The sequence below is a fragment of the Enhydra lutris genome, unplaced genomic scaffold (genome assembly GCF_002288905.1).
Source record: "Enhydra lutris kenyoni isolate GAN:26980312 unplaced genomic scaffold, ASM228890v2 scaffoldscaffold42, whole genome shotgun sequence".
In the NCBI taxonomy this organism is placed as follows: Eukaryota; Metazoa; Chordata; class Mammalia; order Carnivora; family Mustelidae; genus Enhydra; species Enhydra lutris.
In genome coordinates, this window is record NW_019154126.1 from 10,338,552 (window position 1) to 10,410,640 (window position 72,089).

Consider the following 72,089-nt stretch of genomic DNA (forward strand, 5'->3'; position numbering starts at 1 on the left):
TGAACACATGCTCTAACCTTTGAAAGCTGGCTTTCTCAGACGGATTTTTATGGAACATTGTTATGTTTTTTGAGCCTCCCAAGTCCGGAAGTAGATGTGTCAGTAGGCAGTCTGACTTATTGAGCTGGCAGCTTGCTTCACTGCTTCCCTTTTGCCCCAGGGGCCCCATTCCTTCCAGCACCTTTGTAAATTAAGTTTGAAGGTTTGTTCTTGCTACCCCTACCTCTTAAACTTGTCTCCATTCTAAAATGTCAGTGCATTGACTACCTAAGAACCTGGGAAGGTTAAGCAGCATTGCGGATAGCTTTTATTTCAGGTCATTGGTTCCAACCCCATTGAAACTCCTTTCATTGCTGCCCACTGTATGTGCCCTGGAATATCCCTGTCACTATAGGAATCCATACCAACAAAAAGGGGTGACACAAGAAAAGAAAAATCAGTTATATTACATTTCTTATAAACCCATTGCCCAAAGTCTACCAAGCCATCAGTAGTTCTGGGCCTTTAAGCCAATGTTCCTTTTTATATTTGGGTTAAGGAGTTGCATTTGGACCTTGGGAATAAGGAGGGATCTGGAGCACACCATTGATTACTGCAGCAGCGAGAAGGATGCTGTTTAAATTTCCACAGTACCGCCAGGATTGATGACTCAGCAGTACTGGCTCCTGCCTCCCATTGAAGCTGTGACAAGGGACTTGTCCTGGGCAGTAAGCCAGAACACCACCTGACTGGCAGATGCCCTGGCCCAGAGCTCTTCACTTCTCTCCCCATGCAGGGGGGCCATGGTGTTCCCAGGAAGAAGCAGTTGCCTGACCCAGTATGTAAATGAAGTCCTTGGAACAGACTGTGGAGTCTTGGCAGTACTGTTCCTTTGCAGGTTCTGAAAGAAAGGCTAATCTTTTTTAGAAAGTGTGTGAAACTGAAAATGACTGTATAGGGCCCTAATGAGCATATAGTTGGGACATAATGAGACTTATTTGGTCATTCTGATGGAAAATGAGAGAGGTGGATAGATACTATAAAAAATTTCATCTATATTTTAATCACATTCCATTCACATACTCAGCACCTATCCCCAATAGCAGCTACTAACTAAATGGACAAAACTCTAGTAATTAAAGCGGAATTCTCAAAATTTATGTATTTTCTCTCATTCTATGTGAACAAATGGTGTATTGGGCAATTAATATTTAAACTAACTGCATGATTAAGACCATTTCATAATAATTGGCTAGAGGAGTCTGATATTTACCATCTAGATATTGGCCTTTTGGGCATTTGGTATTAATTATTTTGTGTTGAACATTCCCTGCATTTTTTTAGGGCCTAATTAGATTGCATTTATGTTTCCATTTCAGAAACCTGACAGGGGGCAGGAGAATTTACTGGGCATTGTTTAATTCATTCTTTTAAAGTCTTCTAGCAAAAAATAGGATGTGAAGATATCCCCATTGCCTTCCAGTTCTCTCCTTAACTGTGTTCTCTTCTTGCCTGGGGCAGGTGCAGGGTTCCTGAGGCCCTGTTGTTGGAACCAAGTAGGGGAATAAGGTGCTGGCTGCCAGCAGCTGGTTTGACTATTTCTCAGGTAAAAACAGTATCTGAATTCCATATTAACACTGGACCTGCTCATATGTAACCCTGGGAGAAATCATTACTAAGACAAGAATGAAGGTAATGAAAAACAAGTGAGACACATGGAAGTAAAGCACTTAATGGCAACTATTTCCTAAGGTGGTGTGACAGAGAAGGAGGAGAGCTATACTGTATTTTTTTCTCTCAGATTATTTATATTTTTATGTTAATTGCCCTCTGGTTTCTATATTTCTTGAATAATTTTGTGAGGTTTTTAAGGACTTATTTATTAATTATTTGAGAGGAGAAAGAGATAGACGGTGGGGCAGAGGGGCAGAGGGAGAAGAGAGTCCAAAGCAGACTCCTTGCTGAGTGCACAGCCTGATGTGGGGCATGATTCCAGGGTCCTGAGATCACAACCTGAGCTGAAACCAAGAGTTAGACACTTAACCGACTGCACTACCCCAACACCCCATTGAATAATTTTGTTTTTAAAAATATTTTGGAATAGAAAATTTCCCTATATTGCATATAGTGAATTTATTTACTAGTTTCCCCTTAATATGTTCAGTATTCTTAAGTAAACGTCTTCTTGAGAACTTTCATAAAAATATCATATTTAGTATATTCCTATGAAAAGCTAATGTGGCTATATTTTTTTATATTAGCAAATATTTAAAATATAAAAGCATTTCTTAAATAACAAGTCAGCAGTGGTTTGTTCATGATCGTGGAAGCTAGACCTTTGGAAATAACTACCAAGATTCATTCCCACACCCCTTTGCTCCCTCTTTTACATTAAAACACATTGTTAGGGAATGTTTGCTTTCAGTTCTCCTGTGAGGGAAAATTGGAAGTTGACCCTGAAAGATACAGACAGAGAATCACAGTTTAGGGACTTGTCTACTTTGTAGTAATGCTGAGTTTATGATCTCAAAATTTTCTTTGCTTCCAGCTCTTTGTTTGACTTTTCCATCTTGCCATTAGCTCAGGATGAGGGGTAAAGAGTGCTAAATTCATGCCATGGGTTGTTTCTCTTCAGCTTGTTGACCTGATAGGGCCCAACACTGTTAGTTTCCATGGGAAAGTGATAGAGTAATCATTTGCTGTCATATTGCAGAAATTTGTCCTTCTGGCTGATGCCATTTGCAATTGTGCACTTGGGGCCAGAGCTCTGTGGCCTTTCTGGTTATTCCTAGAATGGCTGACACCTGTTCCATAGAGTGATCTTTGGTTTGATACCACTAGATATACTGTAGAGTATATGTGCTGCCGAAGCGAGCACTAGATATACTGTATAATTTGTTGTTTGTGGAAGTATGCATTACTTTAAGTAAATATATTGCACAAAAATCAAGCTTTACAAAGAGAAAAATCTAATGGTCATATATTTTTCAAAGAGATAATCAGATTTTTAAAAATAAGATTTATTTATTTATTTGTCAGAAAGAGATGTAGGCTCTCCCCACTGAGCAAGGAGCCCAATGTGGGACTCAGTCTCAGGACCCTGGGATCATGACCTAAGCCAAAGTCAAACACTTAAGCAACTGAGTCATCCAAGCATCCCAAGAGATCATCAGTTTTGAACAAATATTTATCATTCTATTTTTTTTTAATTGGGATCTGTATTTTTTTCTATTTTCTATTTTTTGAGTGGGATCTGTATCTGTTCTTTCTTTACTATTCCACTGATCAGAACCAGTGTTGCTATCTTACTTGTTTGGATTTTTATAAAGATAGGCTACTTTCACAAATATAAGCAACTTGGAATAGTAAAATAATCATCTAGATAATTCAAGTCAAAAATTCCTTTGATATCTTCACAGAATCCAGGGGGAAAGAATACCAGAATCCATATTACCACTTATTTGTAAAATATTTACACTTACTTGAATTTTTACAGATATGTTTGGGACTTTTTTCAGCATAAGTTATGAAAACTAATCACAATAATAATTAATATATTTGACCAAGTTTTTGCCATGTTCACAATTTAAAATAAACTTTTTAGGAACACCTGGGTGGCTTAGTTGGTTGAACATCTGACTCTTGGTTTTCAGCTCAGCTCATGATCTCATAGGTCCTGGGATTGAGCCCTGGGCATCAGGCTCCATGCTCAGTGCTCAGTAGGGAGTCTACTTGAGGATTCTTTCCCTTTGCCCCTCCCCCTACTCATGTGAGCATGAGCCCCCCAAGGTGCGCACGCACGTGCTCTCTCTCTCTCTCTCAAATAAATAAATCTTTAAAGAAAAGAAAATAAACTTTTAAATTTTAGAACAGTTTTAGATTTACAGAAAACAATTTTAGATTTTACAGAAAAGATAGTATAGAGAATTCTCATATAGTTCACAATTTCCCATATTACTAATACCTTATATTAGTATAGTATGGTTGCCAAAATCAGTATTGATACATAGTTTTGACTCAGGTCCATCTTCGTTGAGAGTCCTTTTGCTTTTACCTAATGTCTCTTTTCTGTTTTGGGCTCCCATCTAGGGTACCACATTACACTTGGTTGTCATGTCTGTTTAGGCTTTTCTTGATTGTGAGTTTTTTTTTTTCCTTTTTTTTTTTTTTTTTGACTTTCCATGTTTTCAAAGGCTTTAACAGTTTTAAGGAGCACTGGTCAGGTATTTTTTAGAATGTCCCTCATTTGGGATTTGTCTAGTGCTTTTCTCATGAGTTATATAGTTTTTTTGGAGGAAGACCATAGAAATAAAGTACCATTTTCGTCACCTTGTGTCAAGGGTATATACTATCAGCCTGATGTATGACTGTTGATATTGACTTTGATCACCTGGTTGAGGTAGTGTTTGTTAGACGAGTATTACCATTTATGTATATATGTATGTATTTAGTGTCATATTGGTTTCAGGTGTATAATATAATGATTTGACAATTCTATACATCACTTAGTGCTCATCTAGATAAGTGTACTCTTAATCCCCTTCACCTATTTCACCCATTCCTCTAACCCACCTCCCCGCTGTTAACCACCAATTTGCTCTCTCTACTTGAGTCTATTTTTTTGTCTTTTTTCTGTTTGTTTTTTAATTTCTACATATGAATGAAATCATATGGTATTTGTATTTCTCTGATTTATTTCACTTAGCATTATACACCCTAAATCCATCCATGTTGCTGCAAATGGCAAGGTTTCATTCCTTTTTTTGTGGCTAATATTCCTGTGTGTGTGTGTGTGTGTGTGTGTGTGTGTGTACGCACACCACATATTCTTTATCCATTCATCTGTGGATGGACACTTGTGTTGCTTCCCTATTTTGGCTATTGTAAACAGTGCTGTGATAAATATATGGGTGCATGTATCTTTTTGAATTTTTTATAGTGGAATTACTAGATCATATGGGATTTTTATCTTTAATTTCTTGAGGAACCTTCATACTGTTCTCCACAGTGGCTTCACCAGTTTTCATTCCCACCAGCATTGCACATGAGTTCCTTTTTTTCTACATTCTTGCCAACACTTAAACTTCTTGTGTTTTTTATTTTAGCCATTCTGACAGGTGTAAGGTGATTGTAGTTTTGATTTGCATTTCCCTGATGATGAGTGCTGTTGAGCATTTTTCACATCTCTGTTGGCTATTTCTATTTCTTCTTTGGAGAAATGTATATTTAGGTCCTCTGCCCTTTTTTATTTGGATTCTTTGGGGGTTTTTGGTGTTGAGTTGTATAAATTCTTTGTATTTTTTGCATATTAGACCCTTATCTGATAAATCATTTGCAAATATTTTTTCCTATTTGTTGAGTTGCCTTTTTGTTTTATTGATGGTTCCCTTTGCTGGCATAGCACTCTTTTTAATGACAAATTTCCATTGCATATTTGAAGGGTGATGAAGAAATTTACTTATGTGCCACCTGTCAGCTTTTACCTGAAACAAATTATGGCTGCAGTGTTTATTTTGGGTAGTGAGAGATTGGATGGACATGGAATGAACCAAAACTACCTAAAATTGACAAAATATTTGAATTTCTGGCTAGGTTAAGATTTCATTTGATTTTCAAATATTTGTACGTATAAAAACAGCTCAAAAATATTTCTTTTTTGGGCACCTGGGTGGCTCAGTGGGTTGGAACCTCTGCCTTTGGCTCAGGTCATGGTCCCAGGATCCTGGGTTGGGCCCCCAAGTTAGGCTCTCTGCTCTGTGGGGAGCCTGCGTCCCTCTCTCTCTGTCTGCCTCTCTGTCTACTTGTGATCTCTGTCAAATTAATAAATAAAGTCTTAAAAAATTTTTTTATTATTACATTCAGTTAGCCAACATATAGTACATCATTAGTTTTTGATGTAGTGTTCAACGATTCATTTATTGCATATAACACCCAGCGCTCATCATTATATGCCCATTGCATATAACACCAGTGCCTTCCTTAATACCCATCACCTGGTTTCCCCATCCTTCTATCCTCCTCCTTTCTGCAGCCCTCAGTTTGTTCTCCGGAATCCAGAGTCTCTCATGGGAGACTCAAAAATATTTCTAAGCATTCTGAATTCTGTGGTATTCTATTCTGCAGTAAACGCCAGATTTTTACCACTGAAGACAAAGGTTAATACAATTTATTCATTAAAATATTTGAACACTTTGGAGTGACTAGGTGGTTCAGTCAGTTAAGCATCTGCCTCTGGCTCAGGTCATGATCCCAGGGTCCTGGGATCAAGCCCCGTGTTGGGCTCCCTCTTCCCCCACCCCATGCTCCCTCTCTGTTTCTTTCAAATAAATAAAACCTTTTAAAAAAAATTTGAATACTTTTCTGTGCTGGTATTATAGATACATATGTTAGAATTGACACCTACCTTTTACTTCTTACCTGTGAGGCAATTTTAGGAAATACTAGGGAATAAGGAAATTTCCAGATGTTGGTAAAAGAGTTAGAAAGTTAAAATCAAGGAGGCTAAAAGAAATTATAACTCTGGAACATGTAATATGACTGAAACATTATCTGCATAAAACTAGCTGTTGATAACTGGAATTCCCATCAACTAACCCAGACAGTTATTAATCAATGTTATGTACACAAACAAATAAGACATATTCACAGGGGTCAGTTTGAAATATGTCAGCAAAGCATTTTCTCTTCATCTTGGTTATTTTTCATGCTGGCTAAATCATTAGATTTCCTCTTCTTTGCTCTCTAGTGGATCAACCATTGGCCTGCATCCATGAAAAGGCAATAAGACCAGTTGAACAATATATCCGATATTCCTAGGAGTATCCCTAGAGATTAATTTCATTTCATCATTCAAGGGAGAAATGTTTACTGAAGTGCATTAACCCCCTGAAGGTTGGCATGCTATATAAAGTTACATCTGCCTAATGGAGTATTTAATAAAATTCAACACAAGTTCCTAATTAAAGCTATGAAAATAAAGAAATTTTTCTTCCAAAATATGATAAGAAGGGTCTGTTTATTTCATAGGTGAAAATCATACTGAATTTTTATATATTCAGAGTGATTTATCTACATCTTGATGCAAAACATCAAGTGTGTTTTTATTCAATACAATTATTTATTGAGCACCTACTTCCTAATGCCGAGGATACAGTAATGAGCAATGCAGACAGAAATCCTTGCACTCTGAATCATGTATTTTAGTTTCGTGGTGGGGGTGGAGTGGGAAAGAGATGGGTAGGGAGATGAAAGCATAAGCATACATATATAATATCAAATGGTGAAAAGTGCAATGGAGAAAAATAAAGCAGGAAAGGCTTAGGGACCACAAGGGAGGAGGGTGTATTTTTATTTATTTATTTTTTAAATTTAATTTAATTTTATTTTTTCAGTGTTCTAAGATTCATTGTTTATGCACCACACTCAGTGCTCCATGCAATACATGCCCTCCTCAGTACCCACCACCAGGCTCACCCAACCCCCCAGCCCACGCCCCTTCAAAACCCTCAGTTAGTTTCTCAAGAGTCCACAGTCTCTCATGCTTCATCTCCCACTCTGATTTCTCCCAGCTCACTTCTCTGCTCCTTCTCCCAATGTCCTCTGTGTTATTCCTTATGCTCCACAAGTAAGTGAAATCATATGATAATTGACTCTCTCTGCTTGAATTATTTCACTCAACATAATCTCCTCCAGTCCCGTCCATGTTGATACAAAAGTTGGATATTCTTCCTTTCTGATGGAGACATCATACTCCCTTGTATATATGGACAACATCTTCTTTATCCATTCATCTGTTGAAGGGCATCTTGGCTCTTTCCACAGTTTGGTGATTGTGGCCATTGCTGCTATGAACACTGGGGTACAGATGGTCCTTCTTTTCACTGCATCTGTATCTTTGGGGTAAATACCCAGTAGTGCAATTGCAGGGTCATAGAGTAGCTCTATTTTTAATTTTTTGAGGAATCTCCACACTATTTTCCAAAGTGGCTGCACCAACTTGCATTCCTACCAACAGTGTAAGAGGCTTCCCCTTTCTCCATATCCTCTCCAACACTTGCTGTTTACTGTCTTGTTAATTTTGGCCATTTTAACTGGTCTAAGGTAGTATCTCAATGTGATTTTGATTCGAATTTCCCTGATGGTTAATGATGATGAACATTTTTTCATGAGTCTGCTAGCCATTTGTATATCTTCTTCGGAGAAGTGTCTGTTCATGTCTTCTGCCCATTTTTTGATGTGATTATCTGTTTTGTGTGTGTTGAGTTTGAGGAGTTCTTTATAGATCTTGAATATCAGCCCTTTGTAGTGTCATTTGTGAATATCTTCTCCCATTCTGTGGGTTGCCTTTTTGTTTTTTTGACTGTTTCCTTTGCTGTGCAGAAGGTTTTGATCTTGATGAAGTCCCAAAAGTTCATTTTCGCTTTTGTTTCCTTTGCCTTTAGAAACATGTCTTGAAAGAAGTTGCTGTGGCTGATGTCGAAGAGGTTACTGCCTATGTTCTCCTCTAGGATTTTGATAGATTCCTGCCTCACGTTGAGGTCTTTTATCCATTTCAAGTTTATCTTTGTGTATGATGTAAGAGAATGGTTGAGTTTAATTCTTCTATAGGATGCGTTTTTATTTTTTTATTAACATATAATGTATTATTAGCTCCATGGGTACAGGTAGGATGTGTTTTTAAACAGGGAGTCAGGAGAGGCTTCCCTGATGATCTGAAATTTAATACGATTTAAAAAAAAATTTTTTTTTTAAGATTTTTATTTATTTGAAAGGCAGAGGTCACAAGTTGGCAGAGAGGCAGGCAGAGAGAGAGGAAGGGAAGTAGGCTCCCTGTTGAGCATGGAGCCTGATGCGGAGCTCGATCCCAGGACCCGGGGATCATGACCTGAGCCGAAGGCAGAGGCTTTAACTCACTGAGCCACCCAGGCGACCCTGATGACCTGAAATTTGAGCAAATGTGTAGAGGATGTGAAGGAGAGACACATGCAAATCCCCAGGGAAGAGCTTTCCAGGCATCCACAACAGAAAGTGCAAAGGCCCTGAGGCATGACTATACCTGATATATTTAAGAAATAGTAGAGCCTACTATACCTGGAAAAATGTTATTGGAGAGTAGGTTAGATGGATGGAGGAGGTACACCATATAGAGCTTTATAAGAAACTGTTAGGATTTTGGAGAGTTTTGGGTAGAAGTGTTATAATTTCTGACCTAAATTCTCAGAAATCATCCTGGCTGCTCTTTTGGATTGTGATTAGCAAGCCATTACAATAATCCATGTGAGAGAGGGTGGTGACCGAGAGCAAGGTGGTGAAGCAGAAATGGTGAGAAGCAGTAGAATTCCAGAGATATTGAAGGTAGAGTCAGCAGGTTTCGCTGAACAATCAAGTGTGGATGTGAGTTGCCTTTCATCGGGAGCAGCAGGAAAGATTGAGAGACTTTTTGCAGGGACTATTTTGTAGAGATTTATATTTTCTTGTCCCCATAATAAAGTACAAAAAAGAAATGAGCTTTTAAAGGAACCCCATTAGGAAACTATGATTATACACCTCAAAGAGCTAAAGTAATCAACCAGAAGCTATTAGAGATAATAAAACAGTGGAGAAAAACTGCTGGTCAAAAGATAGAATAACACAAATCAGTCCCATATTCTAATACCTTTATTATCTACCTAAAAATATAATAATAAAAGACTTCCAATTTATGATAGCCACAAAATGGAATTACATGTTAATTAAACTTGTGTGAAGACCTATAACATCTATCCAAAAAATCCGCAAAATTTTAATGGCAAAAAAAGGCCTGAATACCTAGAGAAATATGTCCTACTCCGGGATAGGGACAATGAATGGAAGTGGCAATTGTTTCTGGTTTAATTTTCAGTTTTAACATAACTTCAGTTAAGATACCAACAATGTCATTGGCAATATATATAATTCAAAATAATTGATTCTACAGAATACTTAAGAAAGATGAATAATAATATTAAAGCATTAATGAAGGAGTAATAATTATCTCCCAAAACAGACTGTTCTTTAAAAAACAATAACTGAGCCAGTGTAACACTGGATTAGAAGGAGAAATGTAGCCCATTGAAATAAAATAGAGCATGCATAAATAATTTTAAGTACATATGAAAATATAATATATGGCAAATGAGCATAATAGAATTACAGAGAACATAATTATTATATACATGCTGCTAGAGTAACTTTATTTCAATATGGCAAAAACCAAATTTACCTCAAGAAATTAAAGTAGAAAATTACATCATGTGCAAAGAGATTGTTTATTTAACCAAAGAGGGAAAGCATTTTAGATTTTTAAAGAAGTTATGAAGAAAAGATGGGCAAAGGTATTTAAATAACATTCAGACATTTTTACAATTAAATTACAAACAAAAGAGTAACAAAATAAAGTAAATATTTTATTTTAAGTACTTGCAGGAAGTCGAAAAATGGACTCAAATCAGGTGCCTGGCTGGCTTAGTCATTTGAGCATGAAACTCTTAATCTCTGAGTTGTGAGTTCTAACCCTATATTGGATGTAAGGATTGCTTAAAAATAAAATCTTAAAAAGAAAAAAAAGAGAGTTCAAATCAAATCTTTAAGATAAATCTTAAAGAAATGGTGCCTCACACAATAGAAAAGACACTGTAAGTAGGTTGAGTTCTTCAAAAGAGCAGTATTTTAGGCAGCATCAAAGTATTTTTAGTGTAATTCTAGGAATCTCTTTATGGGGGAAGTTTTCGCCTGAAAATAATTTTAACGAAGATAAATGTTAACTATGCAAAAGTGAACTATAGTGGTGCACTTGTTGTAGTGAACAATGACTAGCAACCAAAACAATGGTCAACAATTGGAGAGTGATGAAGTAACCTATAGCTGAGTAATCTTATACAGGACTATTTATTATGAGTCTGAGATGGAAGATTAGGAAAATATTATCAGAAGAGGTTATAGGGAAGAAGAGCCAGAACATAAAATTTTGATCATGATCCAAATACTGGATAACATTTACCTTGGTTAAAGTTGGGAGATGCCGGGGCGCCTGGGTGGCTCAGTGGGTTAAGCCTCTGCCTTCAGCCCAGGTCATGATCTCAGGGTCCTGGGATGGAGCCCCACATCAGGCTCTCTGCTCAGCAGGGAGCCTGCTTCCTCCTCTCTCTCTGCCTGCCTCTCTGTCTCCTTGTGATCTCTGTCTGTCAAATAAATAAATAAAATCTTAAAAAAAAAAAAAAGATGGGAGATGCCATCGAGATGGGCAGTTAAACTAGGTGAAGGAATTTGGGATGTAATTTGTGTAAAAAGGAGTGAGTATAAACATCTACATATGTTAATGGGTTAATTGGAGGTTTTAGGATATTAGAAGAAATGTATTCATTTGTCCATTTCCTATGCTTTGACTTCCTTAAGCAATGCTGCTTGTTTCATTTTGGAACTGGAGAGGGTGAAAGCACCTTCCTTCTTTGGGCCTTTGGAGTGGAAGAATCCTGGCCATGGGTGGGGCTGGGCAAGGTGACCCAGGCTGCTTTGTTGCATGGGCGACAGGTGACCTAGGATTTGAGAACAGGATTGAAATCTCTTGTGGAACTGGAATGCGGGGCAGGGAGCAGAGACACAAGCTGGTCATAGGTTGTATGGATCCAGCTACCCAAGCAAGAATGTGGCAGAGGAAGGCTACAGGGACCAGGTCCCCTAGGGACATTACAGGATTCCAGTGGACAATTTGCTCTGGTTTATAGCTGAGAAGACTGCGTCTTCTGTAACCCTCAGTGGGGGCCCCCCAGGGAGGCTAAGGGTGGGGCTCCAGACACAATTCTGCTGCAGAGTGATTATATAGAATTCAAAATAATTGATTGTAACCCTCAGTGGGCTACCCACTACCTGGGAGACCAGGGGTAGGGCTACCATCCACAGTTTTACTGCAGAGGAACAGGCAGAGACCTAGGCTTAAGCCTGGTCTGGGCTGCGGTAGGACAGTCTAAACTGTGGGCTGGGGCTCTGAAATGGCATCAGGTAGAGTCCCCAGGGCAGCCGGGCCGAACACAGGACTTGCATGGGGGCAGATATCCCCTCTGGAACCCTGTGCATTCATGGTTGGTGCCTGCTTAGAAAGAGGGGCCTGGCCTGGGGAGGAGGCTGGAGTAGGGGAACCAGCAGCTGCCAGGGCTTGTTATTACATGGTGAAATGGAAGAGAGGGACAGAAACATAAGGAACATCTACTGCATCTACTGAGATCAAGACCCTTGATAGAAGGTGTTTCACACACTCCTTTACAGACTACAATATCTCTGTTTCCACTCCTCCATGCTTTCTTAACATTTGTCTGCATTTTTACCTTTGTTTTCTTTTCATCTCATGGGAATAAACTCCCGTCTTCTGCATGAAAAATAACCCCTCTGCCTGGATTCTCTTCTCCCTCCACTCTTTGGTGTTTATAGAATCTTTTTGTCTTTTCATCTTGCTGGGTTCTTGTTCCATGCCTTAAGATACACCTGGGCTCTTCTGCTTTCGCCAACAACAAACAACATCTTCTCCTGACTACTGGCTCCTCAGTCTGGACTTTTCTTCTTATTTAGGCAATAAAGGATTTCTATAACCATCATTATTTTAATTATTGAAAATATGATGTAAGGACAAATTAAAAATTTTAAACAGGGAAATTCTAGCTTCTAACGGAAATAATTTAATTTTTTTTGGTAATTATCATACCATCTGTGTCCCTTAAAAACAGCTTTATTGATGTAAAATTGACATACAATAACCTGCACATATTTAAAGCACATAATTTGATAAGTTCTGACACATTTATACATCCATGAAACCACTACCATGATGAAGAAAATGGACATACTCATCACCCCCACCAAGTCTCCTTGTGCCCCACGTTAATTCCTTCCTCCTGCCTCCTTGACTCAGTTTATTTATTTATTTATTTTTAAGCCTTCATTTATTTGTCAGAGAGAAAGAGAGAGGACTTACAAGCAGGGGAAGCAGGAGGCAGAGAAGCAGGCTCCCTGCTGAGCATGGAGCCTGATGTGGCACTGGATCCCAGGACCCTGGGATCATGACCTGAGTGGAAGGTAGATGATTAACTGACTAAGCCACCCACGTGTCCCTGACTCAGTTTAATGATTTTGAGATTCATTCAGATTTTTGCCTGTGTCATTAGTTCATTCCTTCTCTTTAAAAAAAACCCCAGCATTTTAAAGGTATAATTTACATACAATAAAACTTACCCATTTTAAGTTTAGTAAGTTTGCAGAATTGTGCAACCATCACCACCATCCAATTCTAGAACAATTTTACCCCTCAGAAAAATCCCTTGTTCCCATTTGTAGCCAGTGTCAAAGAGGCAATCACTAGTGTTCTTTACTGTTTTGCCTTTTTTGGATGTTCCTTATAAATGGAATAAAAAATATGTGATCTTTATCTGGCTTCTTCTCCTAGGCATAATGTTTTTGAGGTTCATCTATTTTGTAATATGTGTCAGTGCTTTATTTATTTTTAATTGTTGAGTAGGATTTCATTTTATGGCTGTACAGTTTGTTCAGACATTCACCCATTGATGGACATTTCAATTTCCAGGTTTTGACTATTACAAATAAAGTTGCTATTAACATTCATGTACAAGTCTTGTATGAACATAAGTTTTCATTTTTCCTCAGATAGCCAGATCATAAGGTAGATATATGTTTAACTTTATAAGAAATTGCCAGACTATTTTCCAAAGTAAGTATACTATTTTACATTCCCACCAGATCATCACATGCTGCCTAATACTTGGTATGGTCAGTCTTTTTAATTGTAGCCATGTAATAGGTGTGTTGTGTTGTCTCATTATAATTTTAATTTGCATCTTCCTTTTTTTTTCTAAAATTTTATTTATTTATTTGACAGACAGAGATCACAAGTAAGCAGAGAGGCAGGCAGAGAGAGAGAGGAGGAAGCAGGCTCCCTGAGGAGCAGAGAGCCCAATGTGGGGCTCGATCCCAGGACCCCGGGATCATGACCTGAGCCGAAGGCAGAGGCTTTAACCCACTGAGCCACTCAGGCGCCCTTGCATCTTCCTTTTTTAAAAGTTTTATTTAGTTAAGTAATCTCTAGACCCAACATGGGGCTTGAACTCATGACCCCAAGATCAAGAGTTGCATGCTCTTCCCACTGAGCCAGCCAGGTGCCCCTAACTTGCATTTTCCTAATGACTGATGATGTCAGGCACCTTTTCATGTTCTTATTTCCATACCTATATATTCTGTGAAGTGCTTATTCAAGTCTTTTGTATACATTTCATTGTGTTGTTCTCTTTGTATTGAGTATTAAGATACTTTTTATATATTCTGGATACATTACCTGTGCCAAACATATGCTTTGCAAATGTTTGCTCCCATTCTGTGGGTAGCATTTTTGTTCTTTTAATGGTGTCTTCCAAATAGCAGAAGTTTTAATTATGATGAAGCCCAATTTATTGATCTATTATCAATTGTAATTTTGGTGCCACATCTAAGACATTTTTCCTCTACCCAAAGGATTTTCTCCCCATGTTTTCATCTACTGATCTTATAGTTTCAGGTTTGGTGATTAGATCTGTGATATATTTTAAGTTAAATTTTGTGTATGTTGCAAGGAATGGATTGAAGTTCAGTCTTTTACATATGCATATCTTATTATTCCACTACCATTTCTTCCAAAGACTATCCTTTCTCCAGTGAATTGCCTTTGTACCTTTGTCAAAAATCTGTTGTCTATGTATGTACAGATCTCTTTCTGGATTCTCTCTTTAGTTTTGTTGAACTATTTGTTTTTTATTATGATAATACTACACTTTTTACTACTCTAAGTTTCTAATAAATCTTTAAGGTAGGCAGAGTTAGTTCTCTAACGCTATTTTTATTTTTTGAAATTGTTTGGCTATTCTATGTCCTCGAATTTCCATATCAGTTTAGACCCAGCTTGCCAATTTCTGTGCTAAAAGCCAGGGGGGATATTGATTGGGATTCTGTTGAATCTCTGAATCAATTTGGTGAGAATGAACATCTTAAGAACATTGAGTTTTCTGATCCATGAGCCCAGTCTATCTCTCCATTTAAGTCCCTACTGAATCTCAGCAATATTTTGTCCTTTTCAGTGTAAGGATCTTTTATATCTTTGTCGTATTTGTCCCTAAGCATTTCATATGGTCTGATGGTATTGTTAATTGCACTTTTTTTTTTAAGATTGTATTTATTTATTTGACAGAGAGAGAGAGAGCCCGAGCAGGGGTAGCAAACAGAGGAAGAGGGAGAAGTAGGCTCCCTGCTGAGCAAGGAGCCCAATGTGGAGCTCAGTCCCAGAACCCTGAGATCATGACCTGAGCTGAAGGTAGACACTTAACTGAGCCACCCAGGCACCCCATTAATTATACTTTTAATTTAAATTTCCTACTGTTTGTTGTTGGCATGTAGGAATACAAGAGCTTTTTGAAATTAGTCTTATATCCTTCAACTTTATTAAACTTATTCTAGTACCTTTTTTGTAGAGTCCATTAGATTTTCTACATGGAAAATCATGTTGGCTGGGAATAAAAATCGTTTTACTTTTTCTTTTCTAACCTGACCACAGTCCCTCTACCCCTGATCCTATTGCACCTATTGTCTAGAATCTCCCAATGCTGAAGAGAGGTCCTGAGAGTAGATTTATTTGCCCTATTCCTGATCATTCAGTCTTTATGTTAAGTATGATAATAGCTGTAATTTGTTGTAGATATTCTTTATTAGGTTGAGAAAGTTCTCTTCTATTCCTAGTTGCTGACATTTTTTAAAAATCAGGAATAGTTGCTGAATTTTGTTGATTGCTTTTTATGTGTCTATTGAGCTGATTGTGTGGTTTTTCTTTTTTTAGTTTGTTAATATGGTGAATTCCCCTGCTTGCTTTTAAGATGTTAAACCAACCTTATATTTCTAAGTCCTGGTTGGTCATGATGCATTATCTTTTTAACATATTGTTGGATTTTATTTTCTATAAGTTTGTTTAGAATTTTTGCATTTTAATTCATGGGTATAATCTATAGTTTTCTTTTTTATACTCTCTTTGTCTGATATTTATGCTGTCTTCATAAAATGAGTTTCAAAACACTTCCTCCTCTTCAGTTTTCTCAAAGAGACTCGGTATTATTTCTTCCTTAAATATTTACTAGAACTTGCCACTGAAGCCCTTGAGCCTGGAATTTTCTTTGTGGGAAGTTTTTCCTCTTTCTTTCCAACCTGCTTGCCTTTTATTTACTTTGTATGTCTGAAAAAAAAGTCTTTATCTTGCTTTTATTTTTTAAAGATATTTTTGTTAGATTTGGAATCCTAGATTGATGATAGTTTTTCCTTCAAAATTTTTAAAGGATGTTGTCAAACTGTCTTCTTGATTACATTAGTTCCGATAAGAAATCTGTTGTCATCCTTATCTTTGTCCCCTGGTGTGTGATATATATATTTATCCCCCTCTGGTTGTTTTCACAAAATATTTCTTTTATCACTGATACTAAACAATTTCATTATGATGTGCCTTTTCCTTATAATTTGTTCAGTGTATAATTTGGGGGAAATTTGGCCTTTATTTCTTCAAATATGTGTGTGTCACTCTTTCTTCAGGGATACAGATTACATTGTACGTTAGGCTGCTTGAAGTTGTTCCACTACTTGCAGGTATTTTATTTTTATTTTTGTTAATGAAAACATTTTTAATCTTTGTGTCATCTGGAAGAGTTTCTATGTTTTCAAGTTCACTAAGTTTTTCTTCTGTAATTATAGTCTAATCTCCATTAATCCCAACAAATGTGTTGGGTTTTTTTTGTTTGTTTGTTTGTTTTGTTTTTTTTTATGTTTGACATTGTAGCTTTTAATCTCTGGAAGTTCAGTTTTTTTTTTTTTTAATATCTGTCATATCTCTACTTAACTTTTTGAACATACTGTGTAAAAGTATAATAATTGTTTTAATGTTCTTTTCTGCTAATTCAAAAATCTGTTAGATCCGGATGATTTTGCTTGATTTGTCCTGAATTTAGTGGTCATATTTTCCTACTTTTTTTTGTACCTGATACCATATCTAATTTTTATTTGATGCCAGACCTTGTAAATTTTACCATGGTGGATGCTGGATATTTTTGTATTTCTGTAAATTTTCTTTAACATTGTTTTGGAACACAATTAAGTTATTTGGAAACAGTTTGATCCTTTCAGGATCTTGGTTTTCAAATTTGTTAGGCAGGCATAGGGGAGTGATCAATCTAGTGCTAATTATTCCTCACGCCTTAGGCAATAACCTTCTGAGCATCCTATCTAATGCACCATGAATCTGTGAGGTCTTCCAGTCTGGCTGGTGTGAACAGGTGCTATTCCTGGCTCTATGTGAGCACAAGTCACCAGTCTTTTTAATTATGTTAGGTGGTTCTTTCCACAACTTCAGATAGTTTCTTCTTGTGCATGTGGTGATTAGTAGCCAACTAAATGCTCAAAGGAGAGAGCTCTGAAGTTCTCTCCTTCTCCTTATACTACTGTCCTCATTGGTGCTCTGCCCTATGAATTCTATCCATCTTGGTCTTCCCTGACTCTGGATTCTGACTCATTGGTTCTCCCTCAGTTTAGGGAATCCACTTGATTGCACCTGGGTTTCCCCCTCTGTTCTGTGGCCTGGAAACACTCTGAATTCAATAGTCTGGGATTATTTTAAGTCTTATCATTGTCCTTTGTTGTTCTGTGTCCAGTGTCTTGAAAAGTATTGGTGTGTATATTTTGCCCATTTTTTTTTTCAAGTAGGAGTATACACTTTGTCCCTTTTACTCATCTTAGCTGAAATCAAAAGTTACTTCATGTGTTCTTAAATACAAATATTTACATGATTGCAATTAAAGTATATGTATCATTTTGTGGTCAAATAAACACTGTAGCTCAGATAGACAGTTCCCATATTTCCTAAATAGTTTTCATAATTGCCATTTTAGTAGCTGCAAAATGTTTCACAGTGTGCCAAATTTATCTGAGAGCAGTTTATACATTAAAGAATGATTTATGTTCTACCTCTTTCCAAAAAAGAATTTCAGATGGCTTACTGACAAAAAGGCCTACTAAATAAGACTAATACATTATGAATTAGAAGGGAAAACAAGGTTGAGAAAAACCAAGGAAGTAATAATGCCAACTATGATAATATCTGCCTGGGTATTCTGGCAGCCAAATGTGACAACTGTCATCAGTTCTGTTATTTTCATTATCAGAATGAAAAGGAGATTTCTAGGGAATAACAGTTATCGAATGCCTACTATGTGCAGTTTAACAAAGGTGTATTTGATTTTTACCTCAGCCTCGTGGTACCTGCCCTGGGGCACAGAGTAAATGACAGAGTAGGCGTTCTGGTTCCCAAGAGTAAAATGTCACAGCAGGCATTCCAAGGATAATGCCATCCATCTTCACGCTACCTCAGGAGGGACAGACATCTTCCTGGTACTGAATGCTGAGAGAAATTTCTCACGTGGGCAATTTATATGGGCAACTCTGAGTGATGCAATGATCAGTGTCTTCACAACAGCTTCATATTAAACACAGAAGTTTTTAATGATTTTTTTTGGTAATGACTTTTTTTTTTTTTTAAAGATTTTTTATTTATTTATTTGACAGAGAGAGATCACAAGTAGACAGAGAGGCAGGCAGAGAGAGAGAGAGAGAGGGAAGCAGGCTCCCCGCTGAGCAGAGAGCCCGATGCGGGACTCGATCCCAGGACCCTGAGATCATGACCTGAGCCGAAGGCAGTGGCTTAACCCACTGAGCCACCCAGGCGCCCTGGTAATGACTTTTGATAGCTGTGACATTGAACTGCCCTTCAGTTGAGGAACTATACTGAAAGGAATGACATGTCTTTCTTGGGTATAACACTAGCCAGAGATGAAATTTAGTTCCTTAGAGGAAAATACTGCTTGCTGTCCTGCATGCCTTCTGTGATCTGGATTCCTCCTGGATGAGGTTTTTTGTTTTTGTTTTTGTTTTTTTCTGGATAAGGTTTTGAAAAGAACTAGAGGACTCTTATCTCACTGCTTTTGTTTTTGTTTTTGTTTTTTAAGATGAGTCTGTTTTCACTAATTAACTCCTTTTTCTCACAAACTTCTCTAAAATCCTTTGTATTTTGACTTCTTTTTTAAAAAATGTTTTTAGTTAAATACAATTTAGTTGACATACAGTGTATTATTAGTTTCAGAAGTAGAATTTAGTGGTTCATCAGTTGCATAGAATACCCAGTGCTCAGTATATCACATGTCCTCCTTAATGCCCATCATCCAGTTACCACATCCCCCTACCCATCTCCCCTGCACAACCCTATTTGTTCCCTAGAGTTAAGGGTCTCTTATGGTTCACCTACCTCCACTTTGACTTCTATGTCTCTAACTCTACTAAAAGCTTTTGGCATCTCTGTGGAGCCATCATTGTCACTGGAATTCTGGGGCTCCCTCCTCCTCTGTCAGCTGTTACTTTTCCTTACAAACTACTTGTGTTCTACCTGCCTATTCCCATAGCTGGGATGCTGTCCTTGCCCCTTTCTCTTTGTACTGAACATTTAGCACCTTTATTAAAGCCCAACTTGATATGACAGTCTCCTTTCTCTGAGTTTTATGCTCAGAGCTACAGGAGTGCACAGAGATAAATGATACCTAGGTCTGATGTCAGGTTACTTACTCTCTAGTAGGGGGATAGTAGAGGAAAGTCAATAACTGTTATAAAAAACAGCAATTTAGAAGTACAGGCATGAATATGCAAATTTGAATACCCAAGTAGAAAAACCACTTTGAGGATTGTTGAGGATATAACTTTTGACATTGTGGATATAACTTTTGAGTTATATTGAGGATATAACTTTTGACCTTGTGAGTAATATTTGTAAATAGATACACTTGAACCAGACTCAGTTCATCTTCCTCCCAACCCAAGATTTACTTGCCCATCCCCCTCCCAACTAGCCCCTGGGATTTAGCTATTTGCTTCGTGGGACCCTAGGTGCCATCACTATCATTTCAACTCCTGGCATTCCCAGCCATTGCAGACTTCTCCAGAGTGTGGGGTAGGCTTTGGCACAATTTTCATAATACACACTGAGGACGGAGCATCAGCAGCTCCAGCACCAAGGTCCTATCTGACTGACCCACAAAGTCTGTGGCATCTCCTTCCATTCCTGGCTTCAGATGCCATGCCTTTCTGCTGTTTCTGGTGTGTTATGCCAGAATCTAGTACAACATGGCTCTGAAGTGCAGGGGAGTTCATGCCTTCCGGGATCAATGTGACCAGCAAGATTCAGTTGATAGGCAGGAAGAGGCTAGCAATTCCCTCTGTCTCCATGATGGACTGTTCCAAGGAATGATGTTCCATGACTGTCTGGAAACCTTTTCTCAAGACTGAGCAGCTCTACTGTGAGCAGCTCATGGACACCACCTTGTAGCTGTTCTCATCCCTTCCCTGCCCCTCCTTCCCAGCTCCTTCACCCCTGCTGCCCTAAGAGGGCATCTCGCAGTAATGTCTTCACACGTGAGATCTGCCGCAGGCTCTTCTCTGTAAAGAATCTGGGCAAAGGTTCAGCAAAGTATAGAGAAAGAAAGGCAGGTGTGCTGGGGCCTCATACCAGTGGTTGACATAAGACATAAGATCTCTCAGGCTTGCCCGTCCTACCTGAGTGTGTTTTGCACCCCACATGCCTGGAGCTGTTCCTGTGGGCCCTCTGTGGGCACACCCTCCCTGCTCCCCCCGCACTACCCCCCCAGCTGCAGTAGCATGATATTAACTTCTTGCGCTTTCTGTGTTTTACAAGCTCATAGTCCATATAGAATTACAAAACACAAGTCATAAAAAAGACATTCTGCTTATTCCTCAAGTTTTGGCCTAAAAATGACCCTGTTCTTGAAGGCAAAAGTAAACTTTCTTTACTCTGTGCAGCCCAAACTGTTTTTAAGTCACTTTCTAGTATTTATCTCATACTGTCTTGTATCATATATGATTGTTGGGCATCACTGTGTGGGTCAGATAAAAAGCTCCTTGAGGGCAGGGGTATGATTTAGTTTTGCGTCTTCTACTAAGCTTATCAAAGAGCACTGCACATAGTAGGCGCTCAGCATTTATCTGTTGGATACATTTAGAAAGCTATCTGCAAGGTTAAGGTAACACTGTAGATATGTTCTTTAAATTATTATAGTCAAATAATAGATTATTATAATAATAAAAATTCTTTTGAGAAACTTACCAGCAAGCCTAGAATATTCTGAGAGCTCAGTTCAAGGACACATTCACATGACTGAGGTCATGCTGTGAATCTCCAAGCATCTGATAGCAGGAGATTCTCAGAGGTTCCTGAGGTCAAAAGCCTTAGAATCCAATCAGACAACCTGGAATAAAGGTTCAACTTCATTGGGCCACAGGATAAACAATGAGAAGGGAATCTTTTCATTCATTCAGTGAATATTTTTGAGCATTTACTTCGTGATATTCAGATAAATGCTTTTAAAATATAAATGATAGAGGGACAACAGCTATACTTGTCTGTGGGAACATGTAAAGGTGATTAATTTCCTCCCCCAGTTTCTTACTTAGAGTGGTGATTTGTGTTCTTACATTTCACACTGTCCAGTTAATTTCAAGGAATTTTTGGAATCAATACAGCAGGTGAGTGAAGGAAGAAATCTGAAGAGAACATGAAAACTATTATCAGAAGTATTAAGTAATTGCCACATGGAGTTGAATAATTGTGCGCCGTAAGAAGATAGAAGCTGGGTGGTGCTCATAAAAAAAAAAGTGTTTAATTTTCTTAAATCTTTGACTCCGAGAAGCCTTTTCAGCCACTCATTATATAACAAGACTGGGCAAGCCTCCCTCTCTTATTTTGCCATTGACATCTTCCAAGGAAAATGCTGCATGATATGATTTTCAAGGCTAATTTGCCTTTTTGTCTTAAGCAGTGTCTCTTGCTACAAATTAGCCTTGTGTACCTCCCTGAGCTAGAGAGGCTCCTTCAAAATTCCTAACAGGCAGCCTGGTGGAGAGATGGGAGGGAAAGGAAGGGAGGGAGGAAGGGCGGGAGGAAGGGAGGGAGAGAGGTAGAGGGTGCCTGTCTGCTGCGTACATGTGGTACAGGCTGGGAGATCAGAACGCTCACAGAACAGGCAGTGTAATTACATGTTCCTTGTAAGTATGTTAGCCCCACGGGGAACTAAGCTGGCCAGTCCACTTGGAGAGGAAAAGTAGATTTAAGGATGGTAGAAGGGGTCATTTCATAACTGACTTATTACTCGGTTATGATGAGGGCATTTGCTGATCTCCAGTGACTGCCTGATGCTTTTGGTCAGGCTCGGCTCTCTCACTCCCAGATACTTGATTTTGCAAAAGGGACACACCTTTCTTCAGGAAAAGAAGACACTGACCAGATTGCAAGCGGTAGGTTGTGACATTCAGTATGTTTATGCAGCAGAATTGCTGAGAGATGAGGGGTGGGGGGTGGGGGTGGTAGTGGTGGTGTTCGGGTTGGTTGATTTATCTGCAATAGGGAATGTTTTATTTTAATTGTCAGTTAAAAAGAAGAGTTGCTGCTTAGGCTAATGTATCAGTTAAAAATTCTGTGTTCCCAGCTTTTATATTTGTGTTAGATGTGATTTCTGTGCTCATGCAGCTTAGTGAAGCTAGGAAGGGCTCACCTTTAAATAACCTGCAGTTTTCCTATTTTCATTCTTTTTTTTTTTTATCCCTAAGCACTGTTCCCACCCCTTCTTCCCAACATCCTCCTGACCACCCCCTCCACCACCCCCCCACCATGTGAAACGTGGCCTGTCTTCATCTTGAGTCTTTTGCACCCTGAGTCTGGATTCTGGCTTGTTTGCGGTAGGTATTTGTGGATGCCTCGCAGTCATCCAGGGCCCAGGCGAACTGACTGTGCATGGGAATCGGAGACCATGGCCGTGCAGCTGGTGCCCGACTCTGCTCTCAGCCTGCTGATGGTGAGTGCTCCGGGAGGAGGTGGGGCCCAGGCTGCGCCCAGCTCCAGCCTCGCCAGCCTGCCTGCCTGCCTGCCCGCACAGTGGGCTGCTGCAGTAGCTGCAGACATGCGAAAAATCCCTCTGCTTTATCCTGCAGGCTGGTTTGAAATGATTCCTTGGGTGAGAGTATCAGCCATGACAAAGCACTCTCAGGGAAAAGAAGCATTAGATTTGCCATTTTAGAAACTTGTTGCTTAATGCTATTTTGAGAGATAGGCTTGCAAACAGGTGCTATGAGCCCCTGGAAATAGATTCCCACCAACGCCTCCCCCTGGCTTCTCAGCATCCTGTCCCACTGCCTTTTACATTGAAATTGAGGTGATGGTGTTTGTTTGTTTGTTTTTGAACCTCTCATAGCAACTGTGGAATTTTTTTGCCCACGGAGCAGCGGAATAAGATCGTGGAATAAGATCGTCTTTCTAGGTGCCCATGTGTCTACTCAGACTTCCCTGTAGAAGCAGCTGAGGAGGTTGTGGCCTTTTTTTTAACACTTGTACTGCAGAGCTCACCTCCCAGTTGTGATTGCTGGGAAGACGCTGGCAGAGGCCTTGTCCAGGCACTTGCCAGCGTGTGGACCACTGACCTACTTTAAGCTTCTCTGATTTCCATCATGTTAAGAAGGCCTCCACTCAGCATATCTAAGCAAACGGGGACACTGGCATCACCTTGTTTTACTCTGATTGACTTTTTGCTAGGATCTAGGTTCAGAGTTTGCTTTTACTGTCATGTTGCTCCCCCTCTCCTCGCTGGGTAGCCCATAGGCCAAGGTAATGTTGACGGAAATAGCCCGCATCAGGCTTGGTGTGTGAATGCTCTAACAGTTGCACAGGAGATTTTACGAACAAAGCATAAGTGCTTCTGCTGTGTATATTGATCTATGTTTTCTGACTGAGAAGGGGAAATGCAGCTTTATGAGGCCTGATGCGTTTATTAAGAGCACCTGGAAGAGGAACCAGTGGGGAACAGGCCTCCGGAGTGATGAGCTAGGTCAGACTAAGAGGGGTAAATATCATGGTTTTTGGTTACCCCAAAGGTCATTTAGGCCACAGAGCCATTTAAAATGACTGAGATCTCATGGGCTTCTGCTGACTTCCAATTCTACTGGGAGATAAGTATTCAAAAGAATTGAAGTTGTTTTCTGGAGAAATTATCCTTGACTCCTCTCCCTTCCTCATAATTGTATTGTCTAATGATCCTTTATCCTCCATCGTCTACCTGTGGTCACGTATGTGGATGGTAAACATCTTAGCATTTCTGACTGTGGCAGGCGATGCAGTGGCAGTATCTATGAGGACCAAGAAATTCCAGAAAACTGGGAGTCTGAGTCATTTGCAAAAAAAAATATAGGCACATATGCCCCTATTCAGGTATGCATATTATCTAATATTGTTTAATAGAAATAAGTCTTGCGTTATGTTAATATAGAGAAGAAATGTGTTCATAAAAATCAGCTTTAGGGAGAGCCGGGCCTGTTTGCCTCCAGGTTACTGCTCTGATTTCTTTCCCATGCTTCTGAGCAATCAGTTATGTGTTTGTTTTATTGGGAGCACTAAGGATAAATCCTCAGTACCCAAACAGAATGCAGCTCAGCATCCTGGTCCAGCTGCTCCTGCCACAAACACACACACACACTCAGGCTTTCTTATTCCTGGTGCTCTCAAATATTTTGGGTGCTGCCCTGGAGGTGTCTGCATCAGACTTTATTTTCTGTCTATCAGCAGCCTTTGCCCTTGGATCTATCCCTCATGCTTACCTCCTGCCCAGATTAAAGGTTTGCGTGTATGTCTCTCTCAGAAGCCAGGGAAATAGCTCTCGATACCATGATGGACCATTAGATTGGACAACCTTGGAGCACCATGTATAACCGTAGTCAGTGCATGTTTTCAGGGCCGTGACTGGTTCAGGGGAATTTTCCCATGTGTTGTTTCTCACGTTTGTTACTTTTTTCATTTTTAAGAGTGAATCTCAAAATAATTGCTTCTCAACCTATCACATGACGAGTCTCAAAATGTATAAGCAAGTCAACAGGGAAGAAAGGAGGAAGAGAAGCCATTTAGCAGAGTTGCTTTGGCTGTGAGTTCAGTAAGGAAGCTGTAAACATTATTATTTATTAGCTAATCAATCAGCCAGGCAGTCTCAGTATTGACGGTGTGCCTGCTGACTGAAGAAAGTAGCATAGTATAAGGGTCAGAGTGAGAGCTCATAAACACCCAGTTAGGGGAGAGGTGACTATCAGGTGGCTTGATTGCAATTCCACAGTTTTATGCTGTGGAGTCTTTGGGCTGTAGGGAACTCGGGGAGAGCAGTTGACCACACCTCTTGGTTTTGAATAAGGAGGAAACCAGACATTATATTCAGTGTAAACTATAAATGATTCAGGGCAGAACAGATTAATTTGGTTATGCAGGTGGCAACAGATCTGTAATTGGAGATCCCTGTGCTCTGTTTCCAGCTTTGCCACTCACAGGGCGATCCTGAGTGAGCTAGGTGATCCTTTCACTGAGCTTTACTTGTGGCACTTGCTTACTTGGGGGGGCCATGCTCATCTGTAGGGTCCCTTTAAGCTCTGTTAAACATAATATAAGACCTCTAGGAATATGTCTAGAACAGAGGCAACTCTAATGCTTTATTCAGCGTTATGTCTTATTTGTACCCTATGACAGTGTTGATTTTAAGATATATATACAATGGAATACTATGCAGCCATCAAAAGAAATGAAATCTTGCCATTTGCAACGACGTGAATGGAACTAGAGGGTATTATGCTGAGCGAAATAAGTCAATCAGAGAAAGACAGTTATCATATCTCCCTGATATGAGGAATTTGAGAGGCAGGGTGGGAGGTTTGGGAGGTAGAGAAGGAAAAAATGAAACAAGATGGGATTGGGAGGGAGACAAACCATAAGAGACTCTTAATCTCACAAAACAAACTGAGGCTTGATGGGGGGAGTGGAGTATGGAGAGGGTGGTTGGGTTATGGACATTGGGGAGGGTATGTGCTCTGGTGAGTGCTGTGAAATGTGTAAGCCTGACGATTAACAGACCTGTACCCCTGGGGCAAATAATACATTATATATTAATAAAAAATAATTAATTTTTAAAAAGATGGTGGAATTGTTCCCATCTGTATGGCTTTTATGCCAGAAAAAGTGTTTGATATTATTTGCTGGAAGAGGGAATCATCTGGGTTTGTTCACACTCTGCTGTCTGGAGTCCTATCCCATGGAAGCCTAATTTATTCTGTTGCACAAGAGCAGGTGACTTTTGGAAAGTACATAAGGTAACTTTCTAAGTTGGTGCAGGTTGTGGGGCATCTGGAAGGGCGCCTAGGTTGTAAGCAGATGCTGACCGTCTTGAGGTGGGTGGATTTCACTGATTCTTCCAATGAAGAGTCAGAGTGGGAGGAAGAGGAGCATCTATGCAAGATGGAGGTCCTCAAACAACCAAGGGAGGGTAGATTCAGAGCGAGGACAGGTGCTGGTGGTAAAGACCACCTAACAGGCCATTGAAAAGCCTGCCTCCTCCGTCTTTGCAGAAATCTTGGGAAGCAAGAAAAGACAGTGTTGTGTTCATCACATTGTGGGGAGCCTCCAGCCTGATGTGACTAATTATAGAGCGGGAAGCTCTTGGCTATGTGTCTTTTGCTGAAATCACATGAGTTTAGGGAACTCTTTAAGGGTTGGAATGTGCTAGAGCCAGGGACTTGTTGATCATTTCTCTAATGATAGCTTAGAGATGTATAACCAAGAGGCTACAGAGGTGGTATTAGGATGTTTGGCTTTTAGATTCTGAAAGCTTAGACAGCTAGATTAAAATATTTTTAATGAAACTTAGCTAGCCAGGCAATAATGCAAATTATGCTTTTCTATAAATTATCTTGACATATATTATCTCACTTAATCCCTTCAACAATCCTGGTTTTAAGACAGAAATTTTTGATAATCAGAATCTGAAAAACTGTCAGTGGTCACATAACTGAAATTGATGGGGCAAAGTCTCAAAATCAGGGTTTCTGATGCTCAACCCAGGGCTTTCTTTGATACCATGTCAAAGCTCGAGAACTTGACCACCAGGATCTTCTAACACTTTGGATTTAGCCCCTCAGGGGGGTATTACTTCTGAGCCACTCTGCACTGTACACATTTTTAGGTGAGTAGTGATGTTTTCTTATTTATCGTTATTCTTTTCCATGTTATAATTTAAATTAAAAGGTGATAGCATACATTTGGCTCAAGACATCTGGTTTGATTCTAAGAAAAAGAAATATTTTTATATCTATGAGACTTCCTGTGTTCTCAAGGTTACATTCTCTTGGACTCTGTTTCTAAGAAAATTGCCAAGAGTCAAGTTTTATAATAGCAAAATTAAATATGTAAAAATTTCCATTGATAAGTCAGAGAAATTAGTGAGTGATTATTCTCAGTGAACGAAGGATGTGAATTAAATTATCTTGAAGATTCTTTCCATTTCTAAAAATTTGATTTCCGATTTCTGGGATTCCTTTGAGTAGACTATGAATAGACTAGGTCTCTGGTCTGTTTTGAATAGATTCCAGTTGATAATCTGTTCTTGTAAAACTTTATCTCTCTAGTTTCATTTCATTTCATTTTATTATTGATTCTTCTTTCCTAAGATATTTTCCTCATTTGGAAATTTTCTTTATTGATCAACCAACAAATACTTGCTGAGTATGTACTCTGTGCAGGAAGACTACAAGGCAGTCACTAGCTTTAGCGAACTTAAAAACTAATTGGAAAGACAAGGTAGAGACATGGAAATTATAACAACAAGGAATTTATAGGACAACTTTAGAGAATCACATGAGAACTGCAATAAGACAGTGCATAATCCGTAGATTATATCAGAGTGGGGAAACTGGTTCAAGCTTAGTAACATGTTAAAGGGTAGATGAGAGTGAATCTGAGGTGAGATGAGTGAACAAATTAGGACGGAGTCCAGACTTTGTTGGGAGTTAGAAAGTAGACTGGTTTGGACAGATTTCCTAGAGGTGACAAAGTCTTACATGGGCAGAAAAGCAGGTTAAGGGTGTGACCAAGGTCCAAGTTGTATAACTAGAACCTCATTTTCCTCTAAATTTGATCTGTGACAGATATCTATTTGGAGTTTCTACTAAGACCATGGATTTTTCTCCAGATTACAAAAGGCAAAAAGCATAGGATAAAATTAAAGTCTGTCTTGGGGAATCTTGCTCTTGAGTTAATAATAATAATCCTTATATTTTTCAAAGTGCTTTTGTGCATGCTGTCAGGACAGATACTATATCTTTCTATTATAACATCAAGCTGAGATCCAGAAATAGTAAATGGCTTGCCCAAGATGACCTCGCTAATTGTAATGGTTTCCATAATGGTTAGCTCATACATATGAAAATGTAATATTGACCACCTTTATGGAAATTCAGAGGATAATAATTATGTGTTAATACAGGGCATAGCCATCTAAAGCACTGTGAACAGAGTGGGATCCAGACAGGGGTCCTGGATGTTCAGGTCTATAGTAGGATGGGTCCATAGTATCATTTACCTTTATTGTTTATTTAAAGTTGGTCGATTGTCAAAACATCCCCGGAAAATGTTTATGTAACTGTTCTATCTAAGTCAGTAGGTAAAATCCTTCTTAAACTGAATTTTCTATCTTCTAAAGTGAAATTTCCTAATGAGTATATCTGAAATCTTGATATTAATAATATTTGTAGTTAGTGTGTATCGTACAAATTTATCTGTCTCAGAGGGTGAAATTTAAAATCAATGAGTCATACTCCCTCTCTCAGATAATTTTTTGCTGACTATATTTTTATTTCATTTTATGTCTTTCTAATTTTAAGTGACAGATTTCAACTCACACCAATCTTAACATGGAGGGGAAATGTATTGACTGATGTAAATGGGGAGTCCAGGGATGGAAGTGGTTCCAGGAGAAGCTGGACTGAGGACTTTGGGTGACAGAGTTCAGACCCCGTTTCCCTGCCTCTCTCCATGTCTTTAGGCTCTAGCAGATTCTTTCTTCTAGCAGCTCCAGGATTACTTGTCCTTGGAGCTAGTGGGCCCAGATAAAAGAGCAGGACTTTCCTTACAAAGTCATTTCTTAACATCTGTTTGGCCCTGTTGGGTAACAGGTTTTGCTCTTGGCCAGTCACTGGGTCCAGAGATGGGTTCTCTGACCCAGCAGGTTGGCTTCTATGTCTAGATTTGTGAGGAGAAATGAGGTGTGTCAGTTGGCTGATAACTCCACCTGAATCAGCAGGGAGTGGGAAGGCAAGGTTCCAGAAGGAAAAAAGCTCTTTTACTTGATTAGAAAAAGAACTCTTAAGAGTTCCAGAAGGAAAAGAGCAAGGAGGAATGAATCCTAGCAAGGTAAACACAACAGATGCTCATTAGTGGTCTTTACAGCTTGTATACCATTACAGGGCTCCTATCAAACTGGTCAGGTGGGTAAAGCATCAGTGAACCCTAAATCATTGATTCAGTTTCCCTCAAAATAAATATAAATGGAAAAGCCCAATTATCTAGTTTATTCTAGATTGAAAATGTCTCACCATTTGTAAAGTGGGATAATAATTCCTACCATGTAAGATTTGGGATAATTCAATGAGATATGCAGGTAAAGTACTTAGCACTGTTCCTGGATCAAAGTAAATATGCAGTCAGTATTAGTAATTGTTGACGTTATGTTAACATGATATGAAACTACCATCCACCCAAACTCATCTCATTGGATTCCTGAATGAGCCACAGTCAATCTAAAAGGAGAAGTTGCCCAAACCTCTCTGCATCCCGGTGTCTGAACAGTTAGTGACCACTTTGAACAATCAGACAGTTGTTTTAGAAAAACAGATGCTCCTAGGATCAGGTGAACTGTTCCAACCATGAGCAAATTTAAATTTGCATTCCTGTCTTGACTAACTAACAAAATTTTCTTAACCTCTGAGGGAAGACGATTGAAATATGGGCTGCAATATGTTCTCTCTGGCAAATGCAAAATGCATGCCATTCAGGCTGCTATACATGATTGGGTGGCTATTAGTGCATCTCTGCTAAAAATTAATTGTCTGGCTGCTTTGCAAAGTTTAATAGTCATTTGGAGAGCATATGTTACTAGTGCAGGTAACAGTATCTCATTGAATTCTATGCCAAAATAGGAAGTCAAATGGAACATATGGTATTTAGCCTGGTCATAATCAAAGGTCCTGGAAACATGCTTGACTAAAACCATGGTGTATATACAGTATAAGTAGACTAAATTCCAATGTCAAGGTAACATTGGCCTGCCACCCATGTTTACTACTAATGAGTGCTTTTTATAATCCTGGACATTGAAATGCTAGTCTCTCAATCCAGACCTGGAGAAGCCGTTTCCTGAGCAGTAGATCGAGTTCCACTCCCCAAGCAATGTCATGCATGCCCATGGTTTTAACTCTCATCTGTACACTCATGACTCCCTAATCATGTCTTTGGCTCAGGCCTTGCCCCCAGGTTTCTCATGACTAGCAATCCAAATGCTTATCAAGTTTATCCTCTGTTTGTCCCGTAGATGCCTCAAACTTAATTCACCCCATAGAGAAATTGTGACCTTCTTCTTGGTCTGCATGTCTTTCATTGGTGGTAATACCATTTTGCCTGTCATCTAAGAATTCACCATTGATTCCTCCTTCTTCCTCATCCACCTTGTCCAGTTATCTCCAGGTTCTCTTGTCTCTGCTCCCTCGTTTCTCTGTAATCTGGTCCCTCTTGCCCATGCCCCTCTCCCTGTCTAGATCAAGTTTACAGTCTCTTCCACCTGGATCTCTGCTTCTGTTCTCTTTTCCCTATGTCCATCCTCTGTGTATTTTCCAGAGTGATATTTATAAAATGAAATTCTGATTTTGCTACTAATTAGATCTATTATTTTCTTCTAAAATGAAGGTCTAAAATCCTGATTATACTTGATTATACATGGGATAAAGCTCAAGCTTTTTATTTTTTAATTTTTTTATTTTATTTTGTTTTTTAAAGATTTTATTTATTTATTTGACAGAGAGATCACAAGTAGGTGGAGAGGCAGGCAGAGAGTGAGAGGGAAGCAGGCTCCCTGCTGAGCAGAGAGCCTGATTCAGGGCTTGATCCCAGGACCCAGAGATTATGACCTGAGCCAAAGGCAGAGGCTTTAACCCACTGTGCCACCCAGGTGCCCCAAGCTTTTTATTTTTTAATTGAGGTAAAATTGGCATATAATAGTATATAAGTTTCAGATGTACAAAATTATAACTTGATATCTGTATACACTACAAAGTGATCAAGCTTTTTAACATACATATTAGTCACTTCACCTCCAACCTCTGCCTCCCTATCTAACTCCATGCCCTGCTGTATCTCCCACCACTCCTGAGAATTGGTGCCTTCGTAGTGTTGGGCTGTTCCTGCCCCCCAGAAAGACCAAGCTGGCCCCTGCCCCACAGAAACACCATGTTGGTTCAAGCTTGTGTACTTTTGAATGTGCTCTTTCCACTTCCTCACTTCTTCCTTCATTTCTATTTTCTATCATTTCACTTATTGTTAACACTACTATATGATATTTGACTTTTGTACATGTTTTCCTTAATAGAATGCGAGCACATCAGCAATATAGAGTATTTCTTGTCCATTCATTCAGCAAATATTTATTGAACACCTACTATCTTCTGGACACTATTTTAACATGACAGATATAATAAAGTGAACAAGACAGACAAGGTTTTTGATGTCCTTTAACTTACCTGGGGAGAAATTAAAAAAAAAAAAAGTACACTAAAAACACAGAAATATCAGGGAGTGGTCATTGCTCTAGAGCAAATTCTAAATGATGATGGGGAGACAATGCTTGAGTGACAGCTTTAAAGTGGGTGATCAAGGGAGCCTTCTCTGAAGAAACTGAAGGGTGACTGGCAAGAAAGAGATAGTGGTGGAAAGTTGTGGGCAGAACATTCCAATCAAGGTAGAAGCCATAAGACCTGCGGGAGTTTATTGCATCCCAGCACCTTGCACTGTACTCAATACATTCAGTAAATTAAAGTATTGCTTAATTACTTCTGGCCGCTTAACACAGGACCATACTAAGACACATGGGTCTTGCTCCAGAGCTTACATATCACAAAAGAAATATACATAAAGGAAACACTGAAGTAATACCTCATGACCTTGTGAGAGAAAATGGGCCCCCACATTATAGGGCATGGTACCAACAGTGTGTAGAAAGGAATTCAGAGGAGTGGTCTGGGAGGGATAGGGGAGGGAGACCTAGAGATCTAGTTATGACAGGGTCTGTGGAGGAAAAGGACATTAAGCCACTTGAAAGGTGCAGATTTCCACCTGTACTGATGTGATTGACATATACAATGGGTAAGTTGAAGGTGTACAGCATATTGATTTGTTACACTGACATATTGCAGTATGATTACCACCTTAACATTAGCTAACACCTCCATCAGGCACATATTTACCATTTCTTTTTTTGTGCAAAGAAATCTAAAATTTACTCTCTTGATAACTTTCAAGTATATAATACAGTGTCTTTAACTCTAGTCACCCAAATTAGATTAGATTAGATTAGATCCCCAGAACTTGTTCATCTTCTAACTGCAGGTTTATACCTTTGACCGATATTTCCCCATTTACCCCACTGTCAGTCCCTAGTAACTACCATTCTACTCTCTGTTTTCTGTAAGTTTCACTTTTTAAGATTCCACATATAAATGATATCATACAGTATTTGTCTTTCTCTGACTTTTTTCACTTAGGAATATGTTCCCAATATCCACCCATTTTTTTTTAAAAGATTTTATTTATTTATTTGACAGAGATCACAAGTAGGCAGAGAGGCAGGCAGAAAGAGAGGAAGGGAAGCAGGCTCCCTGCTGAGCAGAGAGCCCTTATGCGGGGGCTCGATCCCAGGACCCTGGGATCATGACTTGAGCCGAAGGCAGAGGCTTTAACCCACTGAGCCACCCAGGCGCCCCTATCCACCCATTTTATCACAAGTGGCAGAATTTCCTTCTTTCTTGTGGCTGAGTAATACTCTGTTGTGTGTGTGTGTGTGTATGTGTGTTAGAGAGAGAGAAAGAGAGAGAGAGAAAGATCTGGTTTATTCATTCACCCATAAATGGGCAGTTAGATCGTCTTGGTTAGTCAATGTCTTAGGTTGTTGCGGTTAGCCAATGTCTTGGCTATTGTGAGTAATGCTGCAATAAACATGAGAATATATGTGTATCTCTTAGAGATCCTGTTTTCATTTCCTTTGGATATATTCTTAGTTTAGGGTACATTTAATTTTGGTGGGGAAGGAAAGGGAGAGAGTATCTTTCTGGGAAAAGGAACAACGTAATGAGGGAGATTCAGGAGGAAACAATAATAAACCACTGTGGTGGGGATCAGATGAGGGTAGAGGTGGGGATGGGAAGGAGGGATTGGCAGGAGAGGATTTGCATTATGGAAGTGAGGACTTCAGGTGGAGCAAGTTAGGACTAAATGAGGGAAGACATTGCAATGGTCCCATGAGTACCTGGATTGGAGCCACGGGAATTCATGAGACTTTGCGTTCTTGGATGGGGACTGACTTAGCTAGTGTGGGGGTTGGGAAGTTTAATCTGGTGATTGTACTCAAGGTGCACTGGGGAGATGGGGGGAAGAATGGCTGTTCAGTTTGGTCAAATGGATTAACTCAGGTGGAAGGTGAAGAGGCAGCATTGTGGTGGCTGTGGGAAAAGAGGAAAGTGGGTGAATTCAAGGGACGTTCTGAAGGCAGCATCATCAAGACCATAGGATAGATTGCTAGTGGGGCCCAGGCACAGGTAGGAGCCAGCCAGTATTACAGAGTGTTGGATCTCGGAGCTGTAGGGAGTGGTACAGGAACAGCATCAGGGTGGGAAATACAATTTGCAGTTGAAAGGGCTGCAGTTAATGTAGGACCACCAAGTTAAAGGCATTGAAGAAATAATGGGATTTCCTAGCTGAGATGGTTGATGGGCAGTTGAGATCATGGTCACTTAGGTCAGTGATTAGATTTGGAGGGGCAGATCTGAGAATGAGACTAGGAACCCAGGAATCCTGAAGAAAGACTGTATGGAGAAAAGAACAGAAGACTACACCTGTGCAAGGGGTGTTCTAGAAGCCATGGTCAGAAAGAGTTCTTATTATCTTGTGATACAGGCCACATTTGTACCAGGTCAGTATTACTTTGACTTGGGCATTAATTTTCCTCACATTAAATGTACCACATGGCCTAACTGAAGCAGCCTCAGAGATTTTTCACTAGATGCAGGTTAAATGCAGTTTCATTAGATAACTGTACCTCCTCCCATGTTCTTGTAGGGCACAACTGGGCTGGGAATGTGCACATGTCACCTCTTACCAAGCACCATTATCTGTTGGGTGTGTGTTCTACTTACTACTCACTGCTGCATAGAACTACTCTACACTCTGTGACTTAAAACAACCATTTTGTTGGGCTCACCAGTTATGTGGGTCAGGACTTGCAACAGGTGGCAGTGAGAATGGCTTGTCTTTGCTCTATAATGTGTGGAGCCTCACCTGAGAAGAGTGAAAGTCTGGGATGACACGACAGCTGGAGTCTGAAATCTCCTGGAGGCATTTGCACTGATGTGGCTGGTGCTGGGTGTTGCAGTCAGCTGGACCACAGCACTTACGTAGGAAAACTCCACATGACCTGGGCTTCCTCACAATATGGCTGCTTTGAGGAAGCTAGACAGCTTACATGGTAGCTTAGGGCCCAAAACCAAGTATCTGAGCTACCAGGGTAAAGCTGTATGACCTTTTGTGAAGTAGCCTCAGAAGTCACATAGACTTGCTTCTGATGCATTTTCTTTGTTACAAACGAGTCACTAAGGCTAGATTGGAAGGGAGATGATTTAGACCCCACCTGTTGGTGAAAGGGTACTAACATATTTTATGATATGTTTAAAGCCACCACAATGGGTGTTCATTCTGTGTAATTTAATTTCATGGACTTTGAGGGTCTTATCCTTTTTTAATTATTCACAACTTGGCTATGGAACTTTGCTCAGAGGAAGCATTCCATAATTATTGATTGAATGATAAGTTGGTATTGGAAGAATCCCAGTTTTAATATTTTTGCCTATTGTCAGAAAGTTACCTTTGAGTTTTTAGATTTTTATTCAAATTCTAAACATCTAAGAAGTAACATGTTTAGTGTTTCTGAGTTATGCCTTCAAAGAACATCCAGAGGGGCACCTGGGTGGCTCAGTGGGTTAAGCCTCTACCTTCGGCTCAGGTCATGATCTCAGAGTCTTGGGATTGAGCCCTGTATCGGGCTCTCTGCTCGGCGGGGAGCCTGCTTCCCCCTGACTTTCTGCCTACTTGTGATCTCTCTTCTCTGTCAAATAAATAAATAAACAAAATCTTAAAAAAAAAAAAAAAAGAACACCCAGAGAAGGTGTGAATCATGAATGGTTAGATCTGCCTTCTCTGTGACCTCACAGTTTCTCTGGTTTAGTTCCAGCTGATGATTGGGAGTTAATAAACTGTAGTGTTGCTTCCTTTCCATGCCTAGTGTTTGGACTCATAATTTGTTTTGTATCTTTATTGCCCGTGTGTCAAAGTAAAAGAAGGGACATAGCTTGGTATTAGGCTGAAATGCTTCTTTCCTCGTGAGGAGTGTGAGCATAATTGAGCCGTAATGAACACAGCTGAGGTCATTTTCCAGGGATTAATGACAAGGAGAATGTGTTCATGGCCTGAGGCTTAGTCTTCGGTCATTAACCTAGTTGGTCATTAATATTGTCTGGGAATGCTTTATGTTAGGCCATTACAACTAATGCCATATGCTGCTACAATTGGGAACATGAACATTACCTGTATCGGGAACTATTTGTTTCCTCCCCATTCCCCACAATTACTGAACAAAGCAGCCTTTTTAATACACACTCCAAAGGCATGAAACACCGAGGGCAGGACAGTTTGAAGCTTCCCTTCCCTCCTCTCCTCTCCTCTCCTCCCATCCCCTTCTCTTCTTTTTTAAAAAGTCATTTATGGAAGGTTCAATCAGAGAGACATTATGGAAGCATAATGAGGATATGTAGACATGTGTGTAAATACCACCTGGTCCCTGCTCTCAAGAAGTTTAGAGTTTAGTTGGAAAGGCCTCAATAAACAAAGAGTTCCAACACAGTGAGATAAATGTTATGACAAAGAAGACATCAAAGTGCTATAGAGTGCGAGAGCACAGAGCAAGAATCTCTACATGGCACTGCTGTTTCAGGTGAGATTTGACGGATTAGAGGTGGATAGGTAGATGATGGTAGGGAGTTCCAGCTACAGGGAAAACATACACAAATGCAAATGAGAGAGTTATGTGTTCCAACAACTATGTAACATTTTTGAATAGGGAAGATAAAAAAGAATAGAGGAGAGGAGGACAAAATCCTAGCTAGGAGCAGACCCAAACTGTTCTCTGAATAAATGAGTTTGAACTTTGTCATGAACTTACTAATAGGCATTAATGATTTGAAGCAGGACATGACATGATCAGCATTGGGATGCAGAAATATCACTATCCAGGTAATATGGAGAATCGACTCAAAGAAGGGATGATCTGAGGAGAACCTGTATAAGAAGATATGGAAATCATCCAGGCCAGCAATAACATGGGCTTGACCTAATGGTGGCCCAGTGGGAATGGAGGAAAAGGCAGGGATGAGCTATTGAAGTGGGAGATGGAGGTAAGTCATTTGTAATGACTCCCTGCTCAAACAGGATTTAAAATAGGGAAATTCTTCAGCTTGTATATTGAGTCCAGAGGTGAAGCCAATTCTAGAGTATGCCTCTGGTCCCACTCTCACCTCCAACCCCCTTAAATCTTTGGGCTCTGCTCTTGTCTGTGGGCTTTGTCACAAGATGGCTGCCAACAGGAACTGCTCAATATGCTTCTTTGTTCAAGTCTAGGGGAGAAAAGAAATATCTTTCCTAAAATAGCAACAGGAATTTTTCCTTTCTTTTCAAGTAGGCCAACTCAAGTAATCTCCCCTCTCCAGAGGAAAACCAGGCACTAATTGGCTTAAGCGTGAGATCCTGAACTAATCAGTAGCCAGGAGGCATGGAATCACCATGCTTGATTTGATGTATCAGTATCTACTGCTGAAGCTTGGAATGGGGTTAGTTCCTACTACCTTACATAAAAGGGTGGGGGTGGGAGGGAGGAAGGGGAGTGTGGTTGCTGCATGGACAGCCTACAGTATCTATAACTGGAGCACAGAATAGGGCACTCAACCTACTCAACCCAGAATTGGAGACGAAGGAGGTCAGTATGTGGATTGTAAGCTCCTTTAGAGTAGGAAGTATATCTTGTTCACCATTGATTCTTTCAGTGCCTGGCACATAGTAAGTGCCAATGATTTGTTGAATGAGTAAAGGCATCTAAGAAGTGGTACCTGAGCTTGAAGGCACAGACCAGGTGATAAAGGGAGGGCTTCAGGCAGAGTTAAAAATTATTGGTAAATGTAAAGGATCATACAGTTGAAAGATATATTTCAGACAAGTCAAGGAGTTAAGAAGTTCTGGCACTAAAATCCAAAGCGGGGACAGGCAGGGGCAAGGTTAGAGAGATAAGGAAGGACTATACTCTGCTGAGGTGCTTGAGCCATATCCTATAGATACTGGAAGACATCTGAACAGTTTGGGACAAGAGAATGAAATAATCATGCTACATTTGTATAAACCATTTTGCCAATGATGTGTAGAAAACTGTTGTAGGATTATGAGTAAGAAATGATGAGGTAAAATCAGCAGCTTATTAGATTTTGACTGGAAATGTGAGACAGAGGAGGAGTCAAGGCTGACCTCAGATCATGATGTTAGGTAAGGAAGCAGGTGGCAATCACAGGCGAAGAACAGGTTTAAAAGGAGTAATGACGGGCCGCCTGGGTAGCTCAGTTGTTAAGCATCTGCCTTTGGCTCAGGTCATGATCCCAGAGACCTGGGATCGAGCCCCATATCAGGCTCCCTGCTCAGTGGGGAACCCTGCTTCTCCCCCTCACGCTCCCCGCTTCTTGTGTTCCCTCTCTTTCTGTCTCTCTCTCTCTCTCTCAAATAAATAAATAAATAAGATAGTTAAATAAATAAATGGAGTAATGACACCTTCATTTTGGACAGGTTCTTCTGAGGGGCCTGCAAGACGTTCTAGTGGAGGGGCTTAGCCATGGTTGGGTGTATGTGTGTGAAGTTGGGAAAGATTTCTGGGCTGGACGTACATATTTAGAATCATCCGTATGCAGACAGCAGGATAACAGAACAATATGAGGATGAAGACCACCTGGGGAGTGCAGAGCAGGTGAAGCCATGAACCGTGCATGAGGCAATGGAAGGGTAGAGCGTGGAAGGAAAGCCCACATAAGAGGCAAAGAAAGAAAGAGAGGTGGAAGGAGGTCCAGGGATATATACTGTCTTGGATGACAAGAGAATAAAGAATTTCAAGAAAGACAGAGGAGTGGTGATCATGACTATCAAGTGCATCAGATAAAATAAGGAAGTTAAAAACTGAAAAATACTTATCAGATTTGCCAGTCAGGATGGCAGCAGTGAGCTTATGGTGAGATGTTTCATAAACAGGATGAAATCAGGAGCCAGGTTGCAAGTGAATGAAGAGGGAATAGGAGGTGAGCAAGTAAACACAGAGAGGAGAACACAGGAAATTGAGAGAAGAGACATTGGATAGTAGCCTGAGGAGTGGGAGGAAACAAGGAGGCCATTTCAGAGATGGGGAAAGCATGAGGATTGTTATAGACTCAAGGAAAGAGGCTCAGAGATTTTGAAAGATGAGCAATATAAGGAGGTGGGAGGGAATGTGGGCAATACTTCCCCCTGCCCTGGCTCCCAGAGGCTACTGTGAAGCTCTAAGCTTCACATCCTTTATTCCTGTGTCCAAAAGCAAAAAGAAGAGGAGCAGTAAAGAGAGCTCTCCTGTGTCTTTTTATTTCTATCAAGGAGGAAAATTTCTCCCAGAAGTTCCCCAGAACACATCCCATTATTTTTAATTGGCCAGAACAGAGTTACTTATGTGACTTGTAGCAGATTGGTTCACACAGCCCCCACCCACAATCCCTCTCCACTAAGTCTCCTAAACTGTAGAGGCTGGAGATCTAAAAAATGCATTTCCCAACCTTCCTGCATGTGACCTGACTTCCACCAAGCAAGCTCACTGGCACCAGAGCAGGAAAAGAGAAATGAATGACTTAAAGTGGCAGTTGCAGATCAGATGTCCTTGAAAGCAAGGTGGCAACATGTTAGGTCCTTTGGGACCAGCTTTTGTGGAGGTTCCGGCGGTCAGTGTCTAGGGTCAGTGGTGGTGACTCGGTGATGCTATGCGGTCTTTGCCCTGATGGTCTCAAGGTGTGCTTTGGCATTCATCTTGGTCTGTGGGGAATGACCTTGGTTATCTGGTTCCCCATACATTCTTAAACTACCTAATACCCTGTAATAAATGCCTTTCTACTTATGCTAATTAGAGTCAATCTTGTCTGCAACAAAGAATCCTGAGAAACACACAAGAGCATTCCAGCGGTAAGGGAGGCTAGAGAAGAGAGCAGCTGGCATTTTTAGGCTCTTGCAATAGAGAAGAAAGCTCAGGGTATTGGCTGCTATGTAGCGAACCAAAAAAATACCTGCTAAGGGTAAGTGTGGACATAGACAAGTTTGTAAAGAGAATAGACTAGGTCAGTGTTTTATTTAGTACATGAGATTTTTAGGAGGTTATCAAAATATTTAAAATAAAACTATCATTCTATAAAAGTGGCCTGTATGAAAGAGTGATTCCCACAAAACCTAAGCCCATTTCATCCCTGTTGCCACGGTTGACAGCACCTCTGCAACATCAGTCAGGACACGAGTCCAAATCCAAGGATGACAGTTATGAAATGGAATCTGGTGAACAACAGGGGAGAAAGGAGAGATGGAATAAACACTGTGTCTTTTTTAAATATTAGAATCTTAATTATGAGTATATAGATAAACAGGCAATATGGTGAAGATATTTTCAAAGCTCTTGGTAGATATCTGGCCATTTTATTGTTGGTTCTGAATCCTTTCATTTACTAACACCATTTTATTTGCAAATTAATTGTTTGGCTGGTTTTTAAAAATAAAAATATTTTTACATGTTATATACATATCTGTAAATAATTGCCTGCCAACCTAGTTCCTTCATCTTTTAGATTCTTGTGTATCCTTCTGTACCTATATGCACTGTCTTTCCTTGTCAATCCTTCTAGTGCTACCTCATTCTTTTTAAAGGTTGTATAATATTATATTGTATGAATGACTCATAATTATTTAGTTAATCTCTTATTAATGAACATGAGGCTATTTTCAACATTCTGTATTTACAGACAGTCCTGCAGTGAGCATTCATGTGCTTCCATCTTTGTGCAGATGGCTTGAGTGTCCCATAGAATATATTCCTAGGGAGAAAGTACTGAATCAAGGGTAAGCCACTTAAAATTTTTATAGATATTGTCGTATTACTATCTTCAAAAGGCCACTATGTAAATTTGTTTTTAAAAATTCTACTTTCAAAGCCCTAGGAATATAAGCACCAATTCTTATCTGCTGGTAGGAAATAGAAGGATTATAAGAAAAGTTAACTATTCTCTAAAGGGTATTTAGAATCTTACTGTATAAACAATTATAGCATTAAATGTTTGCAAAATTCAAATGGCAAATGAGCAGTGAATATCAATTACGCATCTGCTGCATCTCAAAGGCAGATGGCCTTTTAATTTTATATCCCAAGAATTATACCCAAATTTCATTCCCTTCCCCAGATTGCTCCCTCCTCTTCTAGTTCCACTGAGAAAATGGTTTATTGCACTTCTCACATACTACATTAATTTTAACAGAAAGCACGAAGAAGCCACCTTACATGTTTAGTATGCAGATACCTGGGATTGGGATATAACCCATTAATATATATCGAGTTTTGATAATTGTTGAACCTGAGGAGGGCCATACAGCAAAACTGATAAGACATGGTCCCTACCTTCAGTGACTTTACAAACAGATTGAGAAATCAACATAGAAAACTTGAATGGTTAAGGGCCAAATAAAAAGGAGTATCCAATTGCTAAGCTCTGTAATTTACCTATTCATGCGTGGCAATACAAAGCTCCCAGAGTGAGAGCTGTCAGGGACTTTAAGAGACACGTGGGTTAGCTTGGTGTTGAGGGCCTAGAGGGAGACATGGAAGAGCACTGGGCAGCAAGGAACTGAGTGAAGGCTGGCTGAGGAGAGAGTCTGTGTGGAAGATGCTGGAAGCAAGGTTGGGTGAATGGGGTGGGGCTGCATAACAAAAGACCATGCTTGGTAGGAATAAAATAGGAAGTAATGGAAAATGAGTGTGATATACTGGAAGGAGTGTTTGGGGGAAAGAAGATACTTAATGTATGCAGAATAGCTCTTTAGAACCAAAAGGGCTCATGCCCTGGGCTCTCACACTCAGCGGTTTGAATTTGAGGTGGACCCTTCTTAGTGTCCCATATATAAAATGTCATCTTTCTTATGTCCCAAAGCTTTGTGAATTTATTTAAATATGCCAAGCCTTGAGAGGATGAGACAGCTGTTTTCCAGGACCTGAACCGATACTCAAGAAACATTTCTTGGTGAACAATGATGGGCGGGAGGGGTTAGAATTGGGGCAGTAGGTGGGGAGCCCCAGATGGTATTCCAGGCACATGGATACAAAAAGCTCATGGTAGCAGTGCACTGGTGGGCACAGACAGCACAAATAGAACCAGGAAGTACAAGCCCAGTAACCACCAGTCTTGATGATCACGAAGAGGGGGAAGGGTGATTCTGTTAAACAATCCAGTAAGTATTGGGGGGGGGGGGGGTCTGCTGTATTCAGACTCCATGCTAGAGGGTAGGAAGAAGCTGGTAAGAGATCTCCTTCATTCAAGGAGGTATAGTGTGGGCTAGTTAAATACATAAAGCCAGAAAGGACAAGGCCAGATGAGGTGAGAGCCAAAGATAGGTATCAACAAAATGCTGCAGAGGTTCAAAGAAGAAACAGATCCTGGCTTCCTGGGGGACTCAGGCTGACATTCGAGGACACATTGGAGAGTTGAAGAAGAGGGGCAGGGGGAGGGGATGTCCAGTAGAGAGATGAGCAAGAACCAAAGGAAGGACATGGACATCACTGGCATTGGAAGTGTAACCTGCCATTCTGGGAATTTAGATAGATGGAGTACTGGGAAAGGTAGGAAATCAGGCCAGAAATCAGTCTTTGCATTCTGGGCTGGGAGTTTATTTTGAATTAGGTAACAAATTACAATCTACTACAGATTCTTAAGCAGGAGATTTTGTTGGGGTGGGGAGATGATAGCGAGCCAATCAGTGGGGAGATGATCACAGGAGTTCTGAAAGACTTAAGAGTAGAGCAGCATGTCCTCTGTTGAGTATGGAACCAGAAAGAAGGGCCAGGTGGCTGGACTTGGGAATGCCCACTCATGAAACCCTAATGACAGTAGATTTTGACTTGCTTTGGAGGTTCTCAGAACTTTAGACGAACCAAGAACCCCACTGGGAGTTTGTTTAAAATTCTAATTTCATGGCCTTCACCTCTGAGATTCTGATTCTCAGGGTCTGGTGTGGTTCCATAAATGTGAGATTTTTAAAAACCACTCCAGATGATTCTGTCGCAGGTAACCCAAGAATCACATACGTTCAGAAATTTTCTGTACCTTAACATGCTTATCTGTGAATGAACTGTAGTTTGAATATAGGCTGGTATAAAGCACTTTTTTTTTTCTTCAAGGAATTAGAGAATTGAAGAAAAGGCAGGTGTCAGAGAGGAAATACTACCGAATCCTTAAATAGCTCCTCAGGTACATAAAAAAATGGGCATCTGCTGAATGAATTTTCGTTAATCCTTCCCAATATTAGCTGTGTGATGGCCTCTTATAGGATGATTGATCGAAGGGTGATTTGATACATCACATTATCAATTAATGTGAAAACAATTTATCTAGTTTCTTTAACCCCAAACTGATCTTTATCCTGTATTTGTCCTGTAATTATGGGGTGGTGGTCTTTTACCTGTCTCCCCTAGAACGACACTAAGGTATCAGGAAGTATTTCATGCCAATGGTGGCAGTGGTCAGGAACACACTTCCCACCAACGCTTGAACCTTTTCAAAGAGTTTATTTGTTGTTCAACCTGAAAATCGACTTAAAAGAAATACAGTTTCTACTCAAAGATGAAAGATACATGCAGAGAGAGAACCTTTGAATTTTAAAAAGAGGTAGCTATTTCATATAAAAGCTGAGCTACATTTCCTCTTCAATCTGCTCCTGCATAATTTTATCCTACTTTCTAATTATGGTAACAGAACAAGAAAAATCCAGACTGCTGTTCACATTCTCACTACTTTCCTCAAGGAAGAAAAAAAAATGTTAGTATCTGTGCCAGAGAAAGGGAAACAAAGACAGGATGTAAATTTTCTTTGTGTGAGTTATCCTTGACATGTTTCTCTCCCTTGTCTTCCCTAAGGTCATTTAAAGGAGTGACACTCAAGTCTAATTAAAGGGATTTGGGTGAGAAACTTTGAGTTTACAGTCAGTACCAATCAATAGTAGAATTTGTCCATCAATAGACTTTGAAATGCTCTTCAAAAATGCTGCATTTAACCATGGCTAAATGATGAGAAAATGAAATTTCATTGAGCAAGTTCCCCTTTGTTTGAAAGACTGAGCTTCAGAGCACTGAAAAATCACCTTTCCCTTGATTATTTGTGTCAAAATCTGTCAATTGGTCAAGGAGAAACTGTATGGGATGCATCTTGGGTACTTACTAACACAGGTTTTGCCACTGGCTTTAATCTGTGACTTGCAATAAATCTTGCGTGGAGGAGAAGTGAAGAATTGGGAGTCAGGACCCCAGTAAAGAATTCGGAACCAGAACTAGAGTTGGTTCTAAGATAAGGGCAAATATGTCTTTCTTACCCAGACAGTATGCCCCAACCTGAAGTTCCATTAAGATTAATTCCTTGTGTTCTCTCAAGTTTGGGAAGGCAATAAATGTTGCTAAACAAAAACTACCCATAGAATTTCTCCCACATTTTCTCCTCCTTTCTGAAGGAACCTCAGTGAAGTCAATGTTCCCTGTCACACAAATTGTCACTCTGGGAAAGGATTTCTTTTGTTTCTTCCTTTTGGGTTTTCCTCTGTAGTTATTGGCACAGATGTAGCAGGTGAGAGAGGCATTTTCTCACCCCCAGAGGAGGGACAAAGAATAGGTTTATAGTTCTGGTTCTGGAAGGTGTGGAATTAAAAGCAGAAGAAACAGGTTTAGCATTTCCTCTTCAAGATGGATTCCCCCCCCCTTTTTTTAAGATTTTATTTATTCGAGAGAGAGAGAGAGAGAGCGTGCTCAAGCTGTGGGAGAGGCAGAGGAAGAGGGAGAAGCAGACTCCATGCTGAGCAGGAAGCCCAACACAGGGCTCAATCCCAGGACTCTGGGATCATGACCTGAGTGAAGGCAGACACTTAATGGCTTGAGCCACCCAGGCCCCCCAAGATAGATTCCAAATACACTGTGTAAATGACACTGGTGACAACCTCAGACCAGAACAAGTGGAAGGTGTCTTATGCTCTTTTTCTTTTCCTGTCTCATTTTTGGGGAGAGTGATTTCTCACTTGGGGCCAGTTTCCTTGATTGGCATATCAGGCAGTTCAGGCTGTCATAACAAAATATCACAGCCTGGGGATGCTTAACTAATAGGAATTTATTGTTCACAGCTCTGGAGGCTAGAAGTCCAAGAGCAAGATGCCAGACAGTTGAGTTTCTGTTGAGAACTCTTGGCTTGCAGGTGCCTTTTCACGGTGCCATCCTCACATGGCTGGGAGAGAGACAGAGGTCTCTTGGCTTCTCCTCCTCTTGTAAATATGCTAATCCCAATAGATTAGGGCCCTACCCTTACAATCTCATTTCACCTTGATTACTTCCATGAAAGCCCCATCTTCAAATATAGTCACTTTGGGGGTTAGGGCTTCAACATATAAATTTGGGGGACATAAGCTTTCAGTCCGTGACGACTGGTTAACATAGACCTGCAAGGGCCAGCCCCTTCCTGATGTGTTGATTTTTTTCTTCTTTGTGTAATTGTGTCTGATTCATTGTTGGGTTCAAATTAGTAGCTTACTGAAGTGTATTTTGTTTCTGGTGACAAATGGATGCAAATGTTTTATCAAAGAGAAACGTCAGAAGTCAGAAACTGAGAATCAAAGAAAACTAATAAACCATGTTAATGGCTAATAAGTGTCAATGAATTTGTAAATAACAAAAGCATTTTGCCTTTTACCAACATCACATCTCAGGTATTTTGTTTTTTTCCTGGCTCCTACATTAGTCATAGGAGTAAGGTTTTATTAGAAGCCAAAATTTTTGTTTTTAAAGTGTTATGATTTTGGTCATTCTCCCCCACCCTCCTCCCTCCTCTCCCCCCACATAAACACCCTGAAATTGCTTTGGGTTTGGAGTTTCATGTGTATAAAGTAAAATCATGGCTTTTGAATAATGGACAAATAATTTTACCTTTTAAAGAGCTGGAGAAATTGAAAATAAGAATTTTAACCACTGCGCCTTGAACAGAGGAGACTCTACTGAATGTTTATTGAGTTGTTACCTCTATGTTGGTACTTTTTTGTAATATGTGTATTCCCCTCTAGGGGCATAGATTTCAAATTATGGATTATATTAAAAATATCAGAACAGACTGCCTTAACTATTTTCTGTTTTCCATGGAGAAAATGAGCAGATGCCCCTGACCCTATGTACCCACATCCTGAAATTTGGAATTGGTTGGATGTTACCATTGTCTACTATTATAATGGCCATAACCTTGAAAGGGAACATTGGATCTTTCCTATGTCATCTCAGTTTGCTCAGCTGTTTGCTACATTAGAAGCATTAACTGGTTACTATTTCTGTCTCCTGCTTAGAAACCACTGGGTTTCTCTTGGGTAAACATTTACTTTCCCACAAGGATAGCACTGATTGATGACCACTCAGCATCAGGAACAGACATTGCCTATCTCCCTTGCCTTTTTCATATTGAACTTGGCTAATTTTAATTTTCACTCTATTGCTTTAAAACATGCATATAATTCCCTCCAGGAAAAACTTTTATGTTTCTCATATAACAGTTGCTTTCCATAGTCTCATTCTCTGTGTAACAGTTATGAACCAGATATTTATGAAGGTATAGCTAACCTCCAAGGGGAATCCAGCAGAGAGAACATCTGGCATTCAGGATTCCATGATTACTAAATGTATTACCTTATTATTAGAATTAAACTCCATGAAGATGTTTTCTTGGCATGAGATATATTAGAGTTCTAATACATGCTACATTGTCATACTCAGGACTCAAATATTTGTACTAGGAAAAGGCACAAACTCTATTACTTAAATATGTAAACTGAACTGCTTTGCTGTTTTTAATCAATTTCCAGTGTGCAGTGTGCTACCTTGAAGTATTAGAAGTAAGTGTATGGGACATATGAATTTCCTTTGGACACATGCATATTTTGGAGAAATGCAGAAAATGGAACCTGGTAGATTGGTCAAAGAAAAGGAATAGACTCCCTTGAGCATTTTCACAAAGCTAACAATCTTTAACTAGATTTTTCATGCCAACCAAGGTTAGCAGTGTGCTGTTTACAAGTATTTGTAGCTGAAAGAAATACAATATTGCCTTTATTGGTTTGAGTTCCCCCAGAAACAGACCCTCGGCAAGGATTGGAGTGTAGGTTGTTTATTTAGGTGGTGATTTTTTAAAAATTTATTTTATTTTTTCAGTGTTCCAAGATTCATTGTTTATGCACCACACCCAGAGCTCCATGCAATATGTGCCCTCCTTAATACCCACCCCAGGCTCACCTACCCCGCCACTCCCCCTTCCCAAACCCCCAGATTGTTTCTCAGAGTCCACAGTCTCTTATGGTTCATCTCCCTCTCCAGTTTCCCCCAATTCACTTTTCCTTTCCTTCTCCTAACGTCCTCCATGTTATTCCTTATGCTCCACAAGTAAGTTAAAGCATATGATAATTGACTTTCTCTGCTTCATTTATTCCACTCAGCATAATCTCCTCCGGTCCCGTCCATGTTGATACAAAAGTTGGTATTCATCCTTTCTGATGGAGACGTAATATTCCATTGTATATATGAACCATATCTTCTTTATCCATTAGTCTGTTGAAGGGCATTCGGCTCTTTCCACAGTTTGGGGATTGTGGCCATTGCTGCTATGAACATTGGGGTACAGATGGCCCTTCTTTTCACTACATCTATATCTTTAGGGTAAATACCCAGTAGTGCAATTGCAGTCATAGGGTAGCTCTATTTTTAATTGTTTGAGGAATCTCCACACTGTTTTCCAAAGTGGCTGCACCAACTTGCATTCCCACCAACAGTGTAAGAGGCTTCCCTTTTCTCCACATCCTCTCCAACACATGTTGTTTACTGTCTTATTAATTTTGGCCATTCTAACTGGCATGAGGTGGTATCTCAATGTGGTTTTGGTTTGAATCTCCCTGATGGCTAATGATGATGAAATTTTTTCATATGTCTGTTAGCCATTTGTATGTCTTCTATGGAGAAGTGTCTGTTCATGTCTTCTGCCCATTTTTTAGTGTGATTATCTGTTTTGTGTGTGTTGAGTTTGAGGACTTCTTTATAGATTTTGAATATCAGCCCTTTGTCTGTAGTGTCATTTGAGAATATCTTCTCCCATTCCCTGGGTTGCCTCTTTGTTTTATTGACTGTTAGCTTTGCTGTGCAGAAGCTTTTTATCTTGATGAAGTTAGGAGGTGATTTGAGGAAATACTTGTAGGGAAGTGGGGAAGTAAGGCAGGGAAGGAAAGGCAGCAAGAAAAGGATTGTCAAAAGCATTGTCAAACCAGTTTTCATGATAAGCATCTGACCCTCAATGGGGAAACTCTTAGTGGTGGTGTGGAGGGCCCTTCAGAGTTATCCCAATGCTAGGAGAGGCAGCTGGGATATTGATCTACCAACTCTCCATTTGTCGCTGTTGGAGGGCTGTTCTGGGGTCATTCATTCTTTACCATTTTCAGTATGTTCTGTGGAGAAAGAGGATTCCTCCACTGCCAGGCCCGGAAGCCCCTAGGCAGAGTTTTTAAGTAGGTGGCAGTGATTGAGGAGAAGATTTTGAGGGACATAGAGACTGACTACCATAGTATCAATGAACAGAGCAGACACTCTGGCTTAGCTGGACTCAATGTGTTCTTGAGGCCCCAGGAGAAAAATGGCATGTCTCCTTAATTAATGCAGTCTTCAGCCTAGCTGGAAGCTAGGACTCACACACATGAGTAGTAAGCGATGAGATGCTCCCTATAAATGCTGAGAGTGATATTACCCATTTTTATTAAAATTACTGCTGTCAGCATCACTAATCAGTTAGGAAATGCAGGTCAAAAGTACAATGAGATATGATCTCACATTCATTCTAATGGCTACTATTAAAAGAAAACAAGTGTTGGCAAGCATGGGAAAATTGGAATCCTCATGCACTGTTGATGGGAACATAAAATGGCGCAGCTGCTGCGGAAAACAGTGTGGCGGTTCCTCAAAAAACTAAAAATAGTATAACCCTAAGATCCAGCAATTCCATTTGTAGATATATACCCAAAAGAATTGAAAGCAGAGTCTCCATGCAATACTTGTACACTCATGTTCACAACAGCATTCTTCACAATAACCAAGAGGTGGAAGCAGTGCAGGTGTTATCAACAGAAGAATTGGCAAACAAAATGTGGTGGAAACATACAGTGGAATACTATTCAGCCTTTAAAAGTCAGGAATTCTCATCCCTGCTACAATTTGGATAAACCTTGAGGACCTTGTGCTATGTGAACCAAGCCAGTCAGAGAATGACTTGTATTATTCCACCTTGGTGCAAGTACTGAGAACAGTCAAATTCATTGAATGATGGCATTCAGGGGAGAGGGGAGGAAAAATGGCTGTGGCTGCATACCTAGTTCCTCCGCCTTTTTACTTTTAAGTCTTAGATCTCTTCATTCCGACTGCAAATGCTGCCTGTGTCAGCTGGTCTCTGCTGCCCCAGCCCTGCACAGCTGAATTCACTAATTGCCTATGTGTGCAACCTCAGACCTACTTCAGAGTCCTGACCATCCTGAGAAGCACGTGATGGATTTTGGTGCTTCTTCCGTCTTGTCCAGTAGGGCTTAGGATCAAGGCACATTTCCCAGTCCAAGGCCCCAGTAGCCTACTTGCAATTCTCTGCACCCACTTTGGGTTTCTGTCCAAGCACTTCCTGTGTTACCAGATCCTAGCATCCACAGTCCACTGGCCAACAAGAGCATCATCACCTGGGAGCTTATTAGAAATGCAGAATCTTGGGTCTCACCCTGACCTACTGAATAAGAATCAGCATTTCAACATGAACACCCAGTGATTCCTGTGCACATTAAAATTTGAGAAGTAGTTAGGTAGACTTTAAGACCAGTGGTTCTCAATCCTGGTTACCCATTAGAATCATGGAGTTGGAGGAAGATTTTTTTAAACTGCCAGTACTCTGAAACTCTAATTGTGTTGCCACGGGATACAGCATAATAATTGTTTAACCATTTATTGAATAGTGATTATGTGCTAAGCACTGTTCTACGAAGTCCGTATGTGTTCAGTATTTAAGTCTCATAAATACCCTATAGGGCAGCCCTATAATTATTTCCATTATTTACTGGAGACACGACGTAGCACAGTACTTTGTTCAAGGTGGTCCATGGCAGAGTTGGAAACTAGAGTCTGACTCCAGAGCCCATCTTCTTAACCGTTATCCTATTTTTGAATAAATGTCCTCTAGTACAAAGTGAGAAAATCTCCCTGAATACATTACATGCAGGCAGGCAGGTGTTACAGTGTGGCTCCTTTACTCAGTCCAGGAGGACTCTGCATAACATACAAGTTTAGTTTGTTTTTTAATGGTTACAGTGTACCCCCATCCCCACCCCCAAGCCAGCTAGTTCAGCCTCTGGTGGTCAAGATCTATCATTGTCCTAGGACAGGCTCCAGGCAAATAAGGAGTCGTAGAATCTTAGAGGGAAACCAATATTTAAGGAAAGGTTTAGAGAGGATGAGAATCCATGAAAGTACTTAAGAAGAAAGATCCCCTGACGCACTGAGTAAAAGTCAAAGCTTTACCTCCTTGTGTGAGGTCTGTTCTATAGCCACTTGGCCTTGGAAGCAAACCACTTCACTGTTCTGCTTCCCCACATTTGTCTGGGAAGCACTCCTGGCAATTACTTTCCTCTCTCAAAAGCCTTTCCTAACTGACATCCCCGGGTCAGTTGATGCCCTGCTTTTGCTACTCACTGAGTTCTTTCAACCTACATCCAGTCATTCGGGATTCTACCTCCTACTTCTCCAGGCAATTTCTAGTTGCTATTTTTAAATAATTGGCTCAATTCCACCCTTTTGAATTGCCTTATTGATTTTACTGCCTATAAATCTTTTCTGATCCATTGTGAATTTAGCATTTCTAAATTATGTTGGAAACATGAAAATGTTTTCTTACAGCAAAATGAGAAATGTACATTGACTGTGGTTGTGTTAGTAAGTCTTGAGATTGTAGAAAGTCAAAAAATGGTAGAATTCACTAGGCACTGAGTATTTTTTATCGCAGTCAATATTAAGTCAGTTGAGTAAGAGTGAGGCTTGGGGGTACATACAGAAAACAATTATGGCTATTAAGAGCAAAGTGGCCCAATGCTAAAAGTAAAAGAGGAGACATCTGTCTCACATTCTGCTCTCTGCCTAGGGGACTCCACAGCCACCCACCCCAATTTTGACAGGAATTGTAAGTTCAAAGTGTTCCCCAAACCACACTCAGTTTCAATAATTCTGTAGTAGGACCCACAGAACTCACTGCATCCTCTTACTTATAGTTGTGGCTTATTACAGTGAAAGGAAACAAATGAAAAACCAGGGGAAGAAGCACATAGGACAGAGTCCAGGAAAGGTTCCAGATGTGGCGCTTCCATCATTCTCCCCATACTCCCCCAGCTTTATTGAGATTTAATTGCATACAGCATTGTGTAAGTTCAGTGTGTACAAGGTGTTGACTTGATACCTTTTTATATATTGCAAAATGATGACTGACATAGTGTTAACCAATACTTCCATGCTCTCACATAATTGCATTTCTTTTTTTTTTGTGATGAGAACATTTAAGATTAGTCTCTTAGCAACTTTTAAATATATAATACAGTTTTATTAGCTATAATACCATGCTTTATACTAGCTTGCAAAATGTGTTCATCTTGTAATTGGAAATTTGCAGCCTTTAACCAACATCTCTTCATTTCTCCTAACCCCAGTCCCTGGAACCCTACTCTATTCTGTTTCTCTGAGTTTTTTTTTTTCTTTTTATTCCATATACAAGTAATATCATACAGTATTTGTCTTTCTCTGACTTATTTCACTTAGCATAATGCTCTCAAGATTCATCCTAGTGAAATGACGGAATTTCCTTCTTTCTCATGGCTGAATAATATTCCCGTGTGTGTGTATAAATATATCTCACATCTTCTTTATCCAATCATTCATTAATAGACATTTAGGTTGTTTTCATATTTTGGCTATTGTGACTAATGCTGCCAAAAACATGGTAGTGCCAGTATCTCTACAAATCCTGATTTCAGTACTTCTGGCTGTATATCCAGAAGTGGGATTTCTGGATCATATTCTGTTGTCCTTTCTCTAGTTTCAGGACAGCATTACTCTCTTGGTATTGATGTTGAACAATAGGCACAGAGTATTCCCTGCCAGGGAAGATCACATGACCCTTTAGCATTGAGCAGGTATACTGGGGCTCAATAACATATTTTCCACAAGGCTGACCTTTAGTCTCCAGTGCTTCCAGAGGTAGAATTAACACAGTGTGGCCCCAAGACCACATCATAATCATATTGCTAGACTGTCCAGTGGCCAAAGCCCGCAGGCAAACAAAGGCACTGCTATCAAGCATGACAGTTCAGGGGCCTGGAGATCACATCCCAGTAGCCGAGGGCAAAGGCAAGACCTCTCTTTTGGGTAAGGGTAATTTTTCACTGCATGGCCCCTCACTGCTAACCTAATATCCAGGCCTACATTTCCCCATCTTTTTCTTTTCTTTTAAGATTTTTATTTATTTATTTGACAGACAGAGATCACAAGTAGGCAGAGAGGCAGGCAGAGATGAAGGAGGAAGCAGGCTCCCCGCTGAGCAGAGAGCCCGATGCCGGCTTGATCCCAAGATCCTGGGATCATGATCTGAGCTGAAGGCAGAGACTTTAATCCACTGAGCCACCCAGGTGTCCCACATTTCCCCATCTTTTCTTTGGGGAAGACTTTCTTTCCCCTCAGACTAAGCTGTCCTTTTGTTTTATACCACATTCTTTTCCTTCATATTATTTCATGCCATTTTTCATCAATGATTTGGGCAAGTATATCACATTAATATCTGTCTTTCTCATTGGATTATATATCCCAGGGAGCCAGGGCCCAAGCCTGCCTTGGGCACCAGTGCCTGGCTAGCTTTTAGCACTGTGCTGGGCTCATACAATTACCTAAGAAACAAATAATTGTAGTTTGAGACTGAGTTAAAAAACAAACAAACAAACAAACAAACAGACGAACAACAACAAACTTTCAGGCTGGCTAACCACATACTGTGACCTTGGAAGGTAAATAAAAGACTGAAGTTTTATGTAGTGGTTGGTACAGGGCCTGTAAAGTGGGTGTTTATGTTAGTCCTGCATGTTTCCAAGCCTGCTTTCTCCTGAGTAATTGAGGATTGATGGTAGATTGAATAAACCAGTTCACTCGCAGTTGTGGGAGACCTGGGGGAAGACCTGGAGGCTGGAGAGACAAGGGAAAGACCTTGAATATAATACTTTGCTAAAGAAATTCATTCCATTTGGAAAAAGAGAAAACAGAGCTACTGAGCTTTTATATTTGCATTGACTCTTGTCAAGGAGATTTTTCTGGGTTATATACACAGGATGGGTGCTAGACTGGGTTCCTCTCTCTGTTCTGGGGCAAAATTTGCCCTTTGGAAGATCGCTCTAGAACCTCCCCCTTGTGCTTCCAGTTTCTCCCGTCTTCCTCTCAGCTGTGCTTCCTTGTGCTGTAGGGAGTAGAGAGCCCATCCATTCTATAGTGACTTTGCTTTCTTGCTCCTCCCTACCCCCAGCCTCTCCCTACCTCAATCTCAGCTTAGCCAAACTATATGTACTGAATTCTTCTAATCTTCCCTGACAGATCAATCCTTCTCAGCCCTTAATTATTCATGTGGCTCTCCTCTGAATTCCCTTCAGGCTACTTTTCTGGCAGTTGACAAGTCTTATCTGAGGCAGCTCATTTGATTCCCAGGAGGTGGGCATCTGTGCTTATGACCAGGACTCCCCAAAAGACAGAGGAGATGATGAGTAGGGCGTGGGAGGTAAGATGTGCTACAGGAGGAGGGGTTAGGATGACCCTCAACTTAAATTCTGGCACCCATACTTAATAGCAGACAACTCACCTCTTCAGCTTCCTCACTTGCAAAATGGGACAAAAACAATACTGAGTTTGTCTGGGTTGTCATAAATATAAAGTGAAGTACTGGGCTATAGCAAATGCCTCTCAGTGGGAGACTTTATTATTATTAGCAGCAGCAGGCTTTCCTTCCTCTTCCTTATAGCTCCCTGCCCAGTAGCTCCTCCACTGTCCAGCCATGCATGTGCCCACGTTCTGGCCACTAAATCTGTGAAGTCCTTCAGATAAAAATTTGCCGCCAGAGGGTCCTGGTCAGAAGGTCCTGGTCAGAAGGCATCTGGTCAGAAGGCATCTGGTCAGAAGGCATCTGGATCAAGGCATAAGCAGAGAAGAGGAGGCCATTCCTTTCCATGAAAACTGCCAGGAAGTTGTCTCTCAGAACAGAATGGATGAATGATTTCTTAGTTTAGGAGTCTAGGCACCTTGTATCTGGACTACAAGCAGAGCCTCCAAGCAGGTCTCTCTGCGAGACCAAACAAATGTCCATTTTCCCAGGACCGTCCCAGTTTAAGCACCAAAAGTCCTACGACTCAGGAAACTCCTCAGTCCTGAGCAAATGGGAACAGCACATTATCCTACAGTGATTCCCCCTTTCCCCAAATAGCTTTGATAATGCCCCCGTAATACTGATCTTGAAACACCATTTTTTCAAATGAATAACTCAGAGGCTCCCCCCTTGTTTAGTCTGACAATTGCAGACTAAGCCTTGCCTCCAAGCCTCATCTAAATGTCCTCCCCACCCCCCACCCCAACACTTTGCTCCCCACAGCTTCTCCCTATCATGTTTCTTCATTTCTAGAACTTCTTTGGGGTGGTCCTCCTTGTTTCTGAAGTGCTTGTCTCTATAAAGCCAAACACAAATCCAGCCAATCAGAATAGTTAATGCCAAGGTCACAAGTGTCTCCAATGACTTTCCATAAATCTGGTGTATTTCACAGATTAATGTTATTTGTCTGATTCATGTAGGTATTGGAACTTCGGGGTTAAGATACAGTACCAGGGTTGGCCTGTGCTCCCTTAACCTATCTGTCCCTGTCCACTGTCGCCGGCAGCTGAGAGAAGCACAGCTAAATGAGATCAGGAAAACAATGCAGGAACTGAGAAGTTTAATAAAGAAATGGAAAGCAGAAAAATGAACCAAATAGAAATATTACATCCCTTGAAACCTAAAGTGTTTGCAGCTTTGTGGAACCTAAATGTTTACAGTTAAGTCCATTCTGCCCTAGTGGTGTGAAAACAGTCGTTATATATAAATGAGCGAATACGGCTGTGTTCTGATAAAACTTTACAAAAACAGGTGTTGGGTTTGATTTGGTCCTTGAGCTATATATCAGTTCCTGATCTAGTTTATTTTCCTTACCTTACAGATAATGCCAGTTGCTAGTTTGTGCAGAACTGATGCTAAGATCTTAGCTTTTCAGCTCTTAAGAGCCTGACACGAATACTTCCACTTCACCTCACGGGCTTCTGGGCTTTAATCCCGCCCTGCTGTACACAGTGATACGATTAGAGCTGTAGGAATAAAGATGGAAGGTGGAGGTGGGGGGGTTTAACAGAGCGTGGGATAAAGTGATCTTTCTCCCATTGGTACTCTATAACACCTGAACCTCGTAGTGCCTTCACTTTGACTCCGAGTATAATCTCTTAAAATGGAGGCCTGAGTAATATGCATATTGTTTATATCTTCTTTACCTTTCTAAGAAAAAGAAATAGAGGAAAAAATGTCTGAAAAGATTATGGAGAGCTGGGGTTCTCTGTGTCTGGCAGAACTGTAGTTGTTGGAAGTAAGGGGGAGCTGATAAATAGGTTTTATCTGGTGGGCTGTTTCTGTGCACTTGTTCCTAGATGCCTGCAGCACTGTGATGGGCAGTGCTGTGAAGTTATCTGGGCTCCGAGAGAGAGAGAGAGAGAGAGAGAGAGAGAGAGAGAGAAAGCGCTCTGTGATCGACCAGCAATGCCTGCCATGGCACAGAAAAAGAGAAGGGGGCATACAGGCTACATGATTCCGTCTCTAATTTAGGACAAGAAGATAACTGGGGAGTGAGAAGTTACATTAGCTGTCTTCCTCCTTGCTGTTCCTCTCTGGGACAGTAATACAGACAAAGCTGTAAGGAAGGAAGATGCTGTGATGGAGAGATAACCAACAGAGGCCAGAGGCAGGGAGGAGAGTAGTCGTAATTTATGGTAGTACCTCTCCCGAAAGTAAATGAGAAGGTGAACAGGAATTCATCATTAATCCCCTTTTGGCTTGAAGCACTTGGTCTCTCTTCTCATTTGTTTTCCACATTAGCATTTTATATTAATCAGGAGCCAGAGGTACTAGCCCATTTTGTTGGTATGTCTGAGAGCATTTGAGTGTTACAGACATTGTAGGGAGATGATCTCGCTAATACCCGCGGGCAGATGGAGGTCGATAACAAAGGTGTGAGGATGAGAAAGGTGACCTCTGAGTGGACAGAGCCATAGACCTGTTGAGGCAAGGACAGGAAAGCCTTTCTGAGCAGACGGCAAGTGAGATGTGGGGGGAGCAGAGAGTTCCTACTGCAGGTCAAAGGGCACATTACACCCCACGTCTTGGAGCAGGAGGTCAAGCGTTAGCTCTTTCTCTTGAGCACTGGCCCCTGTTTTTCCATCTGCATGTTCCTGCGTGTGAGTAGCCTTTTCAGATCCGGCCAGGATTTTATTGCTTTGGCTAAAGGCCTTCACAGGAAATATTCTCATTCTCCAGATGTTTATGACTTGGTACACATCACTCCCTCTTGGCACCATTTTTCTTTTGTGGGGAGGAGGAGGTGAGGTGTGATTGCAGGAGTCTCACTGCCATGCCAGGTGATTCAGTTTCGCATTTTCTCTTATAAAGATACCTCTTGTTAAGTGATTTTAAATGTAGAAATAGTAATCGGGGAAAACAATTGTTAATGAAGTGCTTAGGCCAAGAGAAGTGTAATATGCCCCTGCACTTCCACAAGTATTATGTCATGTTGTTTATTTTGATCCAGTTTAAACTGTCATATCCCATTCTCTGAAATTATTTTCAAGACAAAAGAGCTTTTTGAAAGCTTACTATATTGAATTTATGTACATTTTAATATATGCAGAGGCTTTCCACATTGAGCAGTACATTTTGTTCTTTAAGACATAAATTAACCTAAAATTTCTGTATCCCTGCCCACCACCTCCCTCTCCCAAACTCCTAAGGGAGAGCTGTCCATTCGTGGCCCCTGTTGCAGCCACAGTTTATATGGCCTTATATCTCCTCTCGCCCCGCCCCACTGACAAGAGGTAGCAGAGTTTAGACAGAGCCTTGTGACATGTGACTCTGGTGGGCGCACCACTGACTGTGAGCTGTGTGCCTTGGTCTGTGACTGGGAAGCATGAAGAGTCTGAGACAGCAGGAACTGAAGTGGAAAGTTTGAGTAATATATGGGGTCAGAGACACTACACAGAGCCTATTCTTTGCACCCAAAAAGCAAAACAGAAACAAAATCAGCTCATGTTTTCCTCTTACATCTTTTTAATCACTTGACTTCCTAGAAAAATCAGAGCTTCCCAGTTAGCTAGAGTCTCAGTGGAAGTTAGGTGTTTCAGCAACTAGAGTAAACGTCCTAGTAAACTAGGGCATCGCTCAGAGGCAGGTTTGAAAACCTGGGGCAGCTTTCCTACGTGCCTGATGCCATCCCAAGGGGCTCAGCCCCAGGGGTGTCCTGGAAAGGTCATATCATGTTGATGTTGGCCTGTCCTCATCTCTTCCACTCTATATCATTTTGTCCCAAAGCCTGAGTTTATAGAGACTGACCCTCCTTGGAATTACTACTTTGAGGAGAGAGAGAATAATTTCATTACTAAAAATACTGTGTGTGTGTGTGTGTGTGTGTGTGTGTGTGTGTGTGTGTAACTCTATTCCCTCATTTTCATATAGCAGAGAACCCCGTCTTCCCCCAATCCCAATGTTGCCAGGGCGGATAGAAAATGAATGTGGTGCGCTGAATGATTCAGAGGGCCGATGCTATGCAAATGAAGGCCACAGTAATAGCTGTGCTCGGCACACCTGAGCCCACAGTAACCTTTGGATGGCCTTTTTGGAAATAAGATGAGAGCTGATATTTAATAAAGCTTATGTTTTTGAGAAGATTGTGGGGGGAATCTTGCTGGGCAGATTTAGGCTTTGGTGACCTTTCTATGCCATTACAAATAGTGTCAGCAGGTTAACACGATGTAGAATGTGCTCACTGTTGTAGAGAAAAAAACCTTTATGTCTTTATTAGACTTTCTTTTTTTTTTTTTTTTTTTTTCTTTGCAAGATACTAAAGGCCTCAATTTCACTGGGCTTGTCCTTTTGAATCTGCCTGAATTTGGGGCCAATTTCCGTTGTGCATGAAGGGAGCGTAGTAATCATGCTTTTCTCAAGGGTCAGTGAACTATGGATTGCAGTGCTTTGCAGAGATATTGCATTTACTACAAAGCCATCAGCATGGCCTTGTTTTATCTAGGATGTAAAGGACACCTAAAATGTTTGTTTACTTGTCCTTTTTTCTTAGTCCCCACTAGGCCATTTGGACATCCGGTCTTCAAAACCCTGATTTTTAGCATCACCGATGGCTTAAACCAAAGCATGCCTATTCCTTTTACTAAAAAGTAGGAACTAAATCATACATATAAAAGACTATGTGGAAGGTATGGCTAGTTTGAAGAAGAATAAAATAAACATCAATGTATCTACCAGTCTGAGTAGGAAACTAAATAGTAGCCCTTAGAAGTCCTGGGGGCCCCTCCTTGACCATATTGTCTCCTGCCCCACCTGGGGATATCAACCTGTCTGCATTTTGTTTTATTCATTCCATTGCTTTTTGTTGGTGGTTGTGCTATGTAGCTATTCCCAAATAATACATTCATTTTTGCCTATATTTGAACTGTATATAAATGGAATGATCCTGTATGTATTCCCCTCTGACTTCCTTCTTTATCTTTGAGTTTCCTTCACATCGATACAATGTTCAATTCTGAACATGCCACAGTTTATTCATTGAACAGTTGCTGAACATTTGGGTTGTTTCTGGATGTTTGCTAGTACGACACTGCTGCATGAACATTCTCAAGTATGTTGCCCGGTGCACACTTGCAAGAGTTTCTGCAGGATTCATATCAAGGAATGAAATTGCTGTGGCTCACGATAAACACAACGTATGTAATGCAAAGTGCTTCCAACGAGATTGTAGTAATTTAACCACCAACCAGCAGTAGGCAAGCATTACCTTTTTTTTCTGTATCTTCATCAAAACTTATAATTACCAACCCAATAGTGTGAAATGATAATCTAACTCTAAGTGTGATGGGATTTTGGTTTTTTGCCTTATTGTCAATGAAATTGGTTATTTTTGTTCATTGTACCGTAGCATTTCCTCTTCTATAAAATTTCTGTTGTCTTTTGTCTATCAATTGCTTGTCTTTTTCTTAATACCTTTTGTCAGTTTGTTTCATGCTGATAATACTTATCCTTTGTCAATTATAAGTGTAATATCTCCATTTGGTGGCTTATATTTTCACTCTTTTTCAGATAATAGCTTTGAACAGCAATTCTTGATTCTAATCTAGTCAAATTTATAAATCTTTTATGTAGTATATATACATTGATGTGTTTAAGAGATTATACCTAGAGATCCTGTTTCTTCTAAAAATTTTACCATTTTCCCTGTGGAGTTTATCACAGTCTACCCAGGATTGATTTTTTTATAGCATGTGAGGAAAGTATGCAGTTTACTTTTTTTCATATGGAATGATGATATTCCTGCATCATTTATGAATTGTCTATCCTTTCTCCATGTGTCTTCAGTGCCCTTCTGTGATAAATCTCCATATATGCTCCGAGATATTTTGAAGCATTCTGTTCTGTTCAGTTGGCCTCTTCCTCTTAGCCAGTGCCAATATCTTACTGTCTAATTGTTTTATTTTCATAAAAAGTGGGGTATCTGGGGAACCTAGTGGCTCAGTTGTTGAGCATCTGGCTTCGGCTCAGGTCATGATCCCAGGGTTCTGGGATCAAGCCCTACATTGGGCTCTCTGCTTAGTGGGAAGCCTCCTTCTCCCTCTCCCACTACCCCTGCTTATGTTCCCTCTCTCACTGTGTCCCTCTCTCTCTGTCAAATAAATAAATAAAATCTTTAAAAAAAAAAAAAGTAGGATATCTTCAAGACAAGTCCTCCTTCCAACTTGTTCTTTTGGAACATCTTGGTTAGTCCTAGTCCTTTTATTTCCACATAAACTGTAGAATCAGCTCATCCAGTTCCATAAAATATTCCTTTTAGTATTTTCAAGAACACTTGGGTCAATTTGGGGAAAATTAACATTTTTACTACTCAAGTCTTCTTATCCATGAACTATTTAGGTCTCCATTTATTTTAAGTTTCTGCAGTCTTTCATTAAAAATTTCTCATTTTCAGATGGACCTAGAGGGTATAATGCTAAGTGAAATAAGTCAGACAGAGAAAGACAAATAGCATATGATTTAACTCATACATGGAATTTAAGAAACAAAATAAAATTAACAACGAAAAAAAGAGACAAATTTAAAAATAGACTCTTAATTACAGAGAACAAATTGGTAGTTGCCAGAGGTGAGGTGGGTGGGAAGATATGTGAAGTAGATAAAAGGGATTAAGAGTAAAAACAAAACCAAAAAAATCTGATTTTCCTTATAAAGCACCTATAGGTATTTAGATTTATTCCTGAGAAATATGTGCATGTATGTAATGATTGTGATGTAGCTTTAACATATAACATTTTAAAATTGTTAAATTTGGGCGCCTGGGGTGGCTCAGTGGGTTAAAGCCTCTGCCTTAGGCTCAGGTCATGATCCCAGGGTCCTGGGATCGAGTCCCGTATCGGGCTCTCTGCTCAGCGGGGAGCCTGCTTCCTCCTCTCTCTCTGCCTGCCTCTCTGCCTACTTGTGATCTGTCTCTCTGTCAAATAAATAAATAAAATCTTTAAAATAAATAAATAAATAAAATTGTTGAATTTAATATATTATCTAAGTTAATCTTTTACTGATCATTTAATCACTTATTAGTCATGTATCTATTCTTTTGAGTTTTATATCAGTGGTAAGTGATGACAGATTTGGTGTTTTTTATTGCAGTTAGGTACGTGTATGTGTGTGTATGTGTATATGTATTTTATCTCACTGTGTTAACTAGGATGTTGAGTGGGAGTAGTTGTACTGGGACTTCTTAGCTTCCTTCTGCTCTAAACAGTGTAACAGAGTACTTCTAACATTTCACCATTAAACGTATTAATTCCTAAAGATTTTTATATTGATATACTTTATTAGGATATTAGGGAAATGAAATTCTTTTCTATTCCAAATTTGCTAATTCTGTTCTTACCATGAATGAATGTCAAATTTTATTCAATTATTATTACTGTGTATCTACAGAGATGATCAGATAGTATTTATCCTTTAAGTTGTTAATGATGTGAATTACATTAATCCTTTAAGCCAACCTTGCATTCTTGGCATACAACCAAGGACATGTGATGGGCATCCTTTTTAATATATTGCAGGATAGTAGAAAGATCCAAACCCTATGTCAGAGAACTTAACATTTATAAGTCTCTGTGTTACTTACTTTTTTTTTTTTTAAATAATAAAGGCCATGTCTCAATGATGTCAGATTTTAACTGAATAATCAGTAGTTTCCCTCTATTATTATAAAGAGTTTGTTTCGTAAATCTTATTTGTAAAATCTTGGGCACTTCATTGAAAATTGTAGATGATGTTACAAATATATGTAATGTGTATATCTTACAATTCATTGTATTTTTAAGATTACCATTATTCTGGGCGCCTGGGTGGCTCAGTGGGTTAAGCCTCTACCTTCGGTTCTGGTCATGATCTCAGGGTCCTGGGATCGAGCTCCACATCGGACTCTGCTCAGCAGGGAGCCTGCTTCCCCCCGCTCTCTCTCTGCCTACCTCTCTGCCTCCTTGTGATCTCTGTCAAATATATAAAAAAAAAAATGATTACCATTATTCTGAATCTATGTCCAGGAAAAAAGCATCCACATTTTTCATTCTTACTATCTCAATACAAGTTGGAAAGAACAATAAAATCACTAATTCAACTTGTGTCTTCCTTTTCTCCAAGTCTCACAGAGAGGAAGTAAGAGTTGAGTGTAAAAGATCACAATCTGGGGTTTGTTTCTCATCCCACGTTGCTCTGGATAAATTACACACTCCTGAAGCCTCAGTTACTTGCTATGGAGTCAAAACTCAATTTCGCTAGCAGTAATAGATACCTTTTATTGTGTTCCTATGGGCCAGGCATTGTACTAGGAATTTTTCATACTCTTTACATGTTTCGGAACCCAAGACCCTGGGGGCAGTTATCATTCCTGTTTTATAGATGAGAAAACTGAGTTTAAAAGAAGTTGAGTAACTTGCCCAGGATCCTCCGGGATGGAATCATACAAGACTAACCTTCTTCCACACCACAATGCTGCTTTTCTTGTTTTATTGGGGTATTATTAATACAAGGTGATGGCTTGCTTAGACTGTAGAAGGTCTACATTCCCAGTGTAAAACTACTTACTCCCTCTTGTATGCGAAATTATAATTTAGATAGAGAAACCCCCCTTCCCCCCAGCTCTAGTACATTGCAAGATGGCTAGAGACTGACTTTACAGTAAAAATTTTGATTTCCTTTTTGGAATAATGGGATGACCTACCTCTTCACTATTGGGAAGTAGGACTTCGAGCTTTATTATGAATGCCCCTGTTCTTAATTACTTGTTTAAATACTCTAGGTCATACATTTCTTGATAAAAGTGCAGATGAAAAGGTTGATGAAGGAGGTTTGGTTGGCATAAATCTTTTCTTCTCAGGAGCAGTCTTTTCATCCCTACTTCTTCACTGGAGAAAGTAATTTCATCTCAAGAATCAGTTACCTCTGAGAATGGAAGATAAACACTCAGTTTCTCCATGGGAGTCTTGGGAGGAGGATTCCTGTGGTTAGTTTTTGAGGCACTTTTGGCTTCTTGGTTAAGAGTTTTTCTGTCATTTCTGATACTAAAGAATCATCACCTTAACATTCTGTTTCTTCTCAAAGCTGACAGTTGCTGTTAATCCCAGTTGCCAGATGTTTGCAAAGGAAACCTCAAGAATTGGCACAGTGGAAAGCCTTCAGAAGATTGAGAACACTGCTTCATCAGGGAGGGTGGTATGTAGCAAGATAGGAATGAGGGCGCGTATGAAGAGGGACCTTGTTTCCTCATTAGTGAAGGACACATATCTTTATGATAATGTCTATCTTATGTATAAGAGTTGTTGGTGGCCGCCAGTAGAACTGGGTCTAAGGTGTTTGGTGGGGTTTCCTGCCCCCACTGACCAAAAGCTCACTCTTTGGATCCTAAAGGTTTTGTGATCCTTTGTAGTCTCTTTAAAAATGCTTTTATGTCTGAGAGAAGATGTACAGAAGGTGTTATCAACTAACTTGTTAGTTTATTCATTTGTTTTTAAAAATTGTATTCAGTAACCACTAAGTGCTATAACCAATGCTAAGGTCAGGGGATAGAGAAAGGAAGGAAACAGAGTCTTCCCCTTTAAGGACTTCATGTGCTGGTGCAATGTACACAAGAAGGCTATAATTATAGCAGTGGGATCAGTGTCTACACACACACACGCATGCACACACACTTTCTATAGAATCACAGAAGAGGGACATCATAATGACCAGTCTGTTGCTCAGTAGGGGGATCTGAGAGCCAAGGAGGAACATGAATGGGTAGCAGAGGAAGGAGGTCAAAGTATAAAATGACAGCAAGAAGAAAGACTAGCATGCTGATAGGTGAAACTAGAAGATAAACTTGATCTGCTTTGCCATTTTATTAAAGATTGATCCTTACAGGAGAGAACCCTGAGGGCAACTTGAAATACACCCTTTGTGAGAATGAAAATGTACTGTTCCTATTGCTTCACAGGAGGCCGTGGGACCTCTACCATTTCAAATTTTTCACTGTCCTCACCAGTTTGGACAACCAGAGTCTTGTCTCTTGACAGTCCTTGGCAGTCTTCCCATGTGGACTGAGTCCCTCCCACCTCATTTTTTGGCCTCATTCCTGCCTCTGAAGCAAATTGATTTTTTGAAGGGTTCATTCTTCAGGCTTACTAAGCTCAGAGCAGATCGAGGGCTGTCCATATTCTCTGTGTTGGAGATAGAGTGTGGCCGCCATATACCCATTTGCAACAAAATGGAAGTGACTTCTGGCACTGAGGCAGGCATGCTCCTGGCCTTGTGCTGGAATATGCAGCTGCTTAACTTCAGGTCACTGTTAGACACACAGCTTTACAGGGGAGTGGACAGTTGTGTTTCTCTTCATGTAGTTCTTTCCCCACTATAAAAATGTTGGGTTTTCCTGGCACATTCTTTTCTCAGGCTATCACTTAAGAGAGAGCAGTATAAATATGAATAATGCAATTTCAGCACAAAACTTGTTATGGTAAGAGTCTGAGCTTCTGAGACCCATTCAGCCTGGAGACTTGACATTATTGCTAAAGAACACAGGAGTCCTGCCCATGATTTCATTTAAGAGGCAGTTAGGAAATAGTTGAGGGAGAAGAGAATCCAAAGCTATAATATCCTCTCTTTCTCTTTTTGACCATTTCACAATGTTGAGAGGATGAGAGGAGAATTGAGCATTTACAGTTCCTTTTCTCATTCAGCCAAATATAAGTCCATGTATTGAGTCCAAGGAGAACTGGGGCTTCGTGGAGAATGCCAGTGCTTTGAAAAGCAAAATACGGTCGGACAATTTCTGATCTTAAATTAGCAGCCCGATGCACAAGGAGAATTCTAATGATCCCCATGCTGGGGTACATAACTTTATTGTAGGAACTTTGAAGTCCTTTCATGGGTCTGTCATTTTGTGTTTCTTATTGGATTTGTAGGAAACTAGTATTTCCAAACCCAAAGTATTCAGACCAAAACATCATTGCTATCATTTGATTAGTTTACTGGTTCTTGAGGTAAATTGAGACTGATCGACTGATTCCCAATCAGCTGGTAGTGATCTGTGATCTTAAACCACAAGATGAGAATTAGAGGAGAGAGAGATTCTCTCTTTGGAAAGAAAGCTGGTGCTGGAGGAAGGAGAAGAGCAAAGGAACTTTACTATTCATTGAGCATAGCCAGTGCCATGTCCTGCAATAGGTGGTTGATGTGAAGTACTTTCTGTAATCCTCATGACAGCCTTGAGGTGTATTATCCCATTTCACAGATGGTTAGATAAGTTGAATAAGTTGCTTGTGGTCTCACAGCACATGGTAGAAGTGAGGTGACAGACCAGTGTCACTCTGAAACTACCCTCTTTCCACTACACCAAGGCAGAAACAGGAGTAGCAATGTCATCTGTCATCCAGGATTCAGCTTTTCATATGGGTGGGCACTATGTCCCTAAAAAAACATTGTCAAACTCCATTCAGTGGATGAAGGGAGAGCCCACTGCAAGGTCTCCAGTGTTCTCTGCAGGTGCCGCAGTTGAACCTCACTCTTCAGACTAGGGTTTACCACCCACATCCTTTCTCATGTCTAGAAAAGTGGCAGCTGCTAAAGTATATCGCCTGAAGCGCCAATATGACTCTGAACCCTCGAGACGGCTTTGTAAAGACGGGAATTTGGCTCAACAGTGTGAATGTGGAGACTAGGCAGGCGAGTTAGGGGAGCCCTGCTGGGTGGATCTGCTCGGAGGGTCTATAGTATCTGCTCACTACTCCAGTCTGACCGTTTGCTGTATCTGTACTGCGATGTTATTCTAAAGCGGAAAGTTTAATGAATGTTCGATTTTGCAGTACTTACATTTTAAACCCCATCTTATACCACCTCACATATTCAGGTTTTTGGAATTTAAAGTCAGTACAAAGTATTCCTTCATTAAATAAACAATTATTGTGCACCTTCTGTATATCAGTTCTCACGTTGGACCTTAGTTGCAAATGTTTCTTAAGACGTAGTCCCTGCTCTAGAGTACCATCTAGTGGGGTTCTGTAGTAGTACAGAGGAGAAAGCAATTCCCTTCTGTGAGTGGAACAGAAGGCACTGGAAGAAAGAGCATTTGAGATGAGCCTTGAAGGATGAATAGAAGTTTTCCAGGAAGAGAAGGGAGGAATGAGCATTGGAGATATATTACCATCACACAAGCACATAGAATAAGTACTACACAAGTGCATATAGCGCCATACAAGTTTTGTAGTCACTACACATGTTTTATTGCTGAGAGATCCTAACATATTTAACTCTGCAATAATATGTTATTGTTGTTGTTTTTTTATGCTAACTATACAAGTTACCACCATCACTATCTAAAATTGTTATTTGGCATGTTCAAGTAAGTAAAGTTCATTCAGTGGTGATATGCATTGTGACAATTTTAGCCACCTTAGGAAGGTGTACAATATTAGCAACTAAATATTTATTGAGTACCTACTTTCTGCCAGCCTCTGTGGGATCGGTTACATATATAATCTCATTTAAATTTTACAAAAATCCTATGAGCTGAGTGTTTTTGCTTATATTTTACAGTTGAGTTAAGTGGGTCTCAGGTCAAGGAATACAATTGGACTGTTTGGGTTTAGATAGGAACTCCTCCCTAGCTATTTGACCATGTGCAAGTTCCTTAACCCCCTACCCCAAATATCAGTTTCCTCATCAGAGAATTGAGAATAATACTTGTATACTGATCAAAGGGCTATGGAGGGATTAATCGGCCTTGTCCCAGTGCTTAATGAAGTATAACTATTTTTAGTAATTGCTGCAGAGGTTAAGAAATGCCCAGAATTGATCACTTTTCTGATTCCAAAGTGTGTATACTTCCATGTTTTCAAGTTAGAGCTCCTATAAGGAAGATTTGCAAAATAAACAAAGTTGTTGAAACACTGTGTATCACAAATAAGTAAATGAAGGTCAACATTACACACAATCAGAAGAATCCCTGTGATGATGAGGTGATGAGGAAACAGATGTGAACACAAGAGAAAATATACACTTACGGGTTTTGAATACCCGTACACAGGACCAGTCCCCAAATCTTCCCTTCTTGGATTCTTTTTTTCCTAGTCTGTTTTGTTTAAAGAAAAATTTTCAGTTCTTTTCACCTTTACCATGGATATTAGGGATATGTAGGGTAAAGCAATACTATAAATCAGTAATTAGGTATACTATGTAATTTTTTTTATATATAGCCTTATTTCCTTTCAACAATCAACTTTTTGGCTATTACCAATTTGAGCTCTGCTGCTTTAACAGTTGCAGAATTTGCCAGAAGTCTTGATTAGAAGTCATTTGAGTTCTGAAATCTTTTTAGCTTTAAAGTCAGCTCCTAGTAGGAGTCCAAATCTGATTTTGGGAGAGTTGGAGGAGGAGCTTGTGAATGAAGTTTAGCAAGTGCTGCTCTTGGCTGATGCTGCTGTTTGATAATCCCTCCACATTTTTGAGTTTGAGCTACAGGCTCAACAACTGAAACTCACCCGAGACAATGACATTGTTTGAAAACACAGCTGTTGGTGTCCAGTGGCAACGTTATTTGGACGTTAGCTTCCTTCTAGTTGCCTTCTGGAGACGTGTACTATTATGTTAGGCCAAACCCCAAGAAACCACTTTTTCTGGTTGTGGTTAAGGCAAGCAGTATCTCTAGCTCAACAACCTAAAAAAGGGAAGGGAAGGAGGACCCGCTGGTCTGTATAATAAGTTCTGTCCAAGAACAGAAGATGGAAAGGTGAAGGCCATGTATATAAATTTTCGCTTGGAGGACCCTGATTTCAAATTCTCAGCACCACTGAATGATTGCTCAAATGGTAAACAAACTCGTACATGTCCCTTTTCAGATGTGTTCTCATCAAATGTGTATCTTTCCACTTATAAGGTTCATATGTGACCTCTAGTCTGAACTCTGTTGATTTCTCTCTCTCTTTTTTTTTATATCGTTCATTTCTCTGCTTTGTTCTGGAAACTTCCCATACTTTCTTGGATTGTGGTTACTTCATTCAACTCCATCTAACACTGGAAGTGACCAAAGAAGTCCTTCTTGGAAGCCTGTGACAGGGCTATATTAGAATGCATTCACTTCCCTGTCTCCCCTGCCTTTGCTTAATGTACTGAGTTGTTGCTGTTTTCTCATGGCTAAAGCAAAGGCAATTACTCATTTTATTAGTACTTGCTTGCAGACTACTGAGCCTTCTGGAAGGGTAGATGAATCACAATTGCTTGTTTATCTTGTCTGTAAGCAGGAGAGTTGACTAAGCAGGCCATGAGCTTCTTGGGATCAGGGTCTAGATCAAGCCCCAACACCTTTAAATAGGACACTTGTCACCCCTAATAAATATCCTCACACATAATTTCCTTTAATTTATTGACTAACCTGTTCCTACATGTCCCTGTGTGAGTTTACCATTCTGCATGGGAATCAAGCGTGAAGAGGTTGTGCTGGCTAAGACCATCGCATTGCATATAGTCAGGAATAGAACAGAAAAGTGAGCTAGGGTTTAGTGGGAACAGATTTTCAGCTGAGGAAAAGGAAAAAAGTTCTGGAGATGGGTGATGGTGATGGTTGTACAACAATGTGAATGTACTTAATGCCACTGAACTGAACACTTAAAAATGGTTAAAATGTTCAGTTTTAGGTTGTGTGCATTTTACCACAGTTGTATTTGGGCTGCCATAATAAGGTATCACAGACTGGGTGGAACTTAAACAACAGAAATTCATTTTCTCACCATCCTGGAGGCTGACGATCCAAGACCAAAGTGTTGGCAGGGTTCTTTCTTCTCAAGGACTGTCCTTGGCATGCAGATGACTGTCTTCCCCTTGTTTCTTGTCAGGGACTTTCCTCTGTGTCTTAATCTCCTCTTCATAAAAGGACACCAGTCCTACTGAAATAGGGCCCACCCTAATAATGTCATTGCAGCTTAATCACCTCTTTAAAGATCTAATCTCCAAATACAGTCACATTCTGAGGGAATGGGGGAGGGGGTTAAGACTTCATCATATGAATTTCAAGTGTCATAATTCAGCCCAATTCAGAAAAATAAAATTGTACAAAGCAGATTGGATGTGTTATCAGAAAGAGATAATTTTAATTTCTTTTAATTTCTAACTTGGTGGTTCTCAAATGAGGCATGATTGCCTGTAAGCTTTTTTCAAAATTCACATACGTGGGGACTTTCGGAATCTTGACACATAGGCCAGATATTTTGAAATACCTCCCTGGGAGCCAAGTCTGACAGAAAGGAAGAATGGATCTAGTTGCTTAATTTTATAGCTCAAACCAGAATTACTTGTCAATGGAGTCTGTTAAGGAATGATTATTGTATTTAATGTAAAAAAATTGATTTATGTAAATTTAGATCATGTTGTTTATGCATGGAAATCACTTAAGTATGTTGGGGAGAGTACGTTTCTGAGAGAGAAGGAGTTTCATGATGTGTAGGAATAAGGTCTCAGGGAGGAATAACCAACCTAGCAGGAAGTGATCTCCATCACCTTTTCCACCAAGGTGAGGTTCTAGGGGAGGTGGAGAGCTCCCTCCTTAACCCTGTCTACTGTGCTCTGCCACCCCATTGCATTCTCAACCCCTGACAGGATTGTCCTTAAAAAAAATAAATGACCAATTATGTTCTGGGTGGGCCGCATTCAGCTCAAGGCAGAGTTGTCAGAAGCCCTGGCTGGTGCACTTGCTCTACCACTACTTAACATGGTGATATTGAAGAATGGCCTCTCTGAGTCCCAGTTTCTTCATTTGTAAAGTGAGGTACATGTACTACTTGGCAAGCATGTATAGTGGTTATGATTGTGGACTTGAGTTAGACAGACCTGGGTTGGGAGATTATGTCAGCTTGAAGAAGTCACTTTGTTTTCTACCCTCAGTTTCTTCTAAATAGGAAAAATAACAGACTCTCTGGTGTGGCGTTATTATGGGGATGAAATGAGATAATGCATGTAAACTCTAGCATAGAGTACGCGTACCCATCATTATCATCAACATTACCATCTGAACTTCCACTCCAAGTTTGGAATGTCCTGGTGCTGTGATTCTAAATCGCAATGGAGAGAATTCTGTCTGATTAGATGAGTAACTGTCTCTCTTGAAGGAAGTGTGGTGAAATAACATTATAGGTATTAAATTCAGATCCTTTGCCTAAGTTTTATAGAAGTTGAATAGTCCTGCTTCCTCAGGGAAATAGTTTACTCTGATGGTGAGTTTGGGTTGAATCTTTGTCCCACTTTCTACATACCCACAGAGCAATGCCAGCAGGTACACTTCGAAGGAGCCCAGGCTACGTGGTCAGCACACCCCAAAATGGCTTGACCCTGCCAGGTGCCCATGCCGCCCCCAGCTGATGAACGTCCGAAGATGAAAGGAATAAAGGAGAGTTATGGCAGCACAGCTGCGATTAGCTAGGGGAAAAAAACCCATACATTTAATCCCAAGAACACAAAATCAAATGCGGAAAATAAAGATTGCCCCCCACCCCCATTCTTCTAGCTGCGGGTCTCCTATAACATTTGTCAGACAGGATGGAATTGATGGCTTTATTTGGCCAGCCACAAAGCTCTGGGAGCTGTAACCTCTGCTCAGCCTCTTTTGCATGGTCAGCAGGGAAACCCTCCAGACCACGGTGGACACGATTCTGTTCCAAGCTTCTCTGGAGAAGCTTTTGATGTGTGCCACTTCTTTGGGCCTTCATTTCTGTTTCTAAGAAAATGGAGTCTGGCTGTACTTATTTATTTCAACAAAAGGTTGTAAGAATAAATGTTTCCAAAGTTGTTTAGAGTAGTGGCTAAAATGTAGAATTCTGTGAATGTGAGGAGATTGTTGAATTTTCATTTTCAGTTATGGTGATCTTAGATAAGTGTTTTCAAAATATTGGGGGAAAAAAGTACTAGTTCACTTGAAGCCATATTCAAAGCTGAGCTTTACCTGCCCACTGGGGAATGTGGAGGTCTACTTGGATATTGGGGGGCGGGTAGTGTGGTAGGGGAATTAAATCTTGATTTGGGAAATTGTTTGTGAGTTAGAGAAACAACGTAAAGTGGAAAAGGATAGCTATAAATAATTTGGCTTGGCTTTCATTGATTAAGTCCCTACAAAGACTGCTTTTAATCTTCATTCCTTAAATTTAGTTACTAAGTGACCTGAGAATGGGGACCCAACATTGTAGACCTCTGCTCAGTAAGCCCCAATTTCAAACTCTTAGAGCCTCATCTCACTTGACATGTAGGGCCCCACCCTTTAAGAGAGGTCCCTGCAGTGAAAATATCACAAAAAGTGATTGACATTACGAAGAGGGTCCTTTTGGTGGAGGCTGAGTACGCAGATGGTAAGGTGTTCACTGAGGAACGTGCTCTGGGATAATCGGTTGCCATTCCAGAACTGGCAATTCATGATATGCTCTCTTGGTGTTGAATTTATACTGCTAAGTTTACAACCAAATGGCAGTGTTCATGGTGCTGAGCTTAGGCCACTGCAAGGAAATGACCTTGAGAGGTCAGAGAAAGCCTGAGCTTTCCTATCTCTGGGCCCTGCTGGACCTTCAGGGAGCTCCCTTCCCTGGTAGGTAAAGAACTCATGACTCAACCCAGAGTGTTCTCTGTAGACAGTTCAGCATTGGGGAGGAGAGACTGGAAAGGGGACCAGATGGAGTATATGGTAACAGCGTGTGGGTAGAGCCTGCTTCCTCATTTACCTAATTTCTTTCTTCTTCCTAGCACTCAGATTCAGATTCTGACCTTCCTTCCTGATGACTGCCAGGCCTTCTGAGTATCTCAACTGGTCTGGATAGGCAACATATAGTGCCTTACTTAGCACAAGTGGGGGAACTGTGACAGGATGAACGGAGGGGGCAGACACACTGCTGACCATGTCAGAAGTGAAGGTAGAGGCTTGAAACCATAGAGAAGCAAGCACACAAACAGAAAACACAAACACAAAACCAGAAAAAAGCAAAGCCCTCTCTGGCTCCAGCAATGGGTGGATTCTTGCCTTTTCCTCCTGCCTATGGGGGCCCCTGACACAGCAGCAGTTTTTCTCACATGATTTTACACAACTTCAGACTTCCCTGGTGAGGAACAGGAGCCAGAGGCAGAGGGCCAAAGTGGCAAGCTGGACCTTGAAAATGGGGACACGGAGTTCCTGAGCTGAAAGGCCAGAATGCTGGGGCCTTCTTATTAAGAGATTCTGAAGGGTATTCTCTCCTTGAATGGGTTTCCCAAGGGGTGGGGAGGAAAGCAAAAAGAGGGAGGCAAGGTTTGAGCCAAGTAGCTCTTTGGGGGTTCTTGGGAAGGCTCCACAGAGGAAGTGACCGAGTTGAGTCAACTGGGCCAGATTGTGAAGGTGGCCACATCTAACTTCTGCTCCACTGATTTCCAGCTCTCAGGGCACACAGAATTGGATAGCCACCGTTTCAGGCAGTGTTTGATACTCATGACAC